This window comes from Dasypus novemcinctus, chromosome 8 (assembly GCF_030445035.2).
Source record: "Dasypus novemcinctus isolate mDasNov1 chromosome 8, mDasNov1.1.hap2, whole genome shotgun sequence".
Classification (NCBI taxonomy): domain Eukaryota; kingdom Metazoa; phylum Chordata; class Mammalia; order Cingulata; family Dasypodidae; genus Dasypus; species Dasypus novemcinctus.
Window position 1 is genome coordinate 95,546,051 of NC_080680.1, and position 72,089 is coordinate 95,618,139.

Below are 72,089 nucleotides of genomic sequence, written 5' to 3' on the forward strand. Positions count from 1 at the left end.
TAACATAATTCAAGGCTAAGATGTTCTAGTACATTTCCCCAAGATGCCTCATTATTCCCACCCTTTTTACCCAAAGACAAGGGAGAGAGGAGGAAGGGGGAATGGCCAGAAAGCAATGCCTGCAGGTGCTTAAACTTTTTCCTTTCAAAACAAAATCTATTCTACAACACAGTATTCTGCACGTTTTTTGTCTTCTGAACTTTTTTTAACATCTTTCCTTGAATATTGTGACCTTGCTACTTTCCAGTTAAGAATTAATTCTACTCCTATTCTCTTGCTTCATAAACTCTGTGTATGACTGTCTGTTGTGACTTGAATTGTATATCCCACAAAAGACATGTTCAAATCTCAATCCACCTTCCTTTGGATATAAACAATTTTAAATAGGACTTTTTGAAAATGTTATTTTTGGTTAATAACATTTGGTTAATGACATTTGGTGTGGCCAAACTGAATTAGGGTGGATCTTAACACATATGACTGGAGACCTTATAAAGATAGGATATTCAGATGCAGTCATGCAGAAGAAGTCAGTAGAATCCAGAAGTCAAAAGAAGCCAGAGTAAAGAGAGATTGCCATGTGATGGAGGATGGCCATCACCAGAAGACTAACGGCTCTAGGCAAAATCTTGGCTTTGCTGACATCTTGGTTTTGCCAAAATCTTCTAACCTTCAAAACCATGGGACAATAAATGCTTGTTGTTTAAGCCAACCCACTGTGTGATATTTGTCATAACAGCGTTGGCAACCTAAGACACAGTCACAGAAAAGCCTTACTCATTCTTTTTTTAAGAATTTGATCTAGGATGAATTTGATCTTGAGAATTTGGAGGACTCTGTTTAGGTGTCATTTCATTTTTTATTTCTAAAAAAACATACATTTTAAGACATGTAAATATAAAAAAAGAACACAATAACTTGTACTTCCGCCACAAAAATAACCACTGTTTATATTATATTTGTGACTTCTTAGAAAACCAGTTTTTATGAGACACTATTTCATCAAATTATTGCCCTGAAATTCCCAGCACACTTGATTTATTATTTTGTATTTCAGGGAATATTTTATGGCAGAATACAGAAAATCCATTATGCACTTAGTACATGGTTGACACACAGTAGGCATGCAAGTATTGACTCCTGTCTTAGTTTGCCTGGCTGTTATGACACATTTTGTAGGCTTAACAAACAAGAATTTATTAGCTTGTGGTTTTGGAGACTAGAAATCCAAAACAAAGGTATTGGCAAGGATATACTTTCTCCCTAAGCCTGTAGCATTCTGGTGCTGGTTTGCTGCAATCCTTGGGGTTCCTAGGCTTGAGTTTCTACCTTCCAACACATGGCGAACTGTCTCTCCTTAAGCCTGCTCTTCTATTATAGTTTCTGCATACTGCAGGCATCTTTTTTTCTCCCTGTGAGTTTCTCTGACTTCCCTTCCAATCTACCATAACTTCTTTTTAACATTCCTCACAACAACATAAAGAACTTTTCAGTGAAAGGAAATCTTAAGTGACTACAATAAAATACATTAATTTAATTCTCCATATCTAATCATAACCTCAATATTAGCCTTATGTATGCTGCCAAAACCTCTCAGTAAGGATCCACACAATGTGGTATTATGGGAAGAAAATGGACATCAGAATCTAATTTACCTAGTTTTGGCAAGTTATTTAACATCCAAAGTCACAATTTTCACATATTTACCTCAAAGAACTAATCTGAGTAACATGAAGACTATTGTATGAGCTCAATGTGTGTTTGTATTCTTCTCTCCTCACCTCATCACAAGCTTCCCAGAAGACAGACTTATTTGGCTGGAGTCAGAGACCACATGCCTTTGTCTACTGTGCTAATGTGATGGTTTTAGAGACAAAAAGGGGGCAATGGTGTCCAGCTCTAGTAATATTGCCTATAATATCAGAAAAATCTAGTAATATCAGAAAAGAGACTGAGACAGAATCATTTACTCTTCTAAGAAGTAGAAATATCCTTTCTATTACATTCCTAACTCAGAGCTCCCTTATAGCCTTCCTTTAACATCAATCTTGGGGTGGTGGAATCATTGAAGTGATGGGACAGCAGGGGTGTGTTCGGGGTGCCAAGAGCAGACATCACTATAATGCTAAGAAGAATGTTTTCCTACTGCCAAAAACTTAACCAAAGCCTCCTTCATGTCCCTGTTCCTCAAGCTGTAGATGAATGGGTTTAGCATGGGAATAACCACCATATAGAGAATGGCAGCCCTACTGTCCCTGACTGTAGAGTGAATTGATGGAGGAAGTAAATACACACCCATAAGAGACCCATAGAAGAACAGGACCACTGTGAGGTGAGATCCACAGGTAGAAAAGGCCTTCCACTGCCTTCCAGGAGATGAGATGCTGAAAATAGTCCATAAAATGTGAACATAGGAGAGGACAATCAGTATAAGGGGAATGGTGAGGAACAGCAGGCCCATGGTGATGATCATCAGTTCGTTGAAGTGGGTATCTGAGCAGGCAAGCTTCAGCAGAGCACTAGGATCACAGTAGAAGTAGGGGATGACCTTCTGAGCACAAAAGGTCACATATGTCAACAGCAGTGTGTGCATCAGGGCAGGACAATTGGTTAGCACCCAGCACACACCCAGCATTAATGCACAAAGCTGAGGACTCATTGTTGTGCTATAATGCAGTGGTTGGCAGATGGCCACATAGCGATCGTATGCCATCACAGCCAGAAGGATATTGTCAAGGCCACCAAACACAAGGAGGAAATAGAGTTGTGTAAGGCACCCAGAATAAGAGATTGTCTGACTCTGGGTATGAATGTTGGCCAGCATTTTGGGGATTGAGGTGGAAGTGAAACAGGCATCAGTTAATGATAGGTTGGCCAGAAAGAAGTACATGGGAGTGTGCAGATGTGGGTCAGAGATGATGGCCAGGATGATCAGTAAGTTTCCCACCATGGTGACCAGGTACATGCCCAGGAAGATGCCAAATATGAGAGGCTGCTGCTCCAGCTGCTCAGAGAGTCCTAGAAGGAGAAATTCTGAAACAGAGGTTTGATTTGCTCTGCTAGGTTTTCCCATCCCTTGCAGTTCTTGTTATCTGTGTAGATAAAACCTTTCCATGTGTCAGCATTTTATTATTAGATTAATTCAAAGATATATATCTGTGTGACCAAAACTGTGCTGGGAGAAAGAGAATAAGTGTTCCTTGCTATTGTGAATCTTTGGGTCTCTTTAGGGATGAAAGAAAATATCCATGAGTTATTTAGAGAACACTCAAGATAATAACCATTCAAATAGAAATTGTGCCTTCTATATTATAGTAGGGTCCAGGGAAAAGAGATCAGTTTGACAAAAGAAGTCCACATAGGATATTTGGAGGAAATGACAATTGAATATGGCTTTGATAGCAAGACTGAAAAAGTCACTTATATTTTGTCATTTGGAAGTGAGATGCATGATCTCCATCATTTCCCTTTCCAACCCCAACACATGCATACATATATACACATGTTGGAACTTTCTATGTTGGATCCCAAAATAAAAGCACTTATTTTTAGAGGCTTTCTAAGCGCCAAACACCTTGCTGGCATTATTTTACTTTTCACAAAGTTTTGTGGTAAGCATTGTTTTTGTGCAAATGGCAAAACTAAGTCTCAGAGATATCTGATATACCCAGGATCATGTAGCTAGTAAATGAGGTCAAAATGCAGGTCTGCCTACCCAAACCCTGTGCCATTATCCTATATTGTACTACATCTCTCTGATATTTACTTTCCAGGCTTGAAGATAGCTGCTAAGTTCTTCTGCTCTCCCAGGAATGAGAGAAACCTGATGTGAGGTGTCATCTTGTATTGGTCTTGTAGAAGTTGTGGTCTTGGAAGGTTTTGTAAATAGTTTGGTCCTCCATTTGTCCTTCAGAGAAGAGGCTTCTGATCTTAGCCAGAGATTCAGCTCACCTACCCCAGAAACTTTTGCCTGGTTATTGAGCTGGGTAAGGGAGGTGTGTGTGTGTGTGTGTGTGTGTGTGTGTGTACTACCCCTTCCAGATCCTCACCTGTCAGGGTATGCTTCAGTTTCAAGCATCTTTGAATTCTCCAATTCTCTCCCGTGGATGGAAAGCTCACAATCAAAAACTCCCTGGGAATTTTCTGGCTCAGAATCAGGAAAGCTGGAGTCCGTTGAGTTTAGAGCTCCTTAGGAATAACTGGAGTGTATGACTCATTTTCATCTTGGCTAGACTTGAGAAGGCTGGAATCTTCCTTAAGGTTATAAACACAACTGGCAAACCATTCCTCAAAGCTCATTAGATCTATCCTTGGTATCACTGCGCAACCTGTTCTCCAGCCAGCTCTGACTGAGTCCTGGGGGAACAGAGGGCATCTCTACCCCAGGGGTTGACTTCTCAGGCGTGTGATTCTAAAACCTCTTGCTGGGATGCAGTGAACTTCAGCCAGACAAGCAGGCCTCCTGGGAATTCCTTTCTATGCACTGTATTCAGTATCTGTAAATACCCTAGGTAAAACTGAATTGAGAGAAAAGCTGGCATCATAAGTTTTAACATGAGCATTTCATGCTGATAATTTCACTAAATAGAGTATTACTAATATGAAGCAATCCCCAACACCCCCAAATAATCCAAAACTCTCTCAATTACATAAGGTAGCCTATACAAAGCATGTCAGGCAAAATGCCTGATACATAGGAGTTGCTAAAGACATTACACTCATTTCCTGTTTTGTTTTGTTTTTATTAATATGAGCCGGCACTTAGACTTTCCTTGTATAATATCAGGTAATACTCAACAAACTCAGGATGTAGGAAGTATTATTGAGGAGTTCAGCTCCTGGTCAAAAATATGTGAGATTTTTTAGTCTTGTCCATAGATAATTACAAAAGCTTTACCTGACTGCCCTCCCTCCATAGAGTTGGTGCAAAGCTAGTGCATTGCTGTCTCTGAATGGAGCTGCAGTCAGGTCTCAGGGCCCCCTGGCCGATCATGCTCTTACCCATATCTGAATTTCTAATCCATGGCCTTCCCCAGGTACCTCTGCTAAGACCTTAAAGATGTTTTCTCCATGCTAATTCTACTCAGTACTTTTCGACTCCTAGTTCCTGCCTCTCTCTCAGCCACATGGGTCCATAAAACCCTAGGAGCCTTTTATTCAGGTCTCCCTGAACAGTCTCCATGTCTCTGCTAAGCCATCTGACCCTCACTAGTGGAGCCATTCCATGGGGGAAATTGGATCAGAAAGAGCTGGTGCTTTTCTCTGGGTTAGCCTCTTATAACATCACAGTAATTACCAGAGGCTTCACTATTATGCCCATTTTGGTTTGACACCTAACAGGTCAACTTTCTTTCAGATTTTTTGCTTCATGTGATTTTTTTTTATTACTTTTAGTTTATTTTTTTTACATTATGCTTAGCTTTCTCTCCATGTCATTTTTTTCTTCTTCTTTATTTTCTTTTTTTTTAACTCATTTTTTAAAAATATTACATTCAAAAAATATGAGGTCCCCATTCACCCCCACCACCCCCACCCCATCACTCCCTCCACAGCAACACTCCCCCATCATCATGACACATCCATTGCATTTGGTGAGTACATCTCTGGGCATCGCTGCACCTCATGGTCAATGGTCCACCTCATAGCCCATATTCTCCCATGTTCCATCCAGTGGACCATGGAAGGATCTACAATGTCCGGTAATTGTCCCTATAGCACCACCCTGGACAACTCCAAGTCCCGAAAATGCCTCCACATCTCATCTCTTCCTCCAATTCCCCACACCCAGCAGCCACCATGGCCACTTTTTCCACACCAATGCCACGTTTTCTCGATTACTAACCACAATAGTTCATGAATAGAATATCAGTAAGTCCACTCTAATCCTTACTGTATTCCTCCTTCCTGTGGACCTTGGATTGGTTGTGTAAATTCCACATCTATGTCAAGAGGGGGCTTAGATTCCACTTGGATACTGGATGCAATCCTCTTGCTTTCAGTTGTAGACACTCTTGGCTCCATGGTGTGGTGGTGGACATTCTTCAACTCCATGTTAGCTGAGTGGGGTAAGTCCAATAAACCAGAGTGTGGGGACTGAAGCCTGTTGAGGCTCAGGGCCTGGCTATCATATTGTCAGTCCAGAGATTCAGATCCCCTAGATATATCTTAAACCCCAGCATCAACTACAATTCCAGTAAAGTAACAGGGAAGACTTGTGAAAAGAGATCACATCTGAGTCCAGCTCCATCACGCAGAAACACCAACTCCAAAGAAGGGCCAACTGACATGGCAGTGAACTTCATCTGCCATGACCATAAAACCTGTGGGTCTCTTTAGCCCTTAGAAGAACCAATATCTGGGGTTGTATCTACTTTATCTGTCTCTGAGACTCTGCTCAGGTGTGCATAAGGGCAATCCTTCTGACAACCTCCAGACTCTTTTTAAGAGACTCATAGCCATATAAACTCATTTGTCGTTTCCATTTCCACCTTAATTTAGGTCAAACAGCATTTTTAACACCTGTTATTGTATGTAGACAGGGATATTCTGCTGGTCCACGTTAAACCTTTAATTCAAGGTCATTTTCTAGTTATGTCATCAGCTGGTACTTGGTAGAGATCCCTCGGCGCCAGCGAGGCTCATTCCCGGGTGTCATGTCCCACACTGGGAGAAGGCAGTGCATTTACATGCTGAGTTTGGCTTTGAGACTGGCCACATATAAGTGACACGGAGGCTGTCAGAAGGAAACTCCTAGGCACAATGCTGCTTTAGGCCTTGTTCTTATTTCAGGTGTATAGTCTCACAAGCATAGTCATTAGTATCAGGGGCTCACTGTTGGACCCTCATTCCTTCCTGGTCCTTGCCATTGCACCCGGGAGACTGCCGGTGCTCCCCTAGGGACCACGACAGAGCTCTCCCGGCCAGGAACCCAGCACCCCCCCCAGCTGTTGTTTTTAATTGCTTCCACTATGAGTATATCCAAACATTTCCATGCACCCTGAACACATGCCCTGTATAACTCCCTGTCAACCATATGTCCCCTGTCAATAACATCCCATACCAGTATTCCTCTGCTGCCATTGTTGAACCACTCTGTGATCCAAAACTTCCTGAAAAGTGAAGCACAATATAATGCCAGGTTCCCTTAATAGTAAAATGGAATATAACGATGAGTTTAAAGGTTAGATACAGAATACATATTGATGTGGAAAAATTCTGCATCCTATCTTTTTCTTTTCTTTTTTCCTAATTATTAAGCTTCTCTTCACAAGAGCTACAGATCACAGTAATTCATATATACAATATACAGTACTCCCACATATCCAATATAAAATCTTTTCCCTTCCACAGTGATAATCTTTTAACATATTCATACCATATTTACTGAAACTGATGTACAGATATTGAGACAATAGCTTTCAAACAAGGTAACATTTGTGCTTACATTGTGGTTTATATTTTAGTCTATACAATTTTCTAAATTTTTAGTTATCCTATGTTTCACATTTTGACTTACATTTTAGCCTATCAGCCCCTATATATTTTTGGTGTAATTTAACATGTCTTATATCCATCCTTGCGTACTCTTGTGGAACACTTCTCTTGCCCACACATTTTCACTGGTTCCATCTATTCAATACCTCTTCCCCCTCCCCTTATGGCCTAAGGTGACAAGCAATCTTCATTGCTTGAAGGGCCATATTCAGAGATACTTGCAACAGTGTTGAGAACTTGACATGCTCAATACCCCTAATGCATTGGGAGCCACAATTTCTCTCAAGAGATACAGTTCCCTCTATTTGAGAGCATCAGTCCTCCCCAGGATGTGGGTATACCTTCATTCTCATTATATGGGTCTCTACCTAATGGTATAACCCACTCTGGCAAAATGAGGATTCACATATTCCCTAGGAGTCTGCCCTACATCAGATTATCCCCTTTAAGTATCTTAAACAGGTAACTTTTAAAATTATATTTTGAAAAGATTTTCTCAGCATTATACTCTCAACCAACACCTGATAATCTCCTATGTATGTATGTTGCCGCACCCTCCCCCCAATTTCTTGGGCAATATTACCCATCCGCCCATCCCTAGCCCCCCTCAAGCCCACAAAGCCCCACCCAAAGGTAACTCTATGCCCCCATTTAATCCCTTCCTTGTACACATACTTTCCTCCAGCTTATCATAGATTTCACCCATGTAGCTGTCAGCTTACATCCTTCCTCTACCCCCCAATTTCCTGTAAGCCTATCTTCCAGTCTCTACCTCTCTGAGGCAGCTACTTATTTCATATCATTGAAGTCATGTAGTATTTGTCCTTCAATGCCTGGGTTGCTTCACTCAACATAAGGTTCTCAAGAATCATCCATGTTATCACTTGTGTATTTTTTCTTACAGCCAAGTAGTATTCCATTGTATGTATATACCACATTTTATTGATCCATTCATCTGTTGATGGGCATTTGGGTTGATTCTAACTTTTGGCGATAGTGAACAATGCTGCTATGAACATCGGTGTGCATATATCGGTTTGTGTCCTTGTTTTCAGTTCTACCGGGTATATACCCAGCAGTGGAATTGCTGGGTCATATGGCAAATCTATGGTTAGTTTTTTGAGAAACCGCCAAACTGTCCTCCAGAATGGTTGGATCCTTCTGCATTCCCACCAGCAGTGGATGAGTGTTCCCATTTCTTCACATCCTCTCCAGCATTTGTATTCTTCTGCTTTTTTCATAGCTGCCAATCTTATGGGAGTAAGATGGTATCTCATTGTAGTTTTGATTTGCATTTCCCTGATAGCTAGAGATTTGGAGCATTTTTTCATGTGCTTTTTAGCCATTTATATTTCTTCTTTGGAGAAGTGTCTGTTTAAATCTTTTCCCCCTTTTTAAAAATGGGTTGTTTATCTTTTTATTTGCAAGATATAGGAGTTCTTTATATATACAAGCTATAAGTCTCTTATCGGATATATGGTTGCCAAATATTTTCTCCCATTGTGTAGGTTCCCTTTTAACTTTCTTGACAAACTCCTTTGAGGTGCAGAAGGCTTTACTTTTGAGGAAGTCCCATTTATCTATTTGTTCTTTTGTTGCTTGTGCTTTTGGCGTGATGTTCATGAATCCATTTCCTGTTACAAGGTCTTGTAGATGTTTCCCTACACTGCTTTCCAAAGTCTTTATGGTCTTGGCTCTTATATTTAGTTCTTGATCCATCTTGAGTTGACCTTTGTATAAGGTGTGAGATGGTAATTCTCTTTCATTCTTCTACATATGGATATCCAGTTCTCCAGGCACCATTTGTTGAATAGGCCATTCAACAAATGGCCTATTTGGTGGCTTTATCGAATATTATAGGGCTATATCTATCTATCTATCTATCTATCTATCTATCTATCTATATGGTTCTATATCAGATCTTTCAGTTATATTCCATTTGTCTGTGTGTCTCTCCTTATGCCAATACCATGCTGTTTTCACTACTGTAGCTTTGTAGTATGTTTTGAAGTCAGGTAGTGTAATTCCTCCAATATGATTACTCTTTTTCAATATGTCTTTGGTATTCAGGGCCTCTTTCCTTTCCAAATAAATTTCATAGTTAGTTTTTCTAGTTCCTTAAAGAACGCTGTGTTGATTTATATTGAGATTGAATTGAATGTGTAGATCAGTTTTGGTAGGATAGACATCTTAATAATATTTTGTCTTCCTATCCATGAACCGGGAATATTCTTCCATTTATTTAGGTCTCCTTTGATGTCCTTAAACAGTCTTGGGTAGTTCTCAGTGTATAAGTTTTTTACATCTTTAGTTAAATTTATTCCTAAATATTTGATTTTTTAATTTACTATTGTAATTGGTATTTGTTTCTTGATTTCATCCTGAGCTTGCTCATTATTGGTGTACAGAAATGCTACTGATTTTTGCACATTGATCTTAAACCTGCGACTGTACTAAACTAATTTATGAGTTCTAGAAGCTTTGTTGTAGACCTCTCAGGGTTTTCTATGTATAGGATCATGTCATCTGCAAATAATGAAATTTTGACTTCTTCCTTTCCAATCTGAATGTCTTTTATATCCGGTTCTTGTCTCAGTGCTCAAGCAAGTACTTCTAAGACAATATTAAATAGAAGGGGAGACAGTGGGCATCCTTGTCTTGTTCCTGACTTTAGAAGGAAGGAATTTAAGATTTCTCCATTGTAAACGATATTGGCTGTGGGTTTTTCATATATACTCTTTATCATGTTCCAAAAATTTCCTTGTATTCTGATCTTTTGGAGTGTTTTTATCTAGAAAGGGTGCTGTATTTTGTCAAATGCTTTTGCTGCATCTATAGATATAATCATGTGATTTTTCCCTTCAATCTGTTTATATGGTGTATTACATTGATTGATTTTCTTATGTTGAACCATCCTTGCATACCTGGAATAAATCCTACTTGGTCTTGGTGTATAATTCGTTTAATGTGTTGTTGAATATGATTAGTAAGTATTTTGTTAAGTATTTTTGTGTCTAGGTTCATTAGAGAAATTGGTCTGTAATTTTCCTTTCTTGTGGTGTCTTTGTTTGGCTTTGGTACGAGGTTAATGTTGGCATCATAGAAGAAGTTCGGCAATGTTCCTTCTGTTTTGGTTTTTTGGAATAGTTTCAGCAGGATTGGTGTTAGTTCTTTCTGGAATGTTTTGTAGAATTCACCTGTGAAGCCGTCTGGTCCTGGGCTCTTCTTATTTGGGAGATTTTTAATGACTGATTCTATCTCTTTGCTTGTGATTGGTTTGTTAAGATCATCAATTTCTTCTTTCGTCAATATGGGCTTCTTATGTGTTTCTAGGAATTTGTCCATTTCCTCTAAATTGTCATTTTTGTTGGAATATAGTTTTTCAAAGTATCCTCTTATAATAGTCTTTATTTCTGTGGGGTCAGTGGTGATATTGCCTTTCTCCTTTCTTATTTTGTGTATTTGCCTCTTCTCTCTTTTTTTCTTTGTTAGTGTCACTAAAGGTTTGTCAATTTTGTTGATCTTCTCAAAAAACCAGATCTTGGTCTTGTTTATCTTTTCAAGTGCTTTCTTATTTTCTATTTCATTTAGTTCTGCTCTTATCTTTGTTATTTCCTTCCTTCTTCTTCCTGTTGGGTTACTTTGTTGTTGTTTTTCTAATTCCTTCAAATGTGCAGTTAGTTCTTCAATTTTTGCTCTTTCTTCTTTTTTGATATATGAATTTATGGCTATAAATTTCCCTCTCAGTACTGCTTTTGTTGCATCCCATAAATTTTGGTATGTTGTGCTATCATTATCATTTGTTTCAAGGTAGTCATTGATTTCTTTTGAGATTTCCTCTTTGACCCACTGTTTTTCTAAGAGTGTGCTGTTTAATTTCCATATCTTGGTGTGAAATCTGGGCCTCTGGCCCTTGCAGATTTCCAGCTTCACTCCACTGTGTTTGGATATATTATTTTGTATGATTTCAATCTTTCTGAATTCATTCAGCCTTTCTTTGTGGCCTAACATATGGTCTATCTTGGAGAATTATCCATGTGCACTTGAGAAAAATGTATATCCTGCTGTGTTTGGGTGTAATGATCTGTATATATCTATTAGATCCAGCACCTCTAATATACTGTTCAAATATTTTGTTTCTTTAGTGATTGTCTTTTGAGATGTTCTGTCCAGAGTTGGTAGTGGTGTATTAAAATCCCCCACTATAATTGTAGATGCATCTATTCTTTCACTTAATTTTACCAGCGTTTGCCTCATGCATTTAGAGGTGCCCTTGTTAGGACCATAAATATTTATGATTGTTCATTCCTCTTGAGAGATTATCCCTTTCACTAATATGTAATATCCTTCTTTGTCTCTCACAATTGTTTCGCATTTAAAGTCTATTTTGCCTGATATTAGTATAGCTACTCCTGCCTTTTTTTGGTTATTGTTTGCTTGTAAGATTGTTTTCCAACCATTCACTTTTAGCCTCCATGAATCTCTGGGTCTAAGATGTGTCTCTTGTAGACAGCATATAGATGGGTCATATTTCCTAATCCAACGTCCCAGTCTAAATCTTTTGGTAGGTGAGTTTAATCTGTTGACATTCAGTGTTATTATCTTCAAGGAATTATTTATGCCAGCCATATTTTGATTGGACTTGTGTTTGTCATATTTTGTTTGTTTGTTTGTTTTTCTTCTCTTTTCATCTTTTTTGTTGCTGTTACACTCTCCTCCAACTCTGCCTGTCCTGTTTTATCCTTTCTTCCCGCAGAACTCCCTTTAGTATTTCTTGAAAGAGAGGTTTGTTGTTGGCATACTCTTTCAATTTCTGTTTATCTGTGAATATTTTGAACTCTCCATCATTTCTGAATGCTAGTTTAGCTGGATAGAGAATTCTTGGTTGGAATTTTTTTTCTTTTAGTATCTTGACTATATCATACCACTGCCTTCTTGCTTCCATGGTTTCAGATGAGAAATCAGCACTTAATCTTATGGAGCCTCGCTTGTATGTGATGGTTTTCTTTTCTCTTGCTGCTTTTAGAATTTTCTCTTTGTCTTGAGCATTGGATAATTTGACAAGTATATGTCTTGGGTGGGCCTGTTGGGGTTTATGATGTTTGGGGTGTGTTGTGCTTCTTGGATATGTACATCTGTGTCTCTTAGTAGATTTGGGAAGTTTTCAGCCATTGTTTCCTGCAACACCCCTTCTGACCCCTTTCCTTTCTCTTCTCCTTCTGGGCTGCCTATAATACATATGTTTGTGCATTTTGCATTGTCATTCAGGTCCCTAATTCCTAGCTGGATTTTTTCTATCTTTTCATCGATCAATTCTACTATCTCTTTGATTTCTGATGTACTGTCTTCCACATCCCTAATTCTCTCCTCTGCCTCTTCTAATCTGCAGGTATTTGCTGTGAGAGTATTTTTGATTTCTTGAACTGTGGTGTTCATTCCCATCATATCTGTTATCTTTTTGCATATGTCTGCAATTTCCTCTCCAAGTGTTTTCTTCATATTGTTAAACTCTTCCTTTACTTCATTAAGTTTGTCTCTGATATATGTTGTGAGATCTTTAATTACTTTTCCGCACTTCTGCTCCCCTTCCTGGTTTTTAGTTTGCTCATTGGATTCAGCAATATTTTCCTGATCACTGGTTTTGTTTGCTGTTTGTTGTTGCTGTCTCATCATCATTTTATCATCACGGGTTTAATCAGTTCCTTAGCTTCTTTTCTAGTCTTGGGGATTAATTAGCTGTTGTTCTTGTGTAAGTGTTATATCTTCTCTTTGTCACTTTGTTCTTCTTATTCTAATTTCTTGTTGCTGGCTGAGTTCTCTTTGAAGGAAAATATTAGGGCCAGGGAAAGTAAATTGTGTAAAAAAGGATAACGGATAAAGTAGTATTGGTAATAAATGTTAACAGAACAACAATATGAGATTTTGGAGAATGGATATTAGATTCATGTAAGTTGTGTAGAGTTATAGCAGTAAGTAGAGTACCTATAATGATGTAGTCGACTGAATATGGAAGGAATATAGTATGAATTCAAAAGCCAGTGTTTTCATGAGAGAGAGAAAGAGAAAAGAAAGACAATAGTTTCAAGAGTGGATAAAAGACAGAAAATAAAACAAAGGTATTAGAAATTAAAATTTAGAAAGTTTGGGGATCAAAGAAAGGGAGGTGGAATATAGGAAAGACAGTAGATGATGGAGGATATCAAGATGTGGGGGAAAAGGGATAGCTTACATAGCCAAAATCATTTCACACACAGATGAGGCAATGGAGGATGAGGAAACCCAGCAAATGTGAGGTGTTCCCTACAACACCTATTGTATAATTAAGATAAAATAAAATAAGAAGAAAAACAGTGAAAAGACAAGAAAGAAAAAAAGGGGGGTGGGTAAAGAAAAGGGAGGGAAACAAGTAAGAAAAAGAAAAGAAGAAAGAGAACAACAACAACAACAACAACAAACCCTAAATAAATGAAAAAAAGACCTTGGGGGATACAATGAGTGAAAAGACTAGGAGATAATGCAATATTAGCAACCAGGGCAATAAAAATTTTTTAAAAATTAAAAAAAAAGAATAAAAAAGAAAAAAGAGAAAAAGGAAAGAGAAAGAAAAAAAAATGCAAATGTCTAGGGCTAGGACAATCAAGGACCTCAAATGGACCTCAGGGTGTGGTGGATTCAGGGATGGGAAGTCTGTGATATTGCAGACTCAAGAGGTGTGAGTCTCTGGGGTGTTGTCCACCAGGGTTTAGGGGACACAGACCTGGCAACCTCAAATCCAGTTAAAAGGGAGCCTGGGAGCACTGCAGTGCAACACAGCCTTCAGGGATCCCTGCAGCTGGGTGCCCAGCTCTATGGGGGGGTCACATCCGCAAACTCTGACCTCTGTGTCAGAAACCCAAAATTCCCCCTCTCACTAGAGTCTCTTCTGTTGCTGTGTCACCAATTTGACTTCAGGACACCTCCCACCCTGCAAGCCCCCGAAACAGCCTGCTGGGGGCGCCTCTATATTGCAGCCAATTTAAGGATGCTTCAGATCGGCAGCCAGGCCTAGGGGGCGGGGCTCTTGTCAGAAGCGCTGATATCCGTGTCAGAAATCCAAAATTACATGCCTCGCAACAAACTCTGTCTCTGTCTCACCAAATCGGTTTCCAAAGGCCTCCTGTCCTGCAAGCCCTGAATAGCCCACTCAGGGCTTATGAATTCCTGAGCACTGCAGAGCCTCTAGGAATCGCCGCTGTGGTGCTGCCTGCCCCAGAGGGTAGCGCCTTTGCACAGCCCCTATCTCCATAAAAGAGAGCCTCAATTCTACCGTTTACATGAATCTTCTCTGTCACCGTCCCACCAAATCAATGTCCAGACACCTCCTGCCCTGCAAAATCCTGAAACAGCCTGGTCCTGAAGAATTTCCAATGCTGTGCAGCTGCTTCTTTGCAGGAGAGACTATAAGGTGCACTCACTCAGACACCATCTTGCCCTGCCCCGCTCTTCTTTATTTTCTTTTAAATGTTGCATTAAAAAAAATATGAGGTCCCCATATACCCCCCTTCCATATCAATAACCTCTTCCATCATTGTGGCACATCCACTGCTCCTGGTGAATACATGCTGGAGCAACACTGTGCCACATGGACAGCGATCCACATTGTAGTCCACATTCTCCCCTAGTCCACCCAGTGGGCCACAGCAGGACACACAACGTCTAGCATCTGTCACTGCAGCACCACCCAGGTCAGTTCCAAATTCTGAAAATATCCCACACCATATCTCTTCTTCCATCTCCCTACCATCAGCAAGCACCATGGCCACCCTCTCCATATGACTATTATAATTTCTTCCCTTACTAATCACAATAGTTCCCCAGCAGAACACCAGTAAGTCCACTCTAATCCATACTATATGCCTACATCCTGTGGACCCTGGGATCGTTATGCCCAGTCTCTCTTATATCAAGAGGGGACTTAGATTCCACATGGATGATGGATGCAATTCTGCTGGCACTGTAGACACTCTTGGCTCCCTGGTGTGGTGGTTGACCCTCTTCACCACCCTGTCAGCTGGCCAGGGTCAGTCCAACAAACCAGAGGTTAGGGGTTACAACTTTGCCAAGGCTCAGGGCTCAGTTGGCACATGGACAGTCCAGAGATTCAAGTATCCTGAATATACACCAATGCTAGCATCAACCAAAGGTTCACTAAAAGTGACAGAAGAGGCGTGTGTAGAAAGGTCACATCTGAGTCCAACTCCATCTCACTCAGGGACATAAATTCCAAAGTAGGGCCCACTGACATGGCACTGAGCTCCAGAGCTATCTGCCATGGCCATATCCTTGTGAGCCTCAGGAGAAGCAGTACCTGGTGTTGTATCCACTTTGGTTGTTTCTGGGGTCCTCCTGAGGAGTGAGTAAGCATGATGCCTCTGATGACCTCCTGACTCTTTTTTGAAGACTCTTAGCCATATAAACTCATTAGACTTTGCCATTTCCCCCTTTTATCAAGGTCAAAAAGCAGTTTTTAACACATGATCCTACATGTGGGCTGAGATATTCTGTTGGTCTGAGTTGACCCTTTTATTTAAGGTCTTTTTCTATTTATATCACCAGCTGGTGCTTGCTAGTAATCCCTCGGTGCCAGGGAGGCTCATTTCCAGGAACCATGTCCCATGCTGGGGAGAATGTAATGCATTTACATGCTTAGTTTGGCTTAGAGAGTGAGCAACATGGAGGTCCTTTGGTGGTAACTCTTAGGCACCCTGCAGCTCTAGGCCTAGTTCATATTTCAGGCACACAGACCCATAAGCATAGTCATCAGTATCAAGGGCTCATTGTTGGAAAATCTTTCTTTGTTGGTCTTTGCCGTTGCACTTGGGGGATTGTTGCTGTTCCATTGGGGAATGTGATAGAGGTCCCCTGGCTAGGAACTCAGCACTCCCTTGGTTGTTGTTTGTAACTGTCATCTAAACATTTTTATGTCCCCTAAATACATGCCTTGGAGAACTCCCTCCCAACCATGTGCCCCCCATCAATAACACCCCACACCAGTGTTCTTCCCCTGCCATAGTTGAACCTCTCTGTGGTCCAAAACTTCTTCAACAATGAAGCCTAATATTTTGCCAAATTCAATTAATAGGAAAATGAAATATAGTGATGGGTTTAAAGATTATAAGTATACATATTAATTTAGAAATACTAAGATAAAATAAAAATAAATTGGTGTATCAATAAAAATGAACAATATTATAAAGATTTGTTTTTAACACTTTGCCTTTCATCACTGTAATAGGTGTTGCCCTGTATATACAGTGGCAAGGCACTTTCTTTCATTTCTTCCTCCGTGTCTACATTCATTCCTTAAAAATTTTTTTCTAATTTTAATTTTGTTTTCATAAGTTTTAGATCACAGTAATTCACATATACCATATAGAAAGCTCTCATATATCCAATATCAAACCCTTTCCACCTTCCCCAGCAATGATCTTTTTACATGTCCATGTTACATTTGCTGCAGCTGATGTACAGATTTTGAAACATAGCTTTCAAACATGGTTCCATTTTGGTTAACATTATGGTTTATATTTTAGACTGAACAAATTTCTAAATTTTTAGTTTCCTGATGTTTTATATTGTACATATACATTTTAGCTTATAAACTTGTATACATCTTTGGTGTACATTAACATATCCTATCTTCATCATTACATGATCTTGTGGAGTACTTCCATTGCTCCCCAGTTTCCCTGATACCATCTTTTCTTTACCTCTCTCCCCCTCCCCTCAGGGCCCACAGTGACAATCAATCTTCACTACTTGAGGGACCAGATTTACAGATACTTGCAACAATGCTGAGGGCTTGACATACTAGACTGCCCTAACCCATTTGGAGCCACCGCAAGGGACACAATTCCCTCCATTTGAGAATATCAGATCTGCCCAGGATGTGGGTATACCTTCACAATTATTGTATGGTCTCCATCCAATGATTTAACACACTATGACAAACTGAGCACTCACACACACCCTAGCAGCATGCCCCCATGCCAGATGTCCCCCCAAGCACCTTAAACACTTAATCCTTCCTTATTATATTTTCGAAAGAGTTTTCTCAACCTTATAGTTTCAACCGTATACCTGAGATTCTCCCATATTCAACTATTCCCGCTGGCCCTTCCCCCAATTCCTTGTGCCATCTGACCCATCCTCCCAGTCCTAGTCTCCCTCAAGCCCTTGAAGCTCCACCCAATGGTATCCTTATGCCCCCATGTTATCTCTGCCCTGTACAAATAATTACCTCCAGCTTATCATAGACTTCACCCATGTAGGCGTCAGCTCACAAGCTTCCTCTCCCTGCCCCCCCCCAATTCCTTTAATCCTATCTTCCAGTTTCTAGTTTTCTGAGACAGCTTGGCTTGCTTGTTTCATATCAGAGAGGTCAGGTAGTATTTGTCTTTCAATGCCTGGCTTGCTTCACTCAACATAAGGTCCTCAAGATTCATCCATGTTATCACGTGTGTTTATACTGTATTCCTTCTCTAGCTGAGTAGTATTCCATTGTATGTATATACCACATTTTATTTATCCATTCATTTGTTGATGGGCATTTGGGTTGATTCCAACTTTTTACAATAGCGAATAAGGCTGCTATGAACATTGGAGTGCATGTATTGATTTGTGTCCTTATTTTCAGTTCCTCTGGGTATATACCCAACAGTGGAATTGCTGGGTCATATGGCAAATCTACAGCTAGTTTTTTGAGAAACCACCAAACTGTCCTCCAGAATGGCTGGATCCTTCTGCCACCAGCAGTGGATGAGTGTTCCCATTCCTCCACATCCTCTTCAGCACTTGTAGTCTTTTGTTTTATTGATAGCTGCCAGTATTATGGGAGTAAGATGGTATCTCATTGTAGCTTTGATTTGCATTTCCCTAATAGCAGTGATTTTGAGCATTTTTTCATGTGCTTTTTAGCCATTTTTATTTCTTCTTTGGAGAAGCATCTGTTCAGGTCTTTTGCTCATTTTTTCAAATGGGTTGTTTGTCTTTTTATTTTTGAGATATAGGAGTTATTTATATATGCAGAATGTAAGTCTCCTATCAGATATATGGTTACCAAATATTTTCTCCCATTGGGTAGGCTGTCTTTTCACTTTCTTGACAAATTCCTTTGAGGCACAAAAGGCTTTAATTTTAAGTAAGTCCCATTTCTTTATTTGTTCTTTTGCTGCTCATTCTTTGGGTGTGAAGTTCATAAAGCCATTTCCTATTACAAGGTCCTGTAGATGCTTCCCTACATTATTTTCTAAAGTCTTTATGGTCTTGGCTCTTATATTTAGGTCTTTGATCCATCTTGAGTTGATCTTTGTATAAGGTGTGAGATGGTAATCCTCTTTCCTTCTTTTGCATATGGATATCCAATTCTCTAGGCACCATTTGTTGAAGAGGCCATTCTCTCCCAGTTGAGTGGGCTTGGTGACCTTGTTGACTATCAGATGATTGTATATATGAGGATATATATCAGAACTCCCAATTCAGTTCCATTGGTCAGTGTGCCTATTCTTGTGCCATTACTATGCCATTTTTACTACTGTAGCTTCGTAATATATTTTGAAGTCAGGTAGTGTGATTCCTCCAATTTCATTTTTCTTTTTCAACATGTCTTTGGCTATTCAGGGCCACTTTCCTTTGCAAATAAATTTCATGGTTAATTTTTCTAGTTCAGTAAAAAATGTTGGGCTGCTTTTTATTGGGATTACATTGGATCTGTAGTTGAGTTTTGGTAGGATAGACATCTCAATAATATTTGGTCTTCCTATCCATGAACAGGGAATATTCTTCCATTTATTTAGGTCTTCTTTGATTTCTTTGAACAGTATTGTGTAGTGTTCTGGTATAAGTCTTTTACATTTTTAGTCCAATTTATTCCCAGATATTTGATTTTTTAATTTACTATTGTAAATGGTATTTGTTTCTTGATTTCCTTGTCAGATTGCTTATCATCAGTGTATGGAAATACTACTGATTTTTGTGGATTGATCTTATAACCTGTGACTTTACCAAATTCATTTATAAGTTCTAGAAGATTTGTTGTAGATTTCTTAGGGCTTTCTATGTATAGGATCATGTCATCTGCAAATAGTGAAATTTTGAGTTCTTCTTTTCCTATTTGGATCCCTTTTATATCCGGTTCTTGCCTCAATGCTTGAGCCAGTACTTCTAAGACAATGTTAAATAAGAGGGGTGATAGTGGGCATCCTTGCCTTGTTCCTGATCTTAGAGGGAAAGATTTTAGGATTTCACCATTGTAAATGATATTAGCTGTGGGTTTTTCATATATACCCTTTTTCATGTTCAGAAAGCTTCCTTCTATTCCTATCTTTTGCAATGTTTTTTATCAAGAAAGGATGCTGTATTTTGTCAAATGCTTTTTCTGCTTCTATTGATATGATCATGTGTTTTTTTTTCTTCAATCTGTTTATGTGGTATATTACATTAATTGATTTTCTTATGTTGAACCATCCTTGCATACCCGGAATGAATCCCACTTGATCATGGTGTAAAATTCATTTAATGTGTTGTTGAATGTGATTAGCAAGTATTTTGCTGAGGACTTTAGCATCGAGGTTCATTAGAGAGATTGGTTTTTAATTTTCCTTTCTTGTGATGTCTTTGCTTGGCTTTGGTATTAGGATAATTTTGATATCATAGAATGAGTTAGGCAATGTTCCTTCTATTTCAATTTTTTTTGGAAAAGTTTAAGCAAGATTGGTGTTTGTTCTTTCCAGAATGTTTGGTAGAATTCACCTGTGAAGCCGTCTGGCCCAGGGCTCTTCTTAGTTGGGAGGTTTCTACTGACTGATTCTCTTTACTTCTGATTGGTTTGTTGAGACAATCAATTTCTTCTTTCAGCAATGTGGGCTGCTTATGTGTTTCTAGGAATTTGTCTATTTCCTCTGAATTGTCATTTTTGTTGAAATATAGTTTTTCAAAGTATCCTCTTATGATAATCTTTATTTCAGTGGGGTCAGTGGTGATATCCCCTTTCTCAGTTCTTATTTAGTGTATTTGCATCTTCTCTCTTTTTTTCTTTTTTAGTCTAGCTATGGGTTTGTCAATTTTATTGATCTTCTCAAAGAACCAGCTCTTTGTTTTGTTTATTTTTTCAAGGTCTTTCTTATTTTCTATTTCATTTAGTTCTGCTCTGATCTGTGTTTTTCCTGTCTTTCTTCTCTTTGGGGTTAGTGTTTTTTTTTTTTTTTTTTTTTTTTTTTTTACTAATTCCTCCACCTGTGCAGTTAGTTCTTCAATTTTAGCTCTTTTTTATTTTTTTATGGTATGAATTTATGGCTATGAATTTTCCTTGCAGTGCAGCTTTTGCTGCATCCCATAAATTTTGGTATGTTGTGTTATCATTTTCATTAGTTTCAAGGTAGTTATTGATTTCTGTTGAGATTTCTTCCTTGACCCACTGTTTTTCTAAGAGTGTGTTGCTTAACTTCCATATCTTGGTGCCAAATCTGGGTCTCTGGCCCATGCAGATTTCCAGCTTTATTCCACTTTGATCAGAGGAATTGTTTTGTATGATTTCAATCTTTCTGAATTCATCAAGACTTTCTCTGTGGCCTAGCATCTGGTCTATCTTGGAGAATGATTCATGTGCACTTGAGAAGAATGTAAATCCTGTATTTAGGTGTAATGTTCTGTATGTGTGTATGATGTCCAGATCCTCTAACATATTGTTCAAAGTTTGTTTTTTTATTGATTCTCTTTTGAGATGTTCTGTCCAATGGTGACAGTGGTGTGTTAAATTCCCCCACTATAATTGTTGAGGCATCTATTCCTTCTGTTTGTTTTTGCAGTGTTTGCTTCACATATGTGTAGGCACCCTTGTTAGGGGCGTAAATATTTGTGATTGTTCTTTCTTCTTGAAAGAGTATCCCTTTCACTAAATGTAGTATCCATCTTTGTCTCTCACAATTTTTTTTTTGCATTTAAAGTCTATAGCTACTCCTGTCATTTTTTGGTTATTGTTTACCTGTAAGATTATTTGCCAGTCATTCATTTTCAATCTTCTTGAATTTCTGGGTCTAAGATATGTTTCTCATAGACAGTATATTGATGGGTCATTTTCCTTTTCCAATCTTCCAATCTGTGTCTCTTACCAGGTGAGTTTAATCCACTGACATTCAGTGTTATTATTTTCAATGAATTACTTATTTCAGCCATATTTCCTTTGGATTTCTGTTTTTCATATGTTGTTTGATTTTTTTTTATCTCTTTTGGTCATTTTAGTTGGTCTTACACTCTCCTCCAACTCTGTATCTCCTGTTTTTTTCTTTCCTTTTGCAGAACTCCCTTTAGTATTTCTTGAAGGGCAGCATTCTTGTTGGCATACTCTCTCAGTTTCTGTTTATCTGTGAATATTTTGAACTCTCCATCACTTTTGAATGGCAGCTTTGCTGGATAGAGTACTCTTGGTTGGAAACTTTTTTCTTTTAGTACCTTGACTATGTATGTCATCTCACTGCCTTCTTGCCTCCATGGTTTCAGATGAGAAATCAGCACTTAGTCTTATGGAGCCTCCTTTGTAATTGTTCTGTTTTCTCTTGCTGCTTTTAGAATTTTCTCTTTGTCCTGAGCATTGGATAATTTGACGAGTATATGTCTTGGGGTAGGTCTTTTGGGATTTTTGGTATTTGGTGTGCATTGTGCTTCCTGAACATGTGTATGCATCTCCCTCAGTAGGTTTGGGAAGTTTTCAGCCATTATTTCCTCCAACACCCCTTCTGGCCCCTTTCCCTTTTCTTCTCATTCTGAGATCCCTACAAAGTGTATGTTTGAAGTGCAGCCTGCCCAGGAATGGTGCCGCCCACACTTCCCATGCCGCTGATGACAACAGAAGCGGACAAAGAAACAAGACGCAGCAAATAGACACAGAGAACAGACAACTGGGGGAGGGGGGAATTAAATAAAAATAAATAAATCTTAAAAAAAAAACAAAAGGAAAACAAAGTGTATGTTTGTACATTTTTGCATTGTCATTCATGTTCCTAAGTCCCTGCTGGATTTTTTCTTTTAATCGATCAATTCTACTATCTGTTTGGTTTCAGATGTACTGTCTTCCAAATCACTAATTTTTTCCTCTGCCTCTTAAAATCTGCTGTTATTTGCTGAGAGTGTTTTTTTGATTTCTTGGATTGTGCTGTTCATCCCCATCATATCAGTTAGCTTTTTGTGCATGATTACAATTTCTTCTCTCTGCTCCCCAAGTGTTTTCTTAATATCCTTAATCTCTTCCTTCATTTCATTAAATTGGTCCATGATACATGTTTTGAGAGCTTTAATTAGTAGTTTAGTGTTCACTCCTCTTCCTGGTTTTTAGTTTGTTTTTTGGACTGGGTCATGTTTTCCTGATTATCAGTATGGTTTGTAGTTTTTTTGTTGCTGGTCATTATAGTATCTTGATGGGTTTATTCATTTGATTAGTATTTTTGTGTCAGTGTTCAATTAGTTGTTTTTGTGTGCATGTTAAGTCTTCCCTTTGTCACTTTGTTCTTCTTATTCTATTTCCTTGTTGTTTGCTAAGTTCCCTTGAAGGAAAATATTAGGGCCAGAGATAGCAACAGGGGTTAGAAAAGAAAAAGATAATAGTAAGGCTTATAGTGGATGTTAGCAGAAGAACCATGTGAGATCTAGGAGAATGGATATTGAATTCATATAAGCTGTGTAGGGTTATAACAGTAAAAAAGTGGAGTACCTATAAAGAGGTAGTAAACTGAATATGGGGAGAAATATAGTATGAATTAAAAGGCCAGTGTGGTCCAGAGAGAGGTGAAGAGAAAAGAAAGGACAATAATATAAATAGTGAGTAAAAGATAGAAAACAGAATAGAGGCATTAGTGATGAAAAGTCAGAAATATTGGGGGCTAAATGAAAAGAGGTGGAATGCAAGAGATACAATAAATGATGGAGGATAGAAAGGTGTAAAGGAAAGTGGCTAAAGTTGGTAGCCAAAATCAGTACACACAGAAAGGAGGAAATTGAGGGTGAGGAAGCACAGCAAATAAGAATTGTTACCTGCAGCACCTAATATTAAAAACAAGAGAAAAGAAGAAAAAAAGGAAAAAGAAAAAAGGGGGAGGGAAGCAAGCAAAAGAAAGAGAAAGGAAAAACAGAAATGAAAGGGCCTTGGGGGTATAAAGAGGAAGGAGAAACAAGAAAACAAGCCAACAAGAAAGACCAGACAAGTCCTCAAGGACGGAATCCTCTTTGCAATTGAATAAACTGCTTAAGAGTTTGACCTTATCCCTTTCTCCCTTCCTTACTTCCCTCTCTCCCAGGGCAGGAGGAAGGCTGTGTGAGGGCTCCCAGAGGAGATTCAAATGGGTCCCTGGTTAACCAACTCTCCTCAGAAAATAATGACTCTTAATTTCCTGAGAGACAGGACCCATTCCTTGCCAGGAACCCTAAACATGCTTTTGTAAGCCTGCCAAGCACAACCTACTGTCCCTCTCTCTTAGGTGTGCTACAGAAGGGCTAGTTAATTTTCTGACTCCATGTTCTCCTTAATCAAGTTTCCCATCCCAGGGCATTTAAGTAAATCAGACACTCTCAGCAGATTCACCTCTCCTCTCTTCCTAGGCTCTCCCCAAGTCAGCTGGTATGCTCCTCCAAGGTCAGTAAAAGGGGGTGGGGCAGAAAATTGAACCTGTACTCCTTGGGCCCCTCTGTCCCTCCCACCTAAATCCTCTCACTCCTGAAGTGAGCTCAGCAGGCTAGGGCAATTCCAGATTTCCAGGAGTACTGGGTTTGGGAAACAGAGGCCTGGGAGAATGTGGACTAAGGGTATGTGGGTCTGTGAGATATGGGCTGCAGGGGTGCAAGGAACATGGTCTTAGGGCTCATGCATTTAGGGGAACACAGAGCTTGGAAACTCTGCCTTGTGGCCGGTAGTTCTCAGGGAGAGCTGCAGCCCTTTGCACTAGGGGGAAGGGATTTATCTTCCCACAGTTTCCAAGTTCAGTTTTAGAAACCCACAGTTTTACCTTGAGGAAGCACTAATTTTGTCAGTCTCTCCAGATTGACATCCAGACACCTCCTGCTTTGTAGTTTCCTGGAACAGCTCTGGCAGGATCGCTTCACCACTCAGTCAGTCCTGGGATCCATGTGGGTCTTTCTTGAAGAGCTGTGTGGATGCTTTTTAGTTAGCTGGTGGGACCTTGGTGGGCCCTGTGTTCAGCTCACATGTGCATTGCTGGGACTGCAGGAGGACTGCAGGGTAGGGGTCCTTGCTCCTAGTGGCCTGGCTCACTGTAAAAGGTAAAGTCCACTCGCTGGTCCTGAGGACAGGCACTAACTGCCTGCCAGTGGCTCCTGCTCTCTTGTGCTCCCTCCTGCTCTCCATCATTTCATCTTGATGGGTTTGTTCAGTTGATTAGCTTCTCTGTCTAGTCTCAGATTTTGTTTAGGTGCTGTTTTTGAGTGGGTGTTAAGTCTCCTCTTTGACACTTGGTTCTTCTTATTCTATATCCTTATTTTATCTAAGTTCCCTTAAAAGAAATTTTAAGGCCAGGGAAAGCAAAAAAGGTAAGAAAAGAAAATTCATACTTGTATTGATAGTAAATTTTAGCAAAAGAACAATATATGATGTAGGAAAATGAATATTAAAGTCATATATCTGTGTAGAGTTATAAGAATAAAAGAGTGGAGTACCTACAATAAAATAGGAAACTGATATGAAGAAGAATATAGTATGAATTAAAAGGCCAGTGTGATCAGGAAAGAGGGAAAGAGAAAAGAAAAGATGATAACATAAGTAGTGAATAGAAGATAGAAAACAGAATAGAGGTATTAGAAATAAAATGCCAGAAAAATTGGGGGCTAAATAAAGATTGGTGGAATGTAAGAGAAACAACAGAAGTTCAAAGGTTGAAAGATGTAATGGAAAGGGTCAAAATAAGTACACACAGAAAAGAGGAAATCTTGGATGATGAAGCACAGCAAACAAGAAACACTGCCAGGAGCACCTAATAGAAAAAAAAAAAAAAGGAAAAGAAAAGTGGGTGGGGGATAAAGAGGGAGAAAACAAATAAACAACAACAACAAAAACTAAGCAAGCCCTCTAGCAAGCAGTCCTCTTTGCAATTGAATAAATTGATTAGGAGTCTGTCCTTCCCCCTTTCTCCATTCCTCACTTCCTGCTCTCCCAGGACAGCAGGAAGCCTGTGTGGGAGCTCCCCTCTGAGATTCAAATGGGACCCTGGTGAACTAACGCAGCACAGAAAGTAATGACTCTCAGTCTCTTTGAGAGAGAGCACCCACAACTTGCCAGGAACCCTAAATATGCTATTGGAAGCCTATCTAACAGTTTCTATTGTCCCCCTCCCTTAGGTGTGCTGCACAGGACTAGTTAATTGCCTGGCTCCACCTTCTCCCAGACCAATTTTCCCTATCCCAGGGCATTTAGGTAAATTGGCCTGCCTCAGCAGATTTGCCTCTCACCTCTTCCTAGTTTCTCTTCAAGCCAGCTGGTATGCTCCTCAAAGCTCAAAAAGGGGGGACCAGACAATTGAACTTGCATTCCTCATGCCACTCTGCACCCTACGGCAGAATCCTCCCACTCTCAGAGTTTGTCTGAGTCCTGCGGGCTTGGGAAATTCCAGGGTTCAGGGAGCACTGGGTTCAGGAAACAAATATTCATGGAACATGGGTTTGGGGAATATGGGTTTTGGGGAACACAGGGTTCAGGAATGTAGGTTCAGGGAAGGAGAGTCTTGGGGATTGTGGGGTTTGAGGAGTGCCTCCTTGTGACTGGTGGTGTTTGAGGAAGGTCTGGCTACCAGTCCTAAGGGAAGGGTTTAGTCTTTCCACAGCTTTGGGAACAAGCATGAGAAACCCACAGCTTTACCTTGAGCAATCACTCTTTTTGTTGCACTCTCTCTAGATTGATGTCCAGAAGCCTCCTGCTTTGTGGGTTCCCGAAACTGCTCACTCAGGTATTTTTGTCCCCTCCCCATTTGTCTGGCTTTTTGTAGGAGAGATGATGAAGGTGCACTTACTCTGATGCCATCTTGCCCCACCTCCTCTGTTACTTCTTTTCTTCTATGTATTCTTTCTAAATTTGCCTTGGGTACCCTTCCCTTGGTCATTGCATTTTCATATGAACTTTGAAATTAACGTGTCAATTTCAACACACATACATCTGCTTGGGTTTTTAATGTGATTTAATTAAATATGTAGAAAAATTTGAACAAAATTTATGTCCTTAGCATATTGAATCTTTCAATCTATATATATGGTGTATTTATATCTTCTTTAATTTCTTCCAAAATGTTTTACAATTTGCAGTACAGAGGTCTTGCATACATGTCCTTAAATTTATTCATAGGTATCTGATAAATTTTTAAAAAATTTATTAAAGTATACCACTCATACATAAACATACATAAACAATAAGTGTATAGTAATAGTTGTGAACTTAAAAAACAAAGATAATATCATACAGTGCTCTCATACTTCACCCTACCACCAATAACTTGTATTGTTGTGGATAATTTTTAACTAATGATTTAAGAGCATCCTCAATATATTACTACTAACCAAAGTACTTTACACTTGGTGTATTCCCCCAACCCACCCTATTATTATTATTGTTATATTATTTATAAATGAACATACATAAACAATAAGTGTATAGTAAAAGTTGTCAATTTACAAGAAATAACCATGCATAATATCATACAGTGTTCCCATACATCAACGTACCACCAACACCGTGCATTGTTGTGAGATATTTGTTACAAATTGTGAAAGAATATTGTCAAAATCTTACAACTAACTATAGTCCATAACTTAAATTTGGTGTATTTCCCCCCAACCCACCCTATTGTTTTTTCAAATATATTTTTATTATAGAAGCCGTGAACTTACAAAACAATCATGCACATGTGTATAATTCCCATACAACTGCCCTCTATCAATACACTACACCATGATGAAATATTTGTTACAGATTATGAGGTAATATTATCAGACTATTACCACTAACCATGGTCCATAGCATATATTTGGCTCACTTTTTCCATATCCCCCATTATCAGCACAGTACATCTTTGGCATGGATGCATGAATATTACATTATTGCTGTTAGCCACAGACCATAGATCACTTCAGCTGCAGGTTTCCCATGCTTCTCCACATTCACACCATGATGCAATAGTGATGTTCATCTGCTCTGGCTCACAAAGGACTTTCTTGCATCTGTATCATCAACCACAATTCTCATCCACTTCTGGGTTCACTGTATTATTCTGTCCTTAGATTGGTTTGATACATTTAAAATACTGCAAGAGAAAAACTTCCAGCCAAGAATCTTATATCTGACAAGATTGTCTTTGAAAAATGAAGTTGATCTTAGAATATTCACAGATAAACAGAAACTGAGAGAGTTTGTAACCAAGAGACTGGCTTTGCAAGAAATACTAAAGGGGGTGCTATAGTCTGAAAAGATAAGACTGGAGAGAGGCTAGGGAGAGAGTCTAGAAATGAATATTATATCAGTAAAAGTAGCTAAAAGTCTCAAAAGAATGGTGAAAATAAAATATGACAGATAAAACCCAAAGGTCAAAATGGCTGAAATAAGAACTGCCTTTACAATAATAACATTGAATGTTTCCCCCTCCCCAACCCCCCTTTTGTTGTTTGCACTCTCTATGTGCTCTCTGTGTCTACTCACTGTGTGTTCTTTCCTTGCTGCTTGTCTTTTCTTCTCATATTTCTCTTTAGGAGGCACTTGGAACCTATCCCAAGACTTCTGATGTGGGAGAGAGGCACTCAATTTTTTGAGCCACCTCATTTCCCTGTTCTGCTGCATCTCTCACTGTCTCTCCTCTTCATCTCCTTTTGTTGCATCATTTTGCTGTGCCAACTCTGTGGTGTGGGCTGCTACCTCTCTACAACATGGGCCACCAGCTCTCCACAATGTGGACCAGCTTTTGTCTTCATCAGGAGACCTGGGGAATTGAACCCAGGGCCTCCTATATGGTAGATGGGATCCCAATTGCTTGAGCCACTTCTGCTTCCCTACATTGAATGTTAATGGGTTAAATTCCCCAATCAAAAGACACAGACTAGCAGAATGGATAAGAAAATATGAGCCACTTATATGCTGTCTGCAAGAGACTCACCCTAGACTCAAGGATACCAATAGATTGAAAGTGAAAGGATGGAAAAGATATTCCATGCATCATTCCATGCCAAAAAGAAAAAAGAGAAAAAAGGCCAGAGTAGCTAAATTTATATGAGACGAAATAGACTTTAAAGGACACTAGTAATGTGCAACCTGAGGACAAAGTCAGGAAAAAATTCCATTTATGTTAGCAACTAAAAGAATCAAGTATTTAGGAATAAACTTAACCAACAATGTAAAGCACTTATATTCAGAAAACTACAATGCACTGTTTTGTTTTGTTTTTCCCACTCTAATCCATATTTTATTTCTCCATTCTGTGGGTCCTGGGAAGGTGATGTCCACTCCACCTCTAAATTGAGAGGTGGTTTATATTCCACATGGATGATGGATGCAATTCTTCTGCCTGTAGTTGTAGGCACTCTTGTTTCCCTGTTATGGTGACAGCTGACCTGCATAAGCCCAATGAACCAGAGTAGGAGTTGCAACTCTGCTGAGGCCCAGGCCCAGCTGGCACAGCACATGGATAGTCCAGAGATTCAAGTGTCCTGAGTATACACCAAGGCTAGCACCAACCAAAGGTTCAGTAAAAGTGACAGAAGAGGCATGTGTAGAAAGGTCACATCTGAGTCCAACTTCATCACACTCAGGGACACAAATTCCAAAGTAGGGCTCACTGACATGGCACTGAGCTCCAGAGCTATCTGCCATGACCATATCCCTGTGGGCCTCTGTAGCCCTCAGGAGAAGCAGTACCTCTTTGTATCCTCTTTGGCTGTTTCTGGGGTCCTCCTGAGGAGTACACAAGCATGACCCCTCTGATGACTCCTGACTCTTTTTTGAAGACTCTTAGCCATATAAACTCATTTGACTTTGCCATTTCCCCCCTGTATTCAAGGTCAAAAGCAGTTTTTAACACATGGTCCTACATGTGGGCTGAGATATTCTGCTGGTCTGAGTTGACCCATTTAATTCAAGGTCTTTTTCTGTTTACATCACCAGATGGTGCTTGCTAGTAATCCCTTGGCACCAGGGAGGCTCATCCCTGGGAGTCATGTCCCATGCTACGGGAAATGTTATGCATTACATTAAATATCATTAATTTGTCAATTCTACCCAAATTGATATGCAGATTTGATGCAATCCCAACAAAAATTCCACCAGAATTTTTTAGATAAATGGGAAACATGATTATCAAATTTATTTGGAAGTGTAAGGGGTCCTGAATAGCCAGAAACATCTTAAAAATAAAAAGTGAATGTGGAGGACTCTCACTTCCAGGCTTTAAACCATATTACCTAGCTACAGTGGTAAAAATAGCATGCTACTGGCTTAATGGCAGACACATAGACCAATGGATCCAAATTCATGATTCAGAAACAGGCCCTCCCAGCTATGGTCAAATGATTTTTGACAAATCTGTCAAATCCACCCAGCTCGGGTGGAACAGTCCATTCAACAAATGGTGCTGGGAGAACTGGATATCCATAGCCAAAAGAAAGAAAGAGGACCCTGCTCTCAAACCTTATACAAAAATTAATTCAAAATGGATAAAAAAACCTATATAAAACCTGTATAAAAATATAAAAGCAAGAACTTTTATAAAGCTTCTAGAAGAAAATGCAGGAAAACATCTTCAAGACCTGGTGGTAGGTGGTGGATTCTTAAAGAAGATAGGAGGACTGAGCTGGACTACTGATGCTTATGTATCTGATACTTTCAAATTCTATTTATGTTTTACATTTTTGTTTTCTATTCATGAATGGTAATAGAAGTAAAATTGGCTTTTGAATATTGACATTTTATCCAGTGATCTTGCTAAATTCTTTTGTTAATTCAATAAATTGTATATTTGGGAGGACTTTTTAAGTATAAAATCAAGTTGTCTGATGGTAATGATAGTTTTGGTTTTTTGTTTTCAATATTTGTGCATTTTTATTTCTTTTTTCTGACCTTATTGTGTTGTTTGGGACCATAAACAAATGCTGAATGGAAGCAGTAGTAACAATGGATGTCCCAACTTACCTGATCCCAAGAGAAAGCTTTTGATATCCCACCATTAAGTGTGATGATTTCTGTAGGTATCCTTTATCACATTAAGGATGTTCCCTTCTGTTGACTGTTTCCTGTGCTGTTGCTTTTTTTTTTTTATCGCAAATGGGTGTTGAAGTTTACCAAATGCTTTTGCAGCATATATTGAAATATTTAAATGATTTTCTCCCTTTCATATTAATGTAGTTAATTTCATTGATTTTCAAATGTTAAACTATCCTTTCATTAAGGAATAACATTTACAGTCTCAATATATTATATTTTTAGTGTACCTGGATTTCATTTTCTAAGATTTTCTTTAGGATTTTTAAACTAGAGAGATTGCTCTGTAAATTTTCTTTCTTGTCATGTGTATCTCAGATTTTGGCATAAGAGTTATCATTGCCTCATAAAAAAGAGAAACTGTTCACTTTTATTATTCTGTAGAAGAGTTTGTGTAAGATTGTTATTTCTTCATTAAATGTTTAAAACAATCTATGAGGGGAATCTTCTGGTCTTAGAAATTCTCATTTTGGGAAGGTTTAGTAGTGGATTCCATTTCTTTAGTAGATATTAAATTATTTAGATTTTCTCTTTTTCTGTCAGCTTTGAGACATTTTAATTTTGAGGCATTTGTCCATTCTACTCAAACTGTAAAATTCATTAGCTTAAAGTTGTTTATATTTTTTACAAAAGTAAGGTCAATAAAAAACACAAATCATGAGTGTAAAGATTAATAAATGTTTGCATATGTATATTCCTGTGTAACTACTGTACAAATAAAAATATAGAACATTTCCCTATTGCCTAAGTATGGAAGATGATTTCCTCACTATTCTGGCTTCTATCACTATCGGTTTCTTTTGTCTTCTCTTGAACACCATATAAGTGTTATTATGCATATGTCCTCACATGGTTTTTATTCCCCACTCTACATTGTAACTGTGAGATTCATCCATGTTGTTGCAGGTAGCAGTGACATTATTTTTATTGCGTGTAGTATTCTACAGGATGAATGTACTACAATCGTTTTTACTTTTCTCTTAGAGATAAGAATTTGTGTTGTTTCTGTTTTTTTGGTAATTATGAGAAAAGTTCTATACTGTGCATACATTTTGGCAGAAATATATACTCATTTCTCTTGGGTATACACATAGTATTGGAATTCCTACATCATGGGGTAGATAATCTGTAGTTTAAATAGATATTACTAAACATTTGCAACCTACTTTAGGCTTTTTTGTTTTCTCTGTTTTTAAGTTTGATGATTTCTATTATCTTTATTATTTTCTTTCTTTTGCTTCCTCATGATTTAACTTATTCTTTTTTCGTGGCTCTAATTTCATTGTTTTTTATTTTTAAAAAATTTTACACTTTTTTATTAAAGTTAATAGATCACAAAGAACATTACGTTAAAAAACATAAAAAACTTAAGAGGTTCCCATATACCCCACCCCATCATTTTTGTAAATTGTATTTTTTTTTTAAGATATACACATCACAAAAAAAATGTTACATTAAAAAATACAAGAGGTTCCTATATAACCCCCAGCCCCCACCCCACTCCTCCCACACCAACCTCCTCCATCATTGTGGCACACTCATCACACTTGGTGAACCCATTTTGGAGCACTGCTGCACCACATGGATAATGGTTTACCCTGTAGTTTTAATTTCTCAAGATAAATGCTTACATACTTTTTAGACTTTTCTTTTTCAAACATATGCATTCAAAACTATATATTTCCCTCTTTTTAGCTACATGTTTTATTGACAAATCACAAATTTTGATATGTTACCTTCAATATCACTCAGTTCAAAATATGTTCAAGTTTCTATGTTGATTTCTTCTTAGATCTACAGATAATTTTGAAGTGTACTTAACAGATTTTTAGACATTGGAGATTTTATAGTTATCCTTGTGTTATTTATTTCTAGCTTAATTCTGTCATTGTCATAGAAGAACTCTGAATGTTTCCAAACAAATGAAATTTGTTGTGACTTTTTATGGAACATTATGTAGTCTATTTTAGTAAGTGAGTCAAGCCTTAGACATTACTTGAGGATAATGTGAGTTGCTTGTTTTTTTCCCATGGGAGTGTTTAGTGTTTTATATATATTATATATATATATATATATTAATTAGATCATTTCTTAATGTGTTCATATATTCTATTAATATATCCTTACACTTTTGGTGAGTTGTTCTATCAGCTATTGAGAGAGATAAGCTACAGTCTCCAAATATGATTGTGAATTTTCATATTTCTATTTCTGTTTTGTTGATCTGCACGTATTTTAAATAAACTCTCTTGTGTATATACAGCCTTGGCATTGTGATATCTTCCTGTTATAGAGACAATTTTTCATCATGAAAATCCTTATTTATTTTTGGTTCATTTATTTGAAGTGTACTTTGCCTGATATTTTTATAGCCACATCATATTTTCATGGTATTTTTATTTGCTGAATTATCTGAAACTTGACCAGTTTTGAGTGATCACAGAATAAGAAAAGGCTCTGAAATATGTCCAGAAATAGCTTCTGGCTTGCTACTGAGCCTTAGTAGAAACTCAACAATTGACCATTGACCACCAAGATTCTATGCAACTTGAACTTTCCATCATGCACTGGATGTCGTCTGACCCATCAAACTGGACATTCACATTGCACTTGTCATCAGATGGAATTGGTATGTGATATTGAGCTCAAGGAGGTACTGAAGACACAAGTAAGTTGCATGACTAGTTGACTGAAGAAGAAAAAGAATTGAGCTTGGTTTATAGAAGGTTCAGCATGATATTCTGGCATTGCCCTGAAGTGGACAGCCTTAGCACTACACTTCTACTTTGAGGTGACCCCAAAGAACACCAGTGAAACAAAATCCTCCAAATGATCAGAACTTTTAGTAGTACATCTGATTGTTCATTTCTCCTGGAATGACAGATGACCAGAGGAACTGTCAACAATGACTTATTAGCAGTGGCTAAATGTTTGATGAGTAATTGGGTATTGGGAAAGAACAATATTGGAAAATGGTGACAAGAATGTGTGGAGTGACTTCTCCAAGTGGGCAAAGAGTGTGAAGATATTTGTGCTCCTATGAATGTTCATCAGAGAATAACCATGGTACAGAAGGATTTTAGTAATTGGGTGGGCAATATTAGTAGATGTCAATCAGTCTCTTTGAAAAATAAATATATATATATAGTTACACGCTCTGTATCCACCAAACCTACATTCCTTCCCTCTCCCCCTTCCCTTGGTAACTTCTAATCTACTTCAGTCTTTGTGGATTTACTATTTTCAAATATTTCTTATAAGTGATATTGTACAATATTTGCCCTTGCTTATTTTACTTAGCATAATGTTTTCAAGTTTCATCCATGTTTTAACATGTTTCAGAACTTCATTCTTTCATATGGATGAATAACATTCCACAGTGTGTATATTAGTCAGCCAAAGGGGTGCTGATACAAAATACCAGAAATCTGTTGACTTTTATAAAACGTTATTTATTTGGGGTAGAAGCTACAGTTACCAGGCATAAAACATAAGTTACTTCCCTCACCAAAGTCTTTTGTCACATGTTGGAGCAAGATGGCTATGAAGTCTGCAAGGGTTCAGGCTTCCTCTTCCTCTTATGGCTCTGTGGTCCCAGCTTTTTCCAATATCAACCATAGGCTGGAATAAGCCTCGTCTCTCTCCTAGGGCTTCCGGGCTCAGCTGCTCTGCTCTCTCCACAAGGCCAACTATCAGGGTAATGGCTTATCTCTCTTCCTGAGGCCTCTGCCATGGCTGATGGAGTCTTCTCTCTTTCCTCACGTATTTGCTTCTCTATGTATTTACTTCTCAGGGCTTCAGGATTAAAACTTCAATCTCCCTTCTCTGTGGTGCATTTTCTCTGTGAGTCCCTGCACACCAAAGGGGTGGGGATGCAGCATCCTACTGACATGGCCTAATCAAAGCCTTAATCATTATTTAATCAAGTAAAAGTGAAACCTCTGAATCCAATATAATCCAATATGCCTAGAGGAAAAAACCAGTTTACAAACATAATCTAATGCCTATTTTTAGAATTCATAAACAATATCAAATTATTCCAGTGTGTGTATACCTCTTTTGTTTATCCATTCTTCACTTGATGGACACTTCAGTTACTTGAATCTTTTGGCCAATTGTGAATAAGGCCTTTATGAACATTGATATGCAAATACCAGTTTGAGCCCCTGCTTTCAATTCTTTTGAGTATACACCTAGAAGTGAGATTGCCAGGCTATATGGTAATCGTATACTAAACTTTCTGGGGAACCAACAAATAGTTTTCCATAGTTGCTGCACCATTTCATGTTCCACCAACGATTGAGTGTTCCTATTTCTCCACATCCTCTCCAACACTTATTTTCTGTTTTTTAATAGTTAATAGTAGCAATGCTAGTCAGTGTGAAGGTGTATTTCATTGTATTTTTGCTTTGTATTTCCCTAATGGCTAGGGATTTTCAACATCTTTTCATGTGCATATTGCCTTTTGTATATCTTCTTTGGAGAAATGTTCAATTCATTCACTCATTTTTCCATTGGGCTGTTTGTCTTTTTTATTTTTGTCAACAACAGAAAAACAACCCAATAATGCTTATAAACATGTGTGGCCCACAAAAAGCATGTTCAAAGATGTCCCTGGCAACTTTATTCATGATAGTAAAAAAATGGAAGCAACTCATATGTCTACCAACAGGAAAATGAATAGATAAATTATGATAAATTTATAAAATGAAATATAATACAGCAATAAAAGGAACAAAATTCTTCATGCAACAACAGAGTTGAATCTGATAGAAGTAATGTTGCGCTAAAGAAGAATTCTATTCTATGATTCTGTTTACATGAACTTCAAAAAATGACATGAATCACAAAGGTGGGGTCTGCTAAGGAGATGTAGTGCCACAGAAAGGGCAAAAGGGAGCCTTCTAACTTGACAGAATTGTTTTAGATCTTGATCTGTGGGGTAGTCACATTGATGTGAACATATGGAAATTCACTGAGTTGTGCAATTCAGATTTGTGTACTTTACTGATATATTCTATAATGTAATAAAATTTTAAAAATCTGACAGGACACTGTGCTTATAGATGGGGCTGAAGAGGTTGGGTTTCACTGCAAGTTAATCTAGTTGGGAAGCCTTTCTGAAGAAGTGACCCCCAATGTCAGTAGCTTTAGTTTTCTCCTTTGGGCTGGTCAGACTCCAAAAAAAATTCTTTGGGACAGGACCTAGTAGTTAAATACAGATAAAAGGCTGTGGGACTCAAGCATCAGCACTGTTGTGCATATAGTCATGTAATACCTGTTTTTGGCATGATTCATTTCTCTCATATGTGTGTAGCAAATCTAAGTCCCAAACGTCTCTATTTTACCTTGTCTAGAGATATGAGTTCCCAACCCCTGTTGGAATATTGGAAGGAAAGTATTCTAATAGTGTGGAGTGAGAGGGGGCAATGTAAGGATCCAAAAGATTTTCAAATAGCTACTATCTCTTTCACCTTAGTTTGCAGCAAGCTCTCACTCCGAGATCCAGAGGTATTAAGGGATGCCAGTTATTAGGCTTTTTTAAAAAAATGATTCTTTGGTATTGATCAGATTGGTTCTTTTACTTTCTCCACTATCAGGTCTGTTAATTCAGTTACTACGCACTCATCAGTTTGCGTTCTACCTTTTTTTTTTTTAAAGACTTATTTTTATTTATTTAATTCCCCTCCCCTCCCCCGGTTGTCTGTTTTCTGTGTCTTTTTGCTGCGTCTTGTTTCTTTTGTCCGCTACTGTTGTCATCAGCGGCACGGAAAGTGTGGGCGGCGCCATTCCTCGGCAGGCTGCTCCCTCCTTCGTGCTAGGCAGCTCTCCTTATGGGTGCACTCCTTGCGCGTGGGGCTCCCCTACGCGGGGGACACCCCTGTGTGGCTCGGCATTCCTTGCGCGCATCAGCACTGCGCATGGGCCAGCTCCACATGGGTCAAGGAGGCCCGGGGCTTGAACCGCGGACCTCCCATGTGGTAGACAGATGCCCTAACCACTGGGCCAAAGTCCGTGTCCCTGCATTCTAACTTTTGAAATTTTGCTACTGTTGTTTGCTTTTCACTCTTCTCTGTTTTTGTGTAATTTACGTCTTTTTAAAAACACTTTAGCCCTAGTACAGTTTTAGGGAAGAGTAAAATTAAATGCATTGATAATATAAAATCTTTAACCAGAGGATAAGAATTCCTTAAGAAGAATATGTTGTATGTCATTAAACCATTTGAAGATGTGGATATTGGCAGCTCTGAATTTCTTAGAGGAGATAGCTAGTAATCTTGCAAGGGAAGAGTTAGGAGATTTATTTATGTAGAAAGCACTCTTTACTTAGACTGGGTTACAAATCAATTCAAATAGTATCATTTTCTAAAGGTCTTTCTCTTCATGCTTGGCATAATATTGCAAACTTCAGTAGTCCATACTTAAGAATATTATTTTAAAAAACAGAAAATATTTTTATTTTATGTGAGTGCCTGGGGAGATTAAAAGAGACTAGGGAGTATTCATTCATTCTACTCCTTAATACTACCATTTAACAAATAGAAAGAGGTAAAGCTTTCCAATATCATAATGAAGTCAATATCATACTAATTGCATCTGTTATAAAGAGATACAGAGGGGAAATTGGGCAATTATGAGTGTTGGTTCTAACAGGACCCTAGGGACCTCTGTTCCATGACTCCTTGCATCTTTTGGATGCCAAATGTGGCTCTGTTCAGTCTCTTCCCAGTATAAGTCTAATGAGCCAGCACAGGTTTCAGAATGTAACTATTTGCCTGAAAATCTGTGTTGGTTAAGATAGGAGTATCTTGTATCCTATATCATCTTGAATACTCTGTATGGATCCTCACTTCTCTGACCTTCTCTGTTCCAATTGATGAACATAACTGTGGTTACTCCAGCTTCCCCTGGAGCTCTTTTCTTGATGTTGCAGCCTTTGCAGCTCTCTTGGACCCCTTACCTGAAACTATAGTCCCTCTTTCCTTTCTCCTTGTTTAGAAATCTGACTTTTGCTTCTGGCTTTCAACCTTCTGTATTTATTATTCTTGTCCCTAAACTCTGGTTCCATTTATTTTCATCACTCAGGTAAAATTTGAGTTCTTTCCACCAAAAAGTCAGGACATCTGCATTACCATCTTCTCAGTAACGAAGACAGCAGTGAACAGAGAAATTTGATAAAAACAGTTGCAGGCTAGTGGTTCCTGCCTTTGGAATAGTGTCTCTATCATGTCCAAGTTGGCCCTTACCTGTTGGCAGACACAGTAGATCAAGAGGCTACACAGGTAAGTAAAGGGATCTTTTCACCCTGGAATAGCAGCATCATAGGTTGCCCTAAGATTCTGGAAGCACCTCATTGGTATCTATAAGATTTACAGTTTTCTAAGAATGAGAAGCCCTTAGGGAGAGGGAAGCACCAAATGTTAGGGTAAGAAATACTAGAAAAAGGCCCTTGAGTAGGAAAAAAAAAGTACAAAAAAAGTTTAGCTTATAGGGAAGAGCTCTAGATCTGGCTTTGAGGATTTGGGGAAATTTATTATATTAACTGTTGGTGTCATAGACTGAGGAACCTCCGTAGGGAGAGTTTTGTTCAAAGCATCATATATTGGCTCAGAGAATAAAATAACTTACAATCCTTTTGAAAGCCTCAGTGAATATGAACTGGCTTATTTGCTCAAGGTAAGGGAAAGCCTAGAGTTTGTCTGTGAGTCTACATCACCCTCTGTTTGGGTCTTAAGAGAGTCTTGTGCTTTCCAGGACATGGTTATTAGAGTATTCTAAGTCAAAGGAGTCTAATCTTTGTGAGGCATCACATTCCCATTGAGAGATGGATTAGGGAAGAAATAAACTTGTGGTTTTCTGATCTCTCAGAAGAAGCTATATAGCTCGAGATGTGTTCCTCACTTAGTACAGAGATCATATGTGATAGTTTCCAGATATCCCTCTTGTTAAAATTTGAAGAACAAAGCTTCAGTAAGTCTTTTTTTGATTTGAAAGCAGTTTTCTGTAGGTATGGACTCAGAATAAAAATTGGGAAATGGGAACATATTTAGACCTTTAAGACTGATAACCAAGAATAATAGAAAATGTAAAAATAGTTGACTTAATGGAAAGAGCACCAATCTGAGAGCCTGGATACCTTGGCTTTTGTGCCATATCTTCCTTCAAGACACAGTGTAAATTTACTCAACCACTATACCTTCCTGAACCTTACCTTGCTTATCTTTGAAGGATATGGAGGGATTGGACTAAATGAAATTTTCTTAATATTTTTGAGCACCAGAAATAACTGAAGAGGTTTTTATTTTGTTTTTAAATAGAGGTATCCATATTGTATCCTAGAAAAATGAATTTAGTAGATAAGAGGTGGGGACCAAGATTGTGTATTCTTAAAAAATATTTCACTTTATTATGATAAACTTGTCCATAGACTAATATTTACAGGCCTCTGTAGGCCAGATGATCTTTTAGGTTCTATCCAGCTATAAAACATCATTATTCTTCTATAAAATACAAAATGGGAAGGACAAGTAAGACTAAAGATGCCAAATTAGGATTTTTAAGGGATTAAATATAAACTTGGTGATAGAAAATCGCTTTCTACTACACTGATTCATGTTGCTATCTCTGGAGTCTAATGCTATAGGTTTGAATTCTGTCTCAAATGTGAGTCCTTGTGAAAATTATGCAAATATCCTAAGCCTCAGTTGTCTCCTCTATGCAATGGTAATGATAAGAATCTCTGCTTTTTAGTATTATTTAAGGATTAGGGGAGGCAATCTATGTAAAATGCTTAGTAGTGTGCCTGACATAAAAGAAGTGGCTAGAAAATGTAGGTTAAAAGATGTTGACCACAGCCAAGACAAAAACTCAAATGCAGGAAGAGAGTGCAGGACTCACTATTTCTATTTCAGAAGAAATGACAAAGAAATACAGGTACATGAGTGTTCCTTATGTTCTATTATATTCATTCTAAAATGAGAAATTGTGAGGGTTTCTAAAAGAATTTTTGTGAGGAGTTTTAGGCCTTCTCCTAAAAGGATGTAAGATTTAGCTCATCTCAGTCCACACATGTATATGTGCTATTGCAGCGATTACTCTGATATGAGGCTGTAGACCTGTCTAAGACTTGTTAATACCAGGGCTGAACATGCCAATAACTCCTTGGAAGAGGGTGCTCTGTATAGAAGATTAGCCAGAGAGAAAAAAAGAAAAGAATGAATAATTATGAGGTTCTTGAGGGAAAGAAGGGGGAATGAACTAGGGTCAGGTAGGAGGTGAATTTAGGATTGGAGGTGATAGCAAGTTTATAGGTAGATTTGGGAGTTATTCATCAGGTTATGTAGAGTTTTAGAAGAAATCTAGCATTCTAACTCTTCTCCCTAGCCTCCAGATGCAGCAGAGACATGGATGGGGAAAACCACTCTGGCATCTCTGAATTTTTCCTCCAAGGAATATCTGAGTCACCAGAGCAACAGCAGTTACTCTTTGGAATTTTTCTTAGTATGTATCTTGTCACCTTGACTGGGAATGTCCTCATCATCCTGGCCATTGGCTTTGACACACACCTCCACACCCCCATGTACTTCTTTTTGGTCAACCTGTCTTTTGTTGACATGGGTTTAACATCCTCTACAGTTACCAAGATGCTGGCGAATGTGCAGACTCGGCATTATACCATCTCCTATAAGGGTTGCCTTGCCCAAATGTATTTCTTCCTGATGTTTGGTGATCTGGATAGCTTCTTCCTGGCTGTAATGGCATATGACCGCTATGTGGCCATTTGCCGTCCTCTCTACTACTCCACAGTCATGAGCCCCCGAGTCTGTGCCCTGCTGCTTGCAGTGTGCTGGGTCCTCACCAACATTGTTGCTCTGACTCACACACTCTTAATGGCTCAGCTGTCCTTCTGTGTTGTTGGGGAAATCGCTCACTTTTTCTGTGACATACTTCCTGTCCTAAAGCTGTCGTGTTCAGACACCCACATCAATGAGATGATGGTGTTTGCCTTAGGAGGCACAGTACTCATTGCTCCCTTTATATGCATTGTCATCTCCTACATCCACATTGTACTGGCCATTCTGAAAGTCCAAACCCCTGGTGGGAGGACCAAGGCCTTTTCTACTTGCAGTTCCCATCTCTGTGTTGTCTGTGTGTTCTATGGGACTCTCTTCAGTGCCTATCTGTGCCCACCTTCCGTTGCCTCTGAAGAGAAGGACATTGCTGCAGCTGCAATGTACACTGTGGTGACTCCCATGCTGAACCCCTTTATCTATAGCCTAAGGAACAAAGACATGAAGGGGGCCCTTAAAAGGCTCCTTAGTCATAGAAAATTTTTTCCCTCTTAGAGACAGTGGCAGCAACGATTAATGAAAAAGCAAAGGCCTGGAGTAAGACAAAATTTGCCTCAGATTCAGATCTACCCACACTAGCTATAAGATTGTAATCAGAGAGGTTTAGTTATCTAACCTCTCTGAGTCTTAATTTTCTCATCTTTAAAATAGAGATGAGAAAACCACTATCTAGTAAGGTGGTTTGGAGGACTAAAAGAGACAAACTATGAAATGCAACTAGTACAATGGCAATAATAGTAGTTTTTAAATAAGTAATAATAATTATTATTATTACTGTTATTCTTCATCCATACCTCACTCAAGAAATCAAACAAGATCTTCTCTGACATTCGTTCATTCAACAAATATTTAATGAACATCTACTGAGTGCTGGGAGCTGTTATAAATTCTCGGGATATGGCACTGAACCACATAACGCCCCTGCTCTCATGACATTTCAATACCAGGTTATTAAAAATGTAAATCATAAAAAATTTTGATACCTGTCTTGGTTATAGCACTAAATAAAGGTTAAGACTAAAGAAATAAAGGATATACATGCTAGGTTATGCAGAATAGGTAATATGTTTCCCATCAGAAGACTGAAATTCATTGTTTAGATTTCCAAGCTGGTTGCCCCACTGCCCATGGGTCCCCAACATTTCACAGGGTGTTAGAGCTCCTTGTGCTGCCTTGCCCCCTGCTGTTCAGAAATGTTTAATGCAAACTAGTTTTGGTGAATATTAAGTGTAAACATTGCAACCTTTCCTTATTTACTTTCAGGCAATGGTGGAGCAAAGGGATCATCAACTAATTGTAAAGGGCAATTAGTTACAGTGATGAAGAAAAGATGCTTATTGGCACACAGGGTTCCTCCTGCCTCCAAGAATCCTAGAAATATTATTTTAAAAACTATATACCATGTAATTTTTATTCCTTATGTCTCTTTGATATGGCCATGTAACTATTGGCTGCCTAAACTCTCCCATTACAGTTTATTTCTCAGATCTAACCTATCTTCAAATGTTTCATGATTCCTATATCTCCTGTCCCAGGCTTTAGCAGCGGCTGAGTACGAATGCAATTGATTTAGGGCCACATGCCATATTTTAGTACTTGGGTTTTACACTTGTTTGGTCATCTGGATTGGGAAGTCCAGATCTCCTTTCCAGATATTCCTCTAGGAGTCTTTGAATGGGTTAGGGAAGGTACTGTCATAGAATCAGAGCTGGAGCTTGCAACACTGGAGTCCTCTTGCTCTGCTCTCAGTCTAACTCTTGCAATCTGTACCTCCTCGGATATCCTGATCCTGTTGCTCAGACTCACCCAATCAGCCCCACCATCTTCACTCTTGTTGGTTTTACCAAAAAAACCTAACTCGTAACTGCCACAGAATAATACTGGCTATATGCCTTCTGTTTCCTCTTCCATTGCTACTTCCAGAAGTCCTAATCCATTAACAGTTCAGTACATGTCTGAACTCATTTGGGGCTCGATTGAACCTCTTTCCCAAAGGCCTCAAGCAAGTCTGGAAATATGGTTGGATATCTGTTTTGGTTGCCCCAGTATTATTCTGTGGCAGTTAGGAATTAAGTCAGTGCAGAGCATGCATAAATCCGCTAAGGGACAGTGTTGCTTGTAACTGTTCAACAGTCTAACATTCTTGGGCCATATCAAGCCAAAACAGTTACTATCATATTCAAAGTTCCAAATCTACCCCTTCCTTGATACACATTATTTCACCCATCCCTAATCTCTAATCCCAAACTTTTATTTCATTAAGATCATCAATGTCAAGTAGAGCTAATGTGATGATGGAATTAAAATAATTCACACCGAAACACAAGTTGTTTATAAATCTTTGCATTTCAGTGATATAATGTGATTGGAAGGTGCTTATAATTGGAATCAGAGGTAGGGTGATGGAAAGCTTCATCTATTTGAGGTATTTGCCTTTCTCTTGCTTGGAATTCCTTTAAAAAAAGTAGGTGGTCAGCAACCTGCTCTCTTAAGTTTGTTACATCTAATCAAAATCATTCAAAGAGTCTAGCCTTCCATTTTGTACTTAGATATCAGTTTATAGGGCCCCAAATAAAAAAATCAATCCTTTTTTCTATCACCTACTTCCCATAAATTACTAAGATCTTTCTTTTCTACCTTCAAAAGTATTCTCTTCTCCATTTTTCCAGTGCTATTTTCTTTTATTCAAGCACATATCATCTGTTACCTGGACATTGCAATTAACTTCTGATTGAGCTCCCTGTCTCTAAGCTGTCCAATCCATTGACAAACCATCTGACACACTGAGTATCTGAGTAATCTTTCTAAAATACAAACATAACCTTGCCAGGTTTAATCCCTTACTCCCATCCTCCACTAGCAGCCAATGCAATGTCTAAACTTCTTAGTGGGGCATCCTAGCCCTTTCATAATACAATCCTTGTCTATCTGTCCAGATGCATCTCCTGATGTTTCTTCAACTCATACACACCTATGTCTTAGCAACACCAAACTTTTTACATTTCCCTGAACTTACCATGCTCTTTCAACACTCTGGTTCACTTTGCCCTTTCTGCTTAGAATGCTGTTTCTCCCATTCTATATCATAATCTTGAGCCTCTTTCAATAACCCAGATGAAGAATTACTTCTCTTGCAAAGCTCTTGCTGATATCCAGGCAAAGTTATCTAGACCTTCCTTTGTAGTACTATTTATTTTGCTTTTCTCATTATCTCTAATGCTCAGTTTCCTCAGCTATAAAATGTAGATAATAACAGTGTATGCTTCATAGGCTATGAGAATTAAAAGAGGTAATACAGGTAAAGTTTTTAAAAAATTACATAACACGGCAAACATGCATAATATGCACAATTGTTATTAGTATTCTTCTCTTTCTTAAATACTTTTTAATTTATTTTTAAAAGATAGATTATATAAAATGTTACGTAAAAAAATATAGGGGATTCCCATATTCCCCACTCCCCACACCTCCCACTTTTCCCACATTAACAACTTCTTTCATTAGTGTGGTACATTTATTGCAATCAATGAACTCATTTTGGAGAATTTCCACACAGCATGGATTATAGTCTACATGGTAGTTTACACTCTTTCCCAATTCATTCTGTAGGTTACGGCAGGATATATAATGTCCTGTACCTGTCCTTGCATTTCCATTCAGGACAATTCCAAGTCCTGAAAATGCCCCCGTATTACACCTATTTTTCCCTCTCCCTGCCTTCAGCAACTCCAGTGGCCACTGTCTCCACATCAATGATATAATTTCTTCCATTGCTAGAATCACAAAAAGTCTATAGTTGAATACCAGTAAGTCCACTTCAGTTCATATTTTAATCCCCAATCCTGAGCATTCTGGGATGGTGATGCTGACTCCACTTCAATTTGAGAGGAGATTTTGATCCCATATGGCTGATAGATGGGACTCTCTTGCTTGCAGTTGTGGACTGCATTGGTTCTTTGGTGTGGTAATTGTCCATCCTCCCCTCCTTGTTAGTTGTCCTGGGTGAGTCCAATGAACTGGAGAGTAGGTGTTGCAACTCTGTTGAAGCTTAGGGCTCTTCTGGCATATAGACAGCTGAGATATTCAAGCCTCTTGACAAATACCTACCAACTCCACCATCAACTATAGGCTCAAGTAAAGCGAAAAAAAGGGGCATGTGTAGAGAAGTCACATCTTAGTCCAACTCTGTCACACTCAGATGCACAAACTCCAAAGTAGGGCTCACTGGCAAGGCACCAAAACTCTGGAGCTATTTGCCATGACCAGAGGACTTGGGTGTCTCTGTAGCCCTAAGGAGCCCCACTATTTGGAGTAGTATCTACTTTAGCTGTCTTTGAGATCCTGCTGAGATGTGCATAAGCGTTACCTCTCTGATGCCCTCCCAACTCATTTTGAAGTCTCTTAGCCATTCTTTTAAAGCACTTTTGTACTCTTCTATATGTCTTAGTCCACCTCTCTCTCTACATGATTAGACTCTGATCTTCTTAAGCATGGAGGCCATGTCTTTGCCCCCTTTGTATGACAGAGCCAGGCTAAATGTCTATCAAACAACAGAATCTGTAAATTAGGAAAGACTCACTATTTTTCTGGTATTAACTCTAACTTTTTATCCTTAATGGCAAATAAATTAAAATGTACATATGTGAGGTCCCTGCTTTTTACATTTAAAGCTTCTCTTTGAAATAAAAAACCTTCTTGGATTCAAAGATAATAATCAACCCAACTTTCTGTTTTTTCCTTCCAAAAAGCTAAATGATTCTAATTTTTTAGTTGATACCTTAATCTCTTACCCACTTTCCATTTGTGACAAAATAGGTTAATTGTTATTTAGTCTTTTAAAATTTATGTGTATCAGAGTTAAAATTGTATGTCTGGTTTTTGTTTGTCCCAAGCTAAAAGGTAAGTGCTGGAGATCTTGGTTCTAGAAAGTTATAATTCCTCTCTTCTCTGAAAAGTCTGTCTAATGTGAGACTTTGAAAGAATTAATGTTTTTGAGAAGGATATAAAGTGATCAATTGAAGTGTCAACAATGACTAAGAGTTACAAATATTTTGGCAAGAAAGCATATTCATGGTTTTCAAAATTATAGCAAATTTTATTCTAAACCCAAGGACATACTTCACTGAGGAAGATCATGAAAATTATTCCTGACATGGCTTGGGAAAATGTCCCAAAATAATGAGTGTATTTCCAACAAGGATTTCCAGAAATTCTGTATGCATATTAAAGTCATCATGGGGTGGTGGATGTAGCTCAAGTGGTTGAGCTCCTGTTTCCCATGTTTAAGGCCCTGGTTTTAATCTCCAGTACCTCTTGAAAAAAAGTCAGTATGGTATATGCCACTTTGCTTTAGGCTGTCCATATTCAAGGAAAACCAATGGGGGAAAGGGGTGGCAATAAAAACACTTTCCAACAGGGCTTGATTTTTTTTAATGTGAAAAATCCATTCAGTGCAGGGTCACCAACCCATGCTGAAAATATGATTAAGAGTGTAGACTCCTTTAGTGAATGGGCCTGAAAGGGCTAAGCTAATGTTTAGGACCCTGGACAATTGAACTGAAGTGCAGGCAGAGAAACTGAGCTAAATGCTCAGTCTCACGGGTGGGATTGCCACACAGGGGTCAGGGTGTGCAGCAGTTGGTGAGTATGTTCTGGCTAACCAAGGTATGCTTTAGCTAGACTAACAAGAAAGGTTCCAACTCTGTCAAGGTTTTGTTTCCAGAACTGATTGGGGCTGAATCTATAGACACAGTGACTTAATGCCTGGAGTTTAATCCTTTCACAAAGAAACCTGAAATACTGAAAGGCAGCTTTATCAGGTCTTGCTCAAAGGCAACTCTTTGAGTGAATGTTAAACAAGTAGACAGTATGATGCTTTTCTGGTCTGTCTTTCCTTATACACTCACCTACCAACTCACATATTCATTTCACCTTAGTCAATTGGTTTTAGCTTAAGCCAGAGAAGATATGTTGCTTTATCTTAAGACAGCTGGTTGCCTTACAATTGGGAATAAAACCTACATGCCTAATGCTCCAGGGTGCCCTTTCTTCCCATACTTACCATCATTCTGGAATCTTTATGCAAGTTCCTGTCTAGAATTCATATCTGATGCTGAAGGTAGGGAAAGCTAACATTCACTATTCCTGTGAATAGTGAATATAGTGCTAAGCCAAGTTCATTGTTGCATTTATTTCAAACTGAAAATAGGTTATAATTTTTCCCATCTATACAGAAGAAGAAATTGAAGTTCAGAGCAGTTAGGTAAATTGCCCGAGGCCACATAGCTAGTGCTCTGGTAGATAAAGCTTGTAATTCAGATCTGTCTTTCCCAAATGCTCTTCTCTTGTAGCTACATGGTGCTGAACTTCAGAAGCATTTGTGATCCTGTTTATGCTTAGTTAAGGATAGGTCTGTATAAAGAGATCCAGCTGGTCCTTCACAGAATGGGAACATAAATTCCTTGGACTCAGAATATAATCCTGGAGTCACTAAGCCAAGCAGAAATTATTTTTAAAGAGATGGACAATAAAGAGATTGAACGAGAAAGGAACCGTATTAAGCTGGGACAATAGACATTTACAGACAATGAATATATTTTTGTCTTTCTCATTCCCTACCTGGATTGAGGCTGTTTTCTGATTGAAACTCACACTTTCAGTCAGAAAGTTTTATAGCTAACAGATCTGAGAGTGAATTGCTAAATGAAGGTTATTGTAGTCAAGAATGATGATCAGTGTTCCCAAAACCAGGAAGAAGCCTTAAATCCATAAAGGTAGCAGCTGAAATCAATGCAATGGATAGTTTCTTGGAGGCATAAAGGGCCCTATATAGTTTCTTCTCCTGATCCAACAATAATCCTAACAACAACTTTATATGCCAGAGCAGCCTTGTTATCCAATCTCTTCCGAGGATTCATGGGAACTAATTCCCAGGAAATAACAGGAAAGAAATACATTTTACTAGCTGGGTACTTTCTATATTTAATAGGCAGAGCAATAACCAACTCAGGAATTGCATTTTATAATAAAGACTTGTAAGAAAAGGAGAGAATGACTAAGGAATGCAAATTAAGGGACCAAATATTTACCGAGCAGTTATTTCAAGCTGGGCTTAAGATTAGGGGTCTAGCATCTGGGTTTATGTAAATACATGTGTCTGTTAAAAAGGAGAGCAAATATCATTGAGATTGGACTGTTGCCCTGCTGAAAAGTCTCTCCAGAGCTCCCTTTATGTCCTTGTTCCTTAGGCTATAAATGAAGGGGTTCAGCAAGGGGGTGACCACTGTGTACATCACAGAAGCAACTATGTCATTGTTATTGGAAGTGCTGGATGAGGGGAAAAAATACAGCCCAATAATTGTTCCATAATACAGAGATACCACAGAGAGGTGAGAGCCACACGTGGACAAGGCTTTGCAGATGCCCTTGGGGGCAGGGACCTTCAGGATGGTGGCCCCGATGCAGCCATAAGACACAAGTATGCATATTAATGGGAGAGAAATGACTGCCACTCCCACTGTGAAAATGATGAACTCATTGAGGGAGGTGTCTGTGCAGGACAACTTGAGCAGGACTGCAAGTTCACAAAAGAAATGAGGGATGGTGTTGTCAGCACAGAAGGGCAGACGGGCCAGTAGGAGGGTGTGGGACAGGGCACTGGCACAGGAAAGGATCCAGGAAACAGCTACTAGTAAAGCACACAGCCACTCCCTCATGATGATAGTGTAGTGGAGTGGGTGACATATGGCCACATACCGGTCATATGCCATTGAGGTGAGAAGGAAGTTGTCCAGATCAGTAAAAAATATGAAAAAATACATCTGTGTTATGCACCCTGCGTAGGAGATGGATTGCTCTTGAGTCTGCATGTTCATTAACATCTTTGGAACAGTGACGGATGAGAAGGAAACATCAGTGAGGGCCAAGTGGCTAAGGAAGAAGTGCATGGGGGTGTGGAGGTGAGAGTCCAGCCTGATGAGCAGGATGATGAGCAGGTTCCCCAGCACTGTGGTGAGGTACATGCCCAGAAAGAGGGCGAAGAACATTCCCTGCTGCTCTGGCCGGATGGGGAGTCCCAGGAGAAGGAATTCAGACACGCTGCTCTGGTTCCCCCACCTCATGCTGTTCTTGTCTCTGCTGGAGATGAAGAGACATTAGAAAAATCAGAAACTAAGAAATCGTGACTTATAGCAGGTAGAGAGCAATTAGATCCTTTCTACTGGTGAACTTATGCCAATATCTGTCTGCATTGTTATGTCCCTTACAGGTGTCCTTTAAAGTAGAAGGTATTATCATGTCAAATGTGAGCGTTTACCAACAGAGGAGTAACTTAGATACTTAAGAGTGGCTGGCTCAGGGTCCATTTTTCGTTGTTAAGGGGAGAGGCAGCCCAGACCAAGGGACAATGTAAGCTCTGTCTAGTCAGTACAGAAAAAATCCCTGCACCAAGGGATTTTAACTTAAAATCTCCCCCAAATTCTATTCTTTTGTAAAAAATTATTTTCTTTTTAATTGTCTTTTTTTTAAGATACATAGATCACAAAAAATATTACATTAAAAAATATGAAAACTTTATAATTGTAGTTCCTTGAATCTCCTGTGTCCTGAATGCTTTTGTTTTCCTTTTCTGTAACCGAGGTTTTATTTTTTCTTTAGAAAGTAGTATTCAATTGGAAGCTTCATAAATAATTTAATAATGTGTACAGGGCGCAAGACTTAGGTCTTAAAGACTGTGTTCCAGTTCACCTCTGCCTTTATGTAAGGGCTTACTTATTGGAGCCATTGTTTCTTCACATAGATAGGTTATGATGTTTTAACTCTTTGATTTTAGTCATGTTTTGTTCTTTTTCATCTTTTATTATCTTTTTTTTTAAACTAAAGATACATAGATCATGCAAAATATTACATTAAAAAATGTAAGAGGTTCCAATATACCCCACCCCCACCCCTACTTCTTCCACATCAGCAACCTCTTTCAGCATTGTGTCACATTCATTGCATTTGGTGAATGCACTCTGGAGCACTGCTGCACTGCATGGATTATAGTTTACATTGTAGTTTACACTCTCCGCCAGTCCTTTCAATGGGTTATGGCAGGATATATAATGTCCAGCATCTGTCCCTGCAATATCATTTAGGACAATTCCAAGTCCCGAAAATGCCTCCACATCACATCTCTTCTTCCCTTTTTAAAATAATCATCTGGCTAGGCTTGAGACTTCAAATTCTAACATGTTGGACTTTGGAAATTTGACTTCAAAAATTCACTAGTGAGTAAAAAAAAAATAGGAAAGAAATTTCAATAATATATAACTTAAGGAAACTGAATAAAAAAATTAAAAACGAAACTTTCCACTCTGATAAAGACCTAGGAGAAAAGAAATACTTCTGTGGATTGAACTCAGAGTTTCTCAGAGCTGAGTCTTGCAATATCATTGTTATAAAAAGTGGAAATATTGCTGTCAGTTACGTATTTATTACTAGTAATTATGTATATTGGGCTCTTTTACTGCATTAGGACATTCTTCAAATGTTTCCTGATTCAATAAGCTCTCATGACACTGTAAGAATCCTCAATCTGTAATAGAAAGGGCTGTTACTAAGAGAGGCCAAAGAGAGGGACTGTGGATATGTTCCTTACCTCCCTGCAAATTTTTTAGCTTTCTCATTTGAGCTACTGGCAACTTGAACTATACAGCACCCGCTAAATAGTTTGTCAAAGTTCCAGATATATCCAGGTTCTATGGTCATCAATGACAAGTATTTTACAAACCCTTCCCCAACAGACACTACCCACTCATTAAACTATTCTAAATCCTAAACTAATAAATCCTACAAGGGTAGTAGGAAAAGGAGTTTATGATTTCATTGTATCTTATAAAGAAGAGTATTATAAACAGTTCCCTTTAAATTAAAACCAGTGTCAAAAGTCAACATTGCATGCATATAGTAAGTAAATGCAGGATGTTTGAAAGCAATTAATTATAGAAGAAAACTTCAAAACAGCTTTGAACAGGTTAATGGCAGGCTTGAAATCCTTTGTTTCTTTAAGCTGGTAAATTGAACATATTCTTATTCCATAGGATCTACCATTCTTTTTAAGATTGCTAAAAAGCAGCAAACAAAACAGGATTCTGAAAAGACCTGTAGATGTGCAAGAATGTCCAGACCAAGTTTCTAGGCTGTCTCTGCACACGCAAGCACTCAGGGGCTCCTTACTTAGGACTGTGACTTAAGACTAGAGCCCCATGTCAGAGGGTAGTGTGGTGTTTTGGGATTTCCTATTAAATATGGGGGAACATGGGCATTATATAATAACTAGAAATAGATTTAATTCCTGGCAATATCAGTTCATATTTGTGAGTTCTGGACAAGTGACTTAATTGGTCTGAGCCTCAATTTTCTTGTCTCAAAACTGCAGATAAGACTATGAAACTAAGTCATGAGACTATTTTGAATATTAATAAGAAAACATATGATTAACACTACTGCAGATAGTTGGTACAAACTAGTGTCCCATTATTCTGGAGTTCTCTTTCTTTTTCTCCATTTTCTGCTTGTTTCCCCAGTCCCATGCTTTATAAATAGCATAACTCTAGAACTTGTAAATATATCTGATTTATGGGATTTGGGATTTTAATAAAATTCTCTGGCTGCAATTTGACCATAATTCTTGTTCTGACAAATGCAGACTCTCATTCTACATCTGGATTCTGAACAATAATACCTCAAGCAATATTTGATAACTGATATTTATTCAAAGTGAGAGCATGTGCTGTAGAAGGCAAAATGCAGGCTTTGGATTTAAAATGAATTCAAATAATCTCCCCACTATTTATTTGCTAAATGGCTTTGGTGAAATAGTGTGCCTTTTGGAGCCTGTGTTTCTTCTCTAAACTCTGGGTAATAATTTCTGAATCACAGTAAGAATTAAATGAGGTAATTCATGTAAAACATATCATTCATAGCAGAAGTCCTATATCGATGAGGTGCTATTGCTTCTATTTATATATAATATACAAAGATCTCCAGGGAGGTATTTCAGTAACTTACCTTCAGTGGAACCCAGGAAAAAGTGACTGTGATAGTAAATCTTCCTTGAGTCCAAGAATTGAAACCTTTGATGAAGGTATAGGACTATACTAGGGATTACAGTCAAGAAATCAAGTAGAATGTAACAACAGCAACAATAATGGTGCTACATAAATGTAGAGACAAAACAAAACTCTCTAGTGAGAGGTGTCCTTCAAACATACCTTCAGGGAAAAGAAGCCTGCTCTCTAAAGGGGAGGTGACCTGGGAAGAAAAGCATTCAAGAGTGCTATCACTGCACACACTAAACAAGCACACATTCTGACACTTAGATGCTAATGAAGAGACAGGGCTCCCAGTCTGGCTTTGAGGGTGTGCCTGTGGTTTACAGAGCAAGCTGGTTCTATTTTCTCATTTTCCCAAGGCTCGGGTAAAGGCATGAGACTCACTGGCATGGATTACAGTGTGATTGCTGTATTCCTCTTTTAAAGAAGTAGGAATAAGAAACAATGTCACAAGAGTATTGTGATGAGTCTGTGTGTGTGCGCACACAGTTGTTACTGATAATTTTATGGTCAAGCTATCCAGCTCCCTGCAGTATGGAATGGTTCCTCAGCTTCTTGCTAGGACACCCAGAGACCAAATTTAGCCTACAACGTTTGTGATCCTAAAGCTCTTGGTGTCATCAGGGAGAAAAATCAAGAGCCTAGAATGTATTCTTGTTCATTCACCTGCTCCAGAAATGGAGATGTGAAGATTCCACTCTACCCACCAAGGAGAGGACTCAAGGGAACAGGGTAACAAGCTCTTGGTTAGAGACATGCATTACACATGTATTAATTGCTGTTTCCCCCTCATTCCCTCAAGGACAGATGCCCTAGGGCAATGGTCCCTAAACTTTGATGTTTAGCAGTCACGGGAGAGCTTGTTTAAAATGCAGGTCTCAGCTTCACCTCCAGAGATTCTCGTCCATGAGGTCTGGTGTCAGTTGTTTCTGAGGCAGTAGGTTCTAAGGGCAGACTTTGAGGAAACGTGGTCCTTAGAGTGCCAGGGTGGATGCCCTTTGAGTGTGAGTCCCAGAGAAGATGGGGAGAGATGCCCTCCTTGCTCCTCTGCTGCCACATTCAGTTTTCCCTAGCTGGGTCGTAGCTTGAGTTGTGGAGAGGGTTTTTATTTCCCCACATGGAAATCTCCTCCCCCCGCCTTTTTTTTTGCTGCTTATAGATGTAATTCCTCTTCACAAATCCAAAAATATAGACATGAAGAAAAAGAGATAGTTAAGCCTCAACCTTCCATTATTCATTGAAAAAATCTTTTAAAATGTTTTTATTCATAAATATGTTTATGCAAATGAGATTTTATTTTATACAGTACTTTATAATTTTATTTTCCTATAATAATATTCTGTGGTGATCATTACATGTCAATACATATATATCTACATCAAGTTTTAAATTTTAGTCACTGCTAAAATGACTAAAACTATTCACTACAGTGACTGTATTATGCCCTGAGATCATCTCTTTTTGAGCAAGGCTATTTTAATATTTCCACATGCACTAATTTTATGGGCTCCCCTGCTTTAGTTCTTTAGTATCTGTTGCTTGCTTCTTTGAGAAGAGAAGAAAAATCATTTAGTGTTTTATAGCCAAATGCACATTTTATTGCGCATCATACATGAAATCATTGTTCAAAAAAATAAACAACAATGTACATGGGATGCGGATTTTTCCAGTTTTGGCTTTATTTTCATCGAACATGAGGCGCAATGATGTGATAATACAAAGCCTGCTCTGTAGTATCTGATATGTCTACATTATATATGAAAGTGAAAAGAAAACCCGCTAACTTTGGGAAGAATCCCCTTCATTAGAGATTTTTAACGGGAGCTTATTGCCGCTAAAATTAATCTAAAAATATTTACACGAACCACTGACTTCTCCATTAGAATAATTTAGGCCATTTCTTGTTTCACACCACCTACTACCAGAAATCAAGTAGGGTATTTTAAATGTGCATTCCCCAACTTCTCAGATTTACTTCCTTACAACAATGCTCTTCATATATTTTTTTCTTTTTTTCTCTTTATTTTGTAATAAATGTTACATTCAAAAATATAAGAGGTCCCCACATACTCCCACCCCCCACACCCCACTTCTCCCACATCAACAACCTCTTTCATGATCATGTGGTGCAGCAGTGCTCCAAAATGCTCTTCATATTGTCATTCACAGATCACCTGCATCACTTCAGAGCTTATTAGAAATGCAAATTCTTGAGTTCCACCTTAGAGCTACTGAACTGGTATCTGTGATGGTAAATCTCAGTAATCTGTGTTTTAACAAGCTCTGCAGGAACATGTATGCACACTAAAGTTTGAGAAGCTTTATTTCTCACTCCTCATTTGGAAAGGCAGAAAGTTCATGAAGGAAGTCAGTGCTGAATTGGAAGTGGTATTTGTAGGAAAGCAATGAAGCATTTAGAGATTTTGGGTTTTATTTTTGTTATATTTATAAAAGAGGCCAGCATGAAGCTTTTTCTATTAAGGTGTGCTTGCCTACGGGGGCTAAGCAATATCAACTACACAATGTTGGAAAATGGGGAGTTCCTAGGGAAGTCCTGAACTACATAGCCCTGGATCTTCAGAGACGTCTTTGAATTTGTGTAGCGTTTTAGAGCAGAAAGCCATATATTTCTCCTTATTTAAGTGACAAATATTTTCAATTATTTGATTTCAGTAGACCCAAAAAGAAGATAAAACAAGTCTCATTGTCTACATAAGAATGAATAGTAAAATAATACAGCTAATTCTTGAGATTCTGGGCAGTGTGAAAGCCTGGGATTATGAGATACAAATATGGGCCAAAAACATGTGGGCTCCCATAAAATCTACTTAATAAGGGATAACCAATTTGTATGATATTGTATTATTTATACCCTCCAAAAGTTGCAGAAATAAGTAATAAAGTTAATTTCACATTTACAGGTCAAAAAATTTTGTAAAGGATAACATTGCTAATAAAATAAATTCTGGTCAATAAATATTTACCACCTACATAACAACATGCCATTATTTGTCTTAGGGTTTGGAGATACAGACTGTGTTGAGAAAAATTCAAATAGCAAATCAAATACAGACATCAACCAAAATGAGGTTTGGGTTTTTTCCAAATGTCACACTGAGGAAAACATTGCCTTCTGAAGAGTTTCCCAAGGGCCTTTTTCATGTCCCTGTTCCTAAGGCTGTAGATAAAGGGGTTCAACATAGGTGTGACCACTGTGTACATGAGAGCCACAATGATGTCCTTGTCAATGGAATTGCTAAAATTTGGGAAAAGATACTGCCCAAATATTGCCCCATAATATAGAGATACCACAGAGAGGTGGGAGCCACATGTGGACAAAGCTTTACAGATCCCTTTGGTTGAAGGAACTCTCAGGATGGTGGCCCCAATGTAGCCATAAGAGACCAGGATTCCTATCAATGGTATGGTAATGATCACTACCCCTAATGTGAACATGACCAGCTCATTGAGGATGATATTTGAGCAGGACAGCTTGAGAAGTGCAGCAAGGTCACAGAAAAAGTGGGGGATAGTGTTGTCAGCACAGAAGGATAGCCGGGTTAAAAGAAGAGTATGGGAGAGTGAGCTGGCACAAGAGATAAACCAGGATATAGCTACCAGTAAAGCACACAACCCCTCCCTCATGATAGTGGGATAGTGGAGGGGGTGACATATGGCAACATAGCGGTCATATGCCATTGATGTAATAAGGAAGCTGTCCAGATCAGTAAAAAATATGAAAAAATACATCTGTGCAATGCATCCCACATAGGGGATGGAATGGTGGTTAGTCTGCAGGTCCATTAACATCTTTGGGACAGTCACAGATGAGAAAGAGACATCAGTGAAGGCCAAGTGGCTGAGGAAGAAGTACATGGGAGTGTGGAGGTGAGAGTCCAGCCTGATGAGCAGGATGATGAGCAGGTTCCCCAGCACCGTGGTGAGGTACATGCCCAGGAAGAGGGCAAAGAACATGCCCTGCTGCTCTGGCCAGATGGGGAGTCCCAGGAGGAGGAATTCAGACATGCTGCTCTGGTTCTCCCACCTCATGCTATTCTTGTCTCTTCTTGGAATGAAGAATGGTTAAGAATATTAGGGACTCTGAAATAATCTTTTTTTTTTGCAGTCATATGAACAGGATATATGTTTTACTTCAGAAAGCGAGAATTTAATCTGCTTCTTTTATTTTTATTTATCTTTTGTCATATAAGGGAATTAGTAAACTTGTCATTGAAGCAAATATTAACAAAAGCCAGCATTTATTGGTTCATTGAAATAAAAGAATTCTTGGCACCTGCAACGCTGAGAACTAGACCATGGAAAATGTTGTCTGAATCAAGTTAATTCCCTCCAAAATCTCTGTTGTTACTATGTCAAATCATCAACTGTAGCATATTTAGCACTAGAAAATTTGACTTCAAAACCCCTTGTTAAATTTCAAATGTGCAATGCTGTTTCCAAATCAAAGGGCACAAAGCTCAGTATTTTATTTCTTAAAGAGCAGTAAGCAATGTACGTACATACTGATTTGTTGCAGTTCATTGGAAAGTCCCTAAGAAACTTTGAATTGTATTAATCCATTCTCCCTACTGTAGTCAAAAAGAATTTTTGAAAATCTAAATTTAAATTTTAAAAAATCTCAATGGATTTCCACTGATCTTAAGATGAAGGGTAACAAACCTAATATACCCCAAAGGCCCTGCAAATCTGTGTCTCTTCTACATTTTCAAACTCTTCCCCTCTCCCTCAGTTTACTCACATCACTCTCACCCTTGCTGCCTTTTCCATTCAGCTTCCCTGGAAAGGCACATTTCCTTTTGATGTAATTTACACAGCTCTCACTTGGTGATTCTGTGTTTCCTAGGATCCCATGTCATATTGAAAAAGTAAAGACCTGTTTGGCTCCCAGTAACCATTTTAGGCAAATATATTTCTAGTAAGGTCTGCTATCAACAGATCACATTAAATGAGATCTCAATACCATCTTAAATTATATTCAAAATATATGTATTTTTAATTCATTGCCAGTTCAGCACTCTTTCACTTCTTAGGTATTACAACACTACTCAGATCTTAAAACATAGTGAGGAATATTACAAAAGATGCCCAAAGAATTGAGATTTTATCTGTATGTCATGGATTCATCATTTTGTGTGTTCCTTCCATCTTAAAAGGTAACATCTGCTATTCACTTGTGGAAAGCAGAATAATGACTCCTAATGTCATAATTCCCAGAACCTATAAGTATCTTATGTGTATAGCAAAGGAGAATTAAGGTTGTAGATAGAATGAAGTTTGCTAATCAGCTGCTCCTGAAATAAAGAGATTATTCTGGATTATCTATGTGGGCATGATATAATCTCAAGGGTGTTTTTAAGTGGAAGAAGAAAGCAGAAGAGAGGGATTTGAAGATGTATAGTGCTGGCTTTGAAAATGGAAGAAAGGGCTATCAGCCAAGGAATGCAGGTGGCCTCTGAAAGCTGGGAAAGGCAAGGTAATGGATTCATCCATAGAATCTCCAGAAGAAATGCAACATCTTGGTTTTAGTCCAGTAAGGCACATTTCAGACTTCTGACCTCCAAAACTGTAAGATTATAAATTTGTGTATTTTAAGCCAAGCCAGTAAGTTTATGGTAATTTGTTATAGCAGCCACAGAAAACTAATATAACAGTATTGGAAAATGTCCAGGTGTATCCAGATACTCTGGTTGTCTGAGCACCAGTATGTAACAAAATCCACGCATGCCCTTCCCCAATTCCACCAAGCATACATCAAAACAAAGCAGTTCCTTAACAGAGCTAATACCTACCTAACACACAGGGAATGAGGTTACTATCTCATGAGAAACATTTGTCGCTCATCACAAAGGAGGCTCTAAACCACCCTCTGCCCTACAAAATCTCCAAATCAATCTCTCTTTGATAAGTAAAGGCAAAGTGTTAGGGAGCGCACTTAACTCATCAAAAGGGCTTCTAACCAGAAGAAAATATTCAACCAAAGTCAATTTAGAGATTACTTTAGTAGGGCATGACACAAGAGTGGGCCTTAATCCTCTTACCAGAGTCCTATATAAATGGGATGAATACAGACAGACAGAGAGAAAGCTACAGGAGCAGAGAGAAAGCCAGAAGCTGAAGAAACAAACCCTGGAAGAGCAGGGAGACCAGCAGATGATGCCATATGCCTTGCCATGTGTTGGAGGAGTCCAGGATCACCAGTAGCTGGTCTTCGGGGAGAAAAGCATTGCCTGATGAAGCCTTGATTTGGACATTTTCATGGCCTCAGAACTGCAAGCTTTTAAGTTAATAAATCCCCATCGTAAAAGCCAAAAAGAAAAAAGTCAATGTAAGATTTCAAATCCTTTAATTTAATTGCATAGACCTTATTCCAATTCCCAAAAGGCATCCTTGTTCTAACATATCTTAAAAATAAACACAATGTTGAAAGTGTTGATTAAGTTCAAACATCCTCCTTCTTCTAATGCCACTGAAGGAATGAGGCTTTGTCAACTCTCTTTCTTTATATGCAGTGTGAGACGGGGAAAAACCCACAGGTTTTGGGATGGGATAACCTTGGCTCATAAACATAGCTTGGCTTTGGCATTTTTGATCCCTAGTAGGTTTCTTATCTTTTGCAAATCTCAAAAAGATAAGAACCTCTAAATAATGAGTAGTTGTACCCCACATGGTTATTTTAAAGATAAAATGAAATGAAATATGCAAAGCCCCTTGTATCATTTTTTTGTACATAGATTTGTGCTAAAAAATATTGGTTCCTCTCTTGGTGCAATTAAAGATAAAATGCAAATCTACCTAAGGGGAAGTGGAAGAATTTATATAATTTACATGATTTTACACACAAAAGATTTTTTCATATAAATTCCTTTGCTATATTCTGGGTTTAATATTTTAGACAAAAGCATAGAATTGAGATCAGAAATTACTGCTAAAAATCAGGATGAAAATCCAGGAGTTGTAAAATAGGAAACAGAAACACAGAGAGAAAAACTCCATTTTATTGCTAGAGTTATCATTCAGGAGGGCTGCTTGCCAGGGAGAGTAACTAAACTGAAGAGAAATTTTTGTTTACAGAAATAGCTTATATTCTTATACCCAGAAGCTGAAGTCAATGTTCATGCCCAAACCATATTTTGGGATAAACTGGATGATTTACTAGAGAGCCAAGTGCCTGCTCACCAGCAGCCTACCATATATTTAAGCCAAAGGCAGAAGGGTAACTGCAGAGGCCTCTGTGAATAAAGTTCTACTCCCATGAGTATGGGATCTAGGTTTAACAAAATATGAAGAAGTGACTTTGTTTACACTGATTCCAGCTCTTACATCTTTCTCCCTTCATTGGTCTCTTCACTCCACCCTTCTTCTCAACTTTAGGTACATTAAATTCAAGTGCAACTTCAGAGATCTGGAATGAGTGTAAGCAATTCCTAAACACTCAGACATTAAGACTAAAATCAGTGACCCTTTGGATGACCATTTATCCTTAGAAAGCCCATGTACTCATTAAGGAACTAGACCCTCAAAATATACCATATTTAAGGCACTGCAGTAGAGTACTATTTTAACTAAACAGAGAGGAATGATGCTTATCATCAAGGAAATATTTCTAATGTTGGCATTTGGAGCATTTTTATAGCCAGTGAGGGAGACATTTGGGGAGCATAGGAGGAGGCCTTCCTGAGACTCCTGGAGTAAACACCTAAACAGCTTTGGAATACTTGAATTTTATGCTGTTCAGATTTGGTTTTCTATGTCGGGATCCAAAAAAAAAAGGAAATTCATGCTGAAAGACTGCTTCCTTGTACTTTGACTCTATTTCCTGATCCACTTGTCTCTTTCCACCTCTTTCTTTTTTCCCCTCTATACATTCACTTTCTCTTTCTCTTTCTCATTTTCTTCTTCTGTCTCAATCTTCCTGTCTACACCTTGATATCTATATTCTTCCTGTCATTCCATGTCTCTTCCTAGTCATTCTTCCTCCTCCTTCTCCTCTCTCCCTTTCACTTTCCCTCTTTCTCTCTCCCTTATTATTTCTCTCTCTCTCTCCTATCTGATTATTCCTCTTCTATACCTATTTAAAATGCATACGTTGCTGAGAAAAAATATGCATCCCATCACCAATACTGACCTTGCTTGCATTTATCATCCAGTGTTTGGTGGGTAAATATGTCCTAAGGATCTCTTTAGGTGACATAAAAACTACTTTCCAGGATCCTAGACATTTTCCTGGAGCCACCAAGAAAATCTACAAACTCAGACTCTCACTTCATTTTCCCAACTTCAGATCTATGAATTGAAGATAATAACAGTAATGGAGAGAACCCAGGGGATATGAGGCAGAATTTGTAATTCCAGCTAAAGACAAGCATCAAACTTAGACTAATTGCCCAATTTCCCCCTTGACTTCTCCACATAAGGTGTCCTGTGAGAAGGATGCTTGTAATGGGAACCTTAGAGGATGAGCTCTCAGAGAAAGGATCTCAAGGCACCTTCAGTATCCCTCCAGTCCAAGGACAGCTTTACTCAACCTTAATCACACTTTGGCATGTAATAAATTCCAGGAAGGTAAAAAAAAATTACTGGCCCCAACCAAGCCCAAAGTAAAGCTATGTGACTGTATGGCCTCAGTGATTTAGATAAAACCATTTCTAGCTTAAAGAGATCTTATTGTGTTTTAACTACCAGATAGTTCAGAGAAAGTCTTGTGTTTTTTCTTTGGTAGTCATTATGAAAAGCAAAGTGTGAAGAGTCAGAAATGATCACCCTTTACTATAGTTTTTATTGTTTTATCTGCAAACTTAGATGTATTTACAGCAGATAGAAGTAATTTTCAAGGAAGAAAGGAAAACTAAACCAAAAATAAATAAATAACAAAAAACTCACAAATAGAAAAATATTCCACTCAAAGAATCCAGAAAAGTTGACTCAAATTTAAAACCCTTCAGGTTTTTTGAAATCTGCCTTTTGTGGAAAATGATCTTCTTATCCTATCTGCGATTCTTAGGTGAGATAACAAGACAAAGAAAGTCTTTATACATTAAGTAATATCCTTAAGAGTTTATTTTGACCTTTGGAAACCTGCATTTAAGGGGTGGTAGCTATATCAAAGACTGCATCTGGACAGCTTCTTTCCAGGTGTGATGACCCTGTATTATTGTCACAGCTTCTGGTACCTGGGAGCAGAGATACTCCGGAGACCATGGCAACTCAGAAATGGAGAAGTCCAACAGCATTCTAAGTAAAAGAAAGAGAGGAAATTAGAATATTGGCCAGTACAAGCTTAGCAAACTCAAAACGGTCTAAAACAGGCATTCTTACCAAGGGGTCCATGAGCTTGAATTTAAATCCCAAAAAACATTATTCTTGTGGGGACATGTTGGTGTAGGTGTGATATATTTATTAAATAATACACAGTATAGTGTGGACTTAGTAAGGGTCTGTGGTTTTCACCTGACTGGCAAAGGGATCCATGAAACAAAAAAGTTTAAGAACCTCTGGTCTATAAGATAAATTAGCTATAGGTATTGGATGTCTTGGGAAAGACACAACAGAAACTTGGTGCACTGAGGAAGGAAGCCGTATTGTAGGGGAGGGATAGTACAAGTGGGTAAGTCAAGCAGATGCAAAGACTCAGAGACTCAGATACTGGATACAGGAAGCTATGCAAGCAAATGGGTACAGACAGGGGTAGACTGCGGGGCCCATGGGTATGTATGGTGGATTTGGACCGACTGAAATGCAGTGAGTCAGAATGGAGACATAGTAATCTAACATCTGACATACTGGAGACAGAAGAAAGACCTGTGACCAGCAGCACAGGATAGAAGGACACATGGGGTTTACAATGGAATAAATGAAATACAGGATTCTTGTTGGAAAGCAAAAGATAAGTTATCACACCTTGCAAATCCTATTACTAAGATTAAAGGACAACACTTAGTACACATCTTCAGATTTTGGGGATAGCACATCCTATGTTTAGATTACTGCTCTGACCATTTTACCAGATGAGCTGATAGTGTGCTGGTTTTAAGTATGATCTATCACAAGAGAGAACTCTGAAGTTAGTTCAGGCAGTGATACAAAGGACCCTGCTAATTGGATCCTATGACTTGGCAGACCAATGGTGCATTACATGGAAGCTCTGGCACACTTCAATAGAAAAGATGCAGTGCAGTGCTTGTGGAGAAAGGATATGTGGTCAGCTGCAGAGGACTATTCACCATTTGATAAGCAGCTCCTGACAAATACTGGGCCTTAGAAATTCAATGCCTAATCATAAGACATCAAATGACTGGAGCTACCCATAATATGCTGAATATTGTCAGGAACAAAACAACAATTTTAGGTAGGCACGAAGCAAAGTTGGGATTGATCCTGATTGACCTAGGCAAAAGTAAATTTCAGGAAAAGGTGACCTTTATACCCATATTGTCTAATTCTATTGCACTGATGTCTGTCCTTCATCTCACACTTGTGGCCTCAGGAAGAATCCATGCAACCAACTGATAGAGGAAGGAAAAGCCTGGACCTGTTTCATGCACGGATTGGCTACTTTCTTAGTTTCCTAAGTCTATTATAATAAAGTACCACAAAGTAGGTGGCTTAAAACAACAGAAATTTATTGTATCACAGTTCTGAAATCAAGTTGTTGGCAGGCTATGCTGCCACTGAAGTTGCCAGGGAAGACTCTGTTCCATTTATTCCTACTGGCTTTTCAGGGTGGCCAGCAATCTTTGATGTTTCTTAGCTTGTGGCAGCATGACTACAGTCTTTGCTCTGCCTTCACATGACTATCTTCTCTCTCTCTCTGTTTGCTATGTGTCCACATTTCCCTCTCCTTTTTTTTTTTTAAAAGATTTATTTATTTCTCTCCCCTTCCCCCTGCCCCCACCCCAGTTGTCTGTTCTCTGTGCCTCTTTGCTGCATCTTCTTTGTCCGCTTCTGTTGTTGTCAGGGGCATGGGAATCTGTGTTTCTTTTTGTTACGTCATCTTGTTGTGTCAACTCTCTGTGTGGGTGGTGCCATTCCTGGGCACGCTGCACTTTGTTTCATGCTGGGCGGCTCTCCTTACTGGGTGCACTCCTTGTGCGTTGGGCTCCCCTACGTGGGGGACACCCCTACGTGGCAGGGTACTCCTTGTGCGCATCAGCACTGCTCATGGGTCAGCTCCACACAGGTCAAGGAGACCCAGGGTTTGAACCGCAGACCTCCCATGTGGTAGATGGATGCCCTAACCACTGGGTCAAGTCCGCCGCCCGACATTTCCCTCTTCTTTTAAGGTCACCAGTCATATTGGATTAGAACCTCACTAATCCAGTATTTGGTTGCATTTTAATTATTCTCATCTTCAAAAACCCTATTTCCAAATAAGGTCACATCCATGAGACTGTGGGTTAGAACTTGGATCTGCCTTTTTGTGGGGTACAATCAACCCACAATGGCTACATATGCTTTTGGGAACTGAAAATGGACAACCGATTCAGTTTAGGCCCTTTCAGTGGCTTTGACTGACAGTGGCAAAAGGAAATCTTTCCTAATGGGAGAACTTCTGAGCAGTATACCTGGTCATATCTTTGTGTGAATGTCCTGAGATAATAATATACAGATTCTTGGGCATTGGTGAATGATTTAGTTGGTTTTCACGGGCCTGGAGAGAGTAAGAATGGAAGATCAGAGAAAAAGAATCTTCTGGGGAAAAGTGTGTGGATGAACATATGAAAGTGAAAATATTTATGTCTTGACATCTTGTTAATGCTTACCAAAGAACATCCACCATTGAAAAAATAAATCAGTAATATGATTCATCCAGTGGTAGCTAACCATATTCCGTCCTTCACCACTCCAGTGCTTGCATAATGAATCTATGAATGGAATTCCCATGGTAATAGGGACAGAGGCCTACAGTATGGATTTCCTCTCTCCATGGCTGATATAGCTATTGCCATCGCCAATATATTAGCATGTCTCTAAGGAAACAAATAGTCACTTGGGGGCAAAACCTTACATCCAAAACTTTCTAACCTTGAGGCAATGATTCACCTTTTCTGGGATCTGTGTGTAGTCTGGTTTTGGATTTTCCTTTCCTATTCCTCATGCCTTGGCCACTACTAAAAGACCTCACTTATTATGATATACCACATAATATCATAATATCATATCAAATGGCAAAGGAGGTGGGAAAATGTGCATATAAGTATCAGATACCATGCTACAACCATACATCACATCTTAAAATAAAAATGACTTAATAGAACATTTAAATGATCTCTTAAGCTTCACCTAAGACACCCACATGTTGGCAATCTCCTAGGGGACTGGAAAACTACCTTTCAAGATGTAATGAAGATTTTGAGCCAGTGGCTGTTAGAAGGTACCAGGTGACCCATAAATGGGGTAAATTGGATCAATTACTAAAAGGTAGAATAGGAGTGGACCCTCTCACCATCACTCCCAATGACTCTCCTGGATGCATTTATGCTTCTATCTCTCCTACTTTGACTCTGATGGACTAGAGTCCAGGTTCCTAGGTAATGGATGCTTCCACAGGGAACACAGTCAAGGTTCCACTAAGCCTAAAATTATTGGCTACAGGGTGGTCATTTTGGGCTCCTCATGTCAGTAGATTTTCAGGTGAAAAAAAAAGATGATCATATTAATAGGGATATTGGCTCAAATTATCAAGAGGAGATAGAGTTTTTGCTACATATGGAGCATGGAGGAGTATGTCTGTAAACCAGGGGGTTCACAGGAAGGACTTTGGTGTTTTCATGCCCAGTGATTACCTCGTAGTAACCATAACATACTGAGAGATGATGGTCTGGTCCTCAAAAGTTAAGCATCCTATTACAAGAGTTTCACCTGAAGGTGAGGTGTAACTAGAGTAGGTGGTAGAGAAAGGATATGATGAATTTCAATTGAAGCCTTGGACCAACTGCAGCAATGCTGATTGTAACATGATCCTCTAATCCTGGTGTTGTAATTTTTAAAAGAAAAACAGACTGACCACCATCTGGAAGAATCAACAACAAGACATGAGTGGATCTGAATGGTGAAGGAGAGCAGACTGTTAATTCCTCGCTCATAACTAAGTGTTTACCTTACCATGGCAGTGCATTCTTGCCTGAATGTCAACCACAGGTATTTTCATTTTCTTGCCTGAAGGCTTTTTCTGGTCATTGGAGCCCAGTTTGATACTAGTTTTGACCCCCACCCCTGGTGGGATTAGATTCAGTTATCCAGGCAGTCATTTTGTTGATAGATGCCCTCTATTTATAGCCTTGCATTCCCTATCTTACTCTGTCACTCCCCTGTTGCTGTTTCCTTTAATCTGTAAATAAACTACTTGCCCTTAATTCTTGTTTCCAGGTCAGCTTCTGGAGATGTAAGCTAATTATCCTTCCTTAATTTAATAACAATTTTCTATTATAACTATTTGAATGTTGAAGTAAAGGAATGCTGAAATAACATTCTTATTGTCACAATGATTCCGTAAGCATTTGTTAAGTGGATTTATATGTGCCCAATAGAGGTTGAAAATGCAGAAAAAAATCAGACGAAGATCTTGTTTTCTTTTCTCCTGCACATATTTAGAAAGTCTGGGGCATCATAAAGCAGTAGGACATGAATTGTTTTCTGTATTGTGCATTTGCTTGTTTTCTGAAGATTATATTTACGAGATAAACTGTTCCCTGATGGACCAGAAAATAGCCCAGAGTCCACTGATGGTAACATTAAAATGGGTCCACTGAAAGCTTCATGCCTTTGATTCTCAGGGTCCTATGTGAGTACAATTAATGTGGATAGAGGATGGAGGTTGAGGAAAGAGAGTGTAGACAGAATAATGGTGCATATTAGGGACGGATGCCTTCCTCTTCTTTAAGTTTGTCAACCCTTGGATTTTTCTTCCTGGAGTACTGTCTTTTATATGGCATTTAGCAACAGTTGACAAAATAGTCTAAATACTTTCCTTTTAAAATAAATGCATGCTTACTATAAGTAAAATGTTATAGAATAAAAGTATGAAAATGTAAATACTTTTAATTCCAACAACAAAATATGACTTTTGTTAATATATCTGAGCACATCTTTCCAGGTTTAAAAAATTCTGCATTTTACTGTGACTAAGAGTTCCCTCCTGACAGCCTCTGTGTTACTCAAATGTGGCTAGTCTCGAAGCCAAACTCAGCATGTAAATGCAATGCCTTCCCCCCAGCGTGGGACATGACACCCGGGGATGAGCCTCCCTGGTGCCGAGGGATCACTACCAAGTACCAACTGATGACATAACTAGAAAATGACCTTGAATTAAAGGTTCAATGCAGACCAGCAGAATATCCCTGTCTACACATAATAACAGGAGTTAAAAATGTTTTTGACCTAAATTAAGGGGGAAATGGAAAGGACAAATGAGTTTATATGGCTATGAGTCTCTAAAAAAGAGTCGGCGGTTGTCAGAAGGATTGCCCTTATGCACACCTGAGCAGAGTCTCAGAGACAGATAAAGTAGATACAACCCCAGGTATTGGTTCTTTTGAGGGCTAAAGAAACCCACAGGTTTTATGGTCATGGCAGATGGAGTTCACTGCCATGTCAGTTAGCCCTTCTTTGGAGTTGGTGTTTCTGTGTGATGGAGCTGGATTCAGATGTGATCTCTTTTCGCAAGCCTTTCCTGTTACTTCACTGGAATTGTAGTTGGTGCTGGGGTTTAAGATATATCCAGGGGATCTGAATCTCTGGACTGACAATATGATAGCCAGGCCCTGAGCCTCAATAGACTTCAGCTCCTACACTCTGGTTTATTGGACTTACCCCACTCAGCTAACATGGAATTGAAGAATGTCAACCACCACACCATGGAGCCAAGAGTGCCCACAACTGAAAGCAGGAGGATTGCATCCAGTATCCATGTGGAATCTAAGCCCCCTCTTGACATAGATGTGGAATGGACACAACCAATCCAAGGTCCGCAGGAAGGAGGAATACAGTAAGGATTAGAGTGGACTTACTGATATTCTATTCATGAACTATTGTGGTTAGTAATCAGAAAATGTGGCATTGGTGTGGAAAAAGTGGCCATGGTGGCTGCTGGGTGTGGGGAATGGGAGGAAGAGATGAGATGTGGAGGCATTTTCGGGACTTGGAGTTGTCCTGGGTGGTGCTTCAGGGACAATTACCAGACATTGTAGATCCTCCCATGGCCCTCTGGATGGAACGTGGGAGAGTATGGGCTATGATGTGGACCATTGACCATGAGATGCAGCGATGCCCAGAGATGTACTCACCAAATGCGATGGATGTGTCATGATGATGGAGTAAGTGTTGCTGTGGGGGGAGTGGTGGGGTGGGGGTGGTGGGAGTGAATGGGGACCTCATATTTTTTGAATGTAATATTTTTAAAAAATGAATTAAAAAAAAAACAAAAAAATTCTGCATTTTTGCAAAGAGTTTAAATTCCTGTATATAATTTTCTGTTCTCTAAACAATTTTATCAGCTTTTCATAAATGTCATTTTAATAGCTACATACTACTTCCAAAGGGTGTATATCAGAATTGTCTTAGCCTTTCCCTTATTGATGGAAATGAGGCTTCAACTAATTTTTATATTTTAAAATAATGCTGCAATTAGATATCTTTTTGTATAAAGATTTTTTTTTAAGTACTGGGGGAAGAGTAGGAACTGTCATATGTTAAAGGCCATACTACCAATTACCAAACTTAGTGACTTTTCTTTTGTCACAGGTTTTGGCATTTGAATCACAGTTTACTTCTCTACAGATCTGACCATTGTCTTGGGTGTCTTCAGCATTTGTATGAGTGAATCTTTCAACAATATGGGATTTTTGTTATTTTGTTATTTCATCCCATCTTCAATGACCTTGAACTCCATTGCAGTATAGCCATCTATTCTCATGGCCATCTCATGAAACCTGCAATTGCTTTACCTATGAAATGTTAAATTTAAGCTTTCAATTCTTTGTTCCCTCATTCTATTTTGCCTATTTTATAGCATCATTGACCTCATAATCCTGCCCATTTTTGGCCTAATTGGTCTGTCTTCACCTCATTACCTCTCCAGGATAGATTGCATGGCTTACCACTCCCTTACCAATTTGCCTAAATCTTTGTCACAATGACTTTCCATCCCACCCATCCAACAAAGATTCAATATTAGATCAATCTAACTACTTCTCTTCTGCACTTCTTTATTTACCATTTTTTCTGTTTTTATATAATAACCTTTATTTTTAAAGGGGTTTTAGATTGCAGAATACTTTCATTGAAAGAATAAAGGAACCCATGTACCTTCTTGTCCCCCTCTCACATCTTCCCCTATTAATAACATCTGACAATTGTGTGGTATGTTTGTTACAACTGATGAATAAATGTAGAAGCACTGCTATTAACCAAGGCCTTAAGATTGCATTGTGGTTTACAGTTAATTCCAAAGCCCTAAAAATGCCCTATGTTCCAACTATTATTTCCTTCTCCTCCCCTCAGAACCTCTGGTAACCACTATCTTTATAACAATGTTACATGTACTTCCATTACTACAATATTAATAAGTTTACTTTGTCCAAGGATGCATTCCCCCAATGTGTTCGTTCATTCTTCAACCATGAGGATTTGGGATGATGATGCACACTCTGTATCTGACTGAGAGAGGGCTCAGAGCTTATGGGGTAGAAGGAAAGAAGTTTTACTTGCATTTGCTGATACTATCTGTTTTGGGGGATGGGGGTTTCTATCATCATTATTTTGTTAGTTGTCCTGGGCGAGTCCAATGACTTGGAGAGTAGGTGTTGCCTACAATTCTTCTGAGATTGAGGGTTCAAACAGCATATGAACAGACTGAAGATTAAAGTATCTGAAACATATATTTAATGGGTATAGTACTAATTACAAGCTCAAATAAAAGGGGTAGAAGAACCATGTGTAGGGGAATTATAAATTTGTCTAACTCTTACATTGGGGAAGTATTTCAAGGTAAGGCCCACTCAGTGAGGTAATACAATATTTGTCTTTTAGTGACTGCCTTACTTCACCCAAAATAAGGTCTTTGGAGTCATCCATGTTGTTGTGTGGGCTCCTTTTTATAACTGAGTAATATTCCATTTTATGTATATCCATACATCTGTTGATGGAAACTTGGTTTGATTTCAACTTTTGGCAATATTTTGCTATGAATATTGATGTGCATATATCTATTTGGGTCCTGCTTTCTATTCTTCTGGGTGTATACTTAATAGTGGAATTGTTGGATCAATTCTATAGGTAGCTTCCTGAGAAACTACCAAACAGTCCTCCACAAAGACAGCACCATTCTACATTCCCACTAGCAGTAGGGATGAGGATTCCCATTCCTCCACATCCTCTCCAACACTTGTAGCTTTCTGTTTTTCTTTTTTTTAACAGTCACCAATCTAATAAATGTAAGATGATATCTCATTACAGTTTTGATTTGTATTTCCCTAATAGCTAGTGACTATGAGCATCTTTTCATGAACTTTTTAGCCATTTGTATTTCCTCTTTAGAAAAGTGTCTATTCAAATATCTTGCTTATTTTTTAAATGGTTGTTTGTCCTTTTTTTTTTTTTTTTTTTTTGAGATGTAGGATTTCATTATATATGATGGATATTAGGGTCTTATTGGATAGATGGTTCCCAAAATTTCTCTCCCATTGAGTAGGCTGCCTTTTCACTTTCTTGACAAGCTCCTTTGAAGCACAAAAGTTTTTAATTTTGAGGAGGTTCCATTTATCTATTTTTTCTTTCACTGCTTTTGTGTTGGGTGTAAAGGTTATGAAACCATTTCCTACTACAAGATCTCATAAATGCTTCCCTACCTTATCTTCTAGGAGCTTATGGTCTTGGCTCTTATACTTAGGTCTTTGATATATCTTGAGTTAATTTTTGCATAGGCCATGAAATGGTGATTCTCTCTCATTCTTTTGGATATGAATATCCAGTTCTCCAAGGACCGTTTGTTGAAAAGGCTGTTCTTTCCCAGTTTAGATGATTTAGTGGCCTTGTCGAATATCAGTTGGCCATATATGCAAGGGTATATCAGAACTCTCAATTCAGTTTCATTGGTCAGTATGTCTAACCTTGTGCTAATACCATGGCTTTTGACCACTGTAGCTTTGGAGTATGCTTTAAAGACAGGTAGTATGATTCCTTCAATTTCAGTTTTCTTTTTCAATATGTTTTTGGCTATTCAGGCTCCCTTGCCCTTCCAAATAAAAAATGCTGTCGTGATTTTTGTGGGGATTGCATTAAATATGTAAATCAATTTGGGTAGAATAGACGTCTTAGTGATATTTAATCTTCCAATCCATGAACATGGAATATTCTTCCATTTATTTAGGTCTTTGGTTTCCTTTAACAATTTTGTGTAGTTTTCTGTGTATAAGCCCTTTACATCCTTAATTAAATTTATTCCTATATATTTGATTATTTTTGTTGCTTTTGTAAATAGAATTTTCCCCTATATTTCCTACTCAGGTTGCTCATTTTTAGTGTACAGAAATGCTACTGATTTTTGCTTATTGATCTCATATCTTGCCACTTTACTGAACTCATTTATCAACTCTAGAAGCTTTGTTTTAGATTTTTTAGGGCTTTCTACATATAGGACCATGCCAACTACAAATAATGAAAGTTTTACTTCTTCCTTTCCAAAATGCATTCCTTTTATTTCTTTTTCTTGCATAAGTACTTAAGCTAGTACTTCTAATACAATATTTGTTACGATTGGTGATAGTTGGCATCCTTGTTTTGTCCCACATCTTAGAGGGAAAACATTTCACCATTGCATATGATGTTGTAGGTTTTTCATATATACACTTTGGCATGTTGAATACTTTTCCTTCTATTCTTATCTTTTGAAGTTTTTTTTTTTTTTATCAAGGAAGAATGCTCTACCTTGTCAAATGCTTTTTCTTTATCAATAGAGATGAACATGTGATTTTTTTTCTTTCAATCTGTTAAAGTGGTGTATTACATTGATTGATTTTCTTATGTTGACCCATCCTTGCACACCTGGGATAAAACTAACTTTATCATGGTATATAATTCATTTGATTTCAGATGTTCTATCTTTAATGTCAATGAATATGATTAGCAAGTATTTTACTGAGAATTTTAGCATCTAAGATCAATAGAGTGATTGGTTTGTAGTTTTCTTTTCTTGTAATATGCTCATGTGGCTTTGGTACTAGGGTGTTGTTGGCATCATAGAATAAGTTAGGTATGTTCCCTATACTTCTATTTCTTGGAAGACTTTAAGCAAGATTGGTTTTATTTCATTCGAGAATGATTAGTAGAAGTCACCCGTAAAGCCATATGGCCCTGGAAGGTTGGGAGGTTTTGGATAACTAATTCAATCTCTCTATTTGTGATTGGTTTGTTGAGTTCTTCTATTTCTTCTTCTATCAATGTAGAAATGCTTGTATGTTTCTAGGAATTTGTCCATTTCATCTAAGTTATCCATTTTGTTGGCATACAATTTTTCAAATTGTTCTCTTATGATAATTTTTATTTCTGTGGTGCCCGTAATGTATCCCTTCTCTCATTTTTAATTTTATTTATTTCCATCTTCTTTTTTTCTTTATTCATCTAGCTAAGGGTTTGTTAATTTTATTAATCTTAAAGAACCAGCTTTTGGTATTGTTAAATTTTTCCAGTGTTTTTTAATCTCAATTTCATTTACTTCTGCTCTAATCTTTCTTATTTCCTTCTTTCTGATTACTTTGGGATTAGCTCATTTTTTCTCCAGTTCTTTTGGCTCTTTCTTCTCTTTAACATAAACATTTATGGCTATAAATTTCCCTTTTAACACTGCTTTAGCTTCATCCCATAAGTTTCAATATGTTGTGGTCTCATTTTCATTTGTTTCAAGGTGGTTACTGATATCTTTTGCAATCTACTCCTTGACCCACTGATTATTTAAACGTGTGTTGTTTAACTTTCATATATTTGCCCCTATTCTAGTTCTCTGCTGCTTATTGATTTCCAGCTTCATTATGTTGTGGTCAGGGAAATTGCTTTGTATAATTTAAATCTTTTTAAATTTGTTGAGACTTGTTCTGTGGCTTAGCATGTGGTCCTTCCTCAAGAATGATCCATGTGCACTTGAGAAGGATGTACCTCCTGCTGTATTTGTGTGTAATATTCTGTATATATCCATTAGGTCTAGGTCCTCAAATGTATTATCCAAGGTCTCTGTTTCTTCTTTTTGTCTTTATTTTTTAAATATTACATTCAAAAATATGAGGTCCCCATATATCCCCTGACCCCCTGACCCCACTCCTCCCCCCATAACAACAATCTCCTCTATCATCATGAGACATTCATTGTATTTGG

At 38.4% G+C, this 72,089-nt stretch overlaps 4 protein-coding genes across 4 annotated transcripts; 1 reads left to right on the plus strand and 3 right to left on the minus strand.

Moving 5' to 3' along the window:
* Window positions 1–2,117: 2,117 nt before the first annotated feature.
* Window positions 2,118–3,115, minus strand: LOC101426488 (olfactory receptor 1N2-like). Its single transcript, XM_012522710.3, is given in 2 exon segments — window positions 2,118–2,155; window positions 2,158–3,115. Coding segments are annotated over 2 exon segments (996 nt in total).
* A 37,049-nt stretch (window positions 3,116–40,164) lies between these two features.
* Window positions 40,165–41,106, plus strand: OR1N1 (olfactory receptor family 1 subfamily N member 1). Its single transcript, XM_071216553.1, has one exon. The coding sequence runs from the start codon at window positions 40,165–40,167 to the stop codon at window positions 41,104–41,106; it is 942 nt and encodes a 313-aa protein (XP_071072654.1).
* A 6,683-nt stretch (window positions 41,107–47,789) lies between these two features.
* LOC101425150 (olfactory receptor 1J4-like) lies at window positions 47,790–48,731 on the minus strand. Its single transcript, XM_004451985.2, has one exon. The coding sequence runs from the start codon at window positions 48,729–48,731 to the stop codon at window positions 47,790–47,792; it is 942 nt and encodes a 313-aa protein (XP_004452042.2).
* A 6,051-nt stretch (window positions 48,732–54,782) lies between these two features.
* Window positions 54,783–55,757, minus strand: LOC139439387 (olfactory receptor 1J2-like). The gene has a single exon (XM_071216531.1). It carries the CDS (start codon window positions 55,755–55,757, stop codon window positions 54,783–54,785), a length of 975 nt encoding a protein of 324 aa, XP_071072632.1.
* Between the last annotated feature and the right edge of the window lie 16,332 nt (window positions 55,758–72,089).

Excerpts from the sequence above, each read along its gene's own strand:
- OR1N1 (XM_071216553.1), top strand. The coding sequence starts at position 40,165 with ATGGATGGGGAAAACCACTCTGGCATCTCTGAATTTTTCCTCCAAGGA.
- LOC101425150 (XM_004451985.2), bottom strand. The coding sequence starts at position 48,731 with ATGAGGTGGGGGAACCAGAGCAGCGTGTCTGAATTCCTTCTCCTGGGA.
- LOC139439387 (XM_071216531.1), bottom strand. The coding sequence starts at position 55,757 with ATGAGGTGGGAGAACCAGAGCAGCATGTCTGAATTCCTCCTCCTGGGA.